The 72,089-nt window shown below is 35.6% G+C and overlaps 5 protein-coding genes and 1 non-coding gene across 6 annotated transcripts; 2 read left to right on the forward strand and 4 right to left on the reverse strand.

Moving 5' to 3' along the window:
* Positions 1-9,687: 9,687 nt before the first annotated feature.
* Positions 9,688-11,462, forward strand: LOC107832515 (putative F-box/kelch-repeat protein At4g22430). The gene has a single exon (XM_016660379.2). It carries the CDS (start codon positions 9,959-9,961, stop codon positions 11,345-11,347), a length of 1,389 nt encoding a protein of 462 aa, XP_016515865.1. The 5' UTR covers positions 9,688-9,958; the 3' UTR covers positions 11,348-11,462.
* Positions 11,463-18,301: 6,839 nt separating this feature from the next.
* Positions 18,302-18,715, reverse strand: LOC142167381 (uncharacterized). The gene has a single exon (XM_075227545.1). It carries the CDS (start codon positions 18,713-18,715, stop codon positions 18,302-18,304), a length of 414 nt encoding a protein of 137 aa, XP_075083646.1.
* Positions 18,716-19,955: 1,240 nt separating this feature from the next.
* Positions 19,956-20,062, forward strand: LOC142167699 (small nucleolar RNA R71). Its single transcript, XR_012697786.1, has one exon. It is a non-coding gene; the product is annotated as a small nucleolar RNA R71 (small nucleolar RNA).
* Positions 20,063-29,026: 8,964 nt separating this feature from the next.
* On the reverse strand, positions 29,027-32,813 carry LOC107832513 (E3 ubiquitin-protein ligase RMA3). Its single transcript, XM_016660377.2, has 2 exons — positions 32,673-32,813; positions 29,027-30,058 (listed from the first exon to the last, which is right to left on the reverse strand). Exon 2 carries the CDS (start codon positions 30,051-30,053, stop codon positions 29,298-29,300), a length of 756 nt encoding a protein of 251 aa, XP_016515863.1. The 5' UTR covers positions 30,054-30,058; positions 32,673-32,813; the 3' UTR covers positions 29,027-29,297.
* A 1,670-nt stretch (positions 32,814-34,483) lies between these two features.
* LOC107832514 (uncharacterized) lies at positions 34,484-38,186 on the reverse strand. Its single transcript, XM_016660378.2, has 2 exons — positions 37,818-38,186; positions 34,484-35,021 (listed from the first exon to the last, which is right to left on the reverse strand). The coding sequence occupies exons 1-2, from the start codon at positions 38,053-38,055 to the stop codon at positions 34,708-34,710; spliced, it is 552 nt and encodes a 183-aa protein (XP_016515864.1). The 5' UTR covers positions 38,056-38,186; the 3' UTR covers positions 34,484-34,707.
* Positions 38,187-38,964: 778 nt separating this feature from the next.
* Positions 38,965-49,004, reverse strand: LOC107832512 (3-deoxy-manno-octulosonate cytidylyltransferase, mitochondrial-like). The gene is made up of 8 exons (XM_075227068.1): positions 48,649-49,004; positions 47,522-47,567; positions 47,268-47,354; positions 47,049-47,173; positions 40,157-40,296; positions 40,017-40,068; positions 39,812-39,922; positions 38,965-39,525 (listed from the first exon to the last, which is right to left on the reverse strand). The coding sequence occupies exons 1-8, from the start codon at positions 48,874-48,876 to the stop codon at positions 39,433-39,435; spliced, it is 882 nt and encodes a 293-aa protein (XP_075083169.1). The 5' UTR covers positions 48,877-49,004; the 3' UTR covers positions 38,965-39,432.
* Positions 49,005-72,089: the final 23,085 nt, after the last annotated feature.

Here is a 72,089-nt window from a genome sequence, read left to right on the forward strand (position 1 = left end):
AGTGTATTCCAGTCGTATCTTGATTTGTTTACTCATAATATTTATTGATGACACCCTGGTGTACTCACGTAGCCAGGAGGAACATGCAAACCACATTTGAGTATTGTACTACAGAGGCAGAGGAAGGAGAAACTCTTTGCTAAATTCTCTAACTGTGAGTTCTGGCTTAGTACAGTGGCATTATTAGGACACATAGTGTCCAGTGAAGGAATCAAGGTGGATCCGAAGAAGATAGAAGCAGTTCAGAGTTGGCCCAGGCCATCTTCAGCTACGGAGATTCGGAGTTCTCTCTGCTTGGCCGGTTATTATCGTCGCTTTGTGGAGGGTTTCTTGTCTATTGCATTGCCTTTGACTAAATTGAAAAAGAAAGATGCTCCATTCAGGTGGTCGGATGAGTGTGAAGAGAGCTTTCAGAAGCTCAAGACTACCTTGGCCACAACTCCAGTGCTAGTTCTACCTTCAGTTTCTAGTTCTTACATAGTGTATTGTGATGCTTCTCGGATCGGTATTGGATGTGTTTTGATGCAGAAGGGTAGAGTGTTAACTTATGCTTCGCGTCAGTTGAAGCCCCATGAAAAGAACTACCTTGTCCACGATTTGGAGTTAGCTATCAGTGTTCATGCATTGAAGATTTGGAGGCATTATCTCTATGGTTTGTCTTGTGAGGTATTTACAGATCATCGGAGTCTTCAGCAATTATTCAAACAAAAAGATCTAAATTTGAGGCATCCGAGATGGTTGGAGCTGCTAAATGACTATGATATTATTATTCTGTATCATCCCGGGAAGGCCAATATTGTGGCTGATGCCTTGAGTAGAAAGGCAGTGAGTATGGGTAACCTTGTATTCATTCCTATTGGTGAGAGGCCTCTTGCAATTGATGTTCAGTCCTTGGCCAACCAGTTCATGAGATTAGATGTTTCGGAGCCCAGCGGGTTCTAGCTTGTGTGGTTTCTCGGTCTTCCTTATACAACCACATCAGAGAGCGTCAGTATGATGACCCTCATTCGCTTGTCCTTAAAGACACAGTTCAGCACAGTGCTGCCAAGGATGTTACTATTGGAGAGGATAGGGTATTGAGGATGCAGGGTCGGATTTGTGTGCCCAATGTAGATGGGCTGCATGAGTTTATTCTTGACGAGGCCCACAGTTCGTCGCATTCCATTTATCTGGGTGCCGCAAAGATGTATCAGGACTTGAGACAACATTATTGGTTGAGAAGGGTGAAGAAAGATATAGTGGATTTGTAGCTTGGTGTTTAAATTGTCAACAGGTGAAGTACGAGCATCAGAGACCGGGCGGATTGCTCCAAAAACTTGAAATTCCGGAGTGGAAGTGGGAGCGTATTACCATGGACTTCGTAGTTGGACTCCCATGCACTTTGAGGAAGTTTGATGATGTTTGGGTAATTGTGGATCGGTTGACCAAGTTCGCGCATTTTATTCCAGTCGGTACTACTTATTCTTCAAAGCGGTTGGCTGAGATTTATATCCGTGAGATTGTTCGCTTACATGGTGTGCCAGTGTCCATCATTTCAGATCAAGGCACGCAGTTTACATCAAATTTTTGGAGAGCAGTGCAGCGAGAATTAGGTACACATATTCAGTTGAGTACAACATTTCACCCTCAGACGGACGGAGAGTCCGAGCGCACTATTCAGATATTGGAGGATATGCTACGCGCTTGTGTCATTGATTTTGGGGTTTCTTGGGATCAATTTCTGCCACTCGCGGAGTTTGCCTACAACAAAAGTTACCAATCGAGCATTCAGATGTCTCCATATGAGGCTTTGTATGGGAGACAGTGTAGATCTCCGATGGGTTGGTTTGAGCCGGGTGAGGCTAGGCTATTGGGTACTGGCTTGGTTCAGGATGCTTTGGAGAAGGTTAAATTGATTCGGGAGCAGCTTCACACGGTGCAGTCTAGATAGAAGAGTTATGCCAACAGGAAGGTCTGTGATGTTGCTTACATGGTTGGGGAGAAGGTGGTGCTCAAGATTTCACCCATGAAGGGCGTGTTGAGGTTCAGGAAGAAGGGCAAGTTGAGCCCTCGGTATATTGGGTCGTTTGAGGTACTTCAGAGGATTGACGAGGTGGCTTACAAGCAAGCCTTGCCACCTAGTTTGTCGAGTGTGCATCCAGTATTTCATGTTTCTATGCTCCGTAAGTATATCGGCGATCCGTCTCATGTTTTGGATTTCAGCACAGTTCAGTTGGATGGTGATCTGACTTATGATGTGGAGCTGATGGTCATTTTGGACAGGCAGGTTCGAAAGTTGAGATCAAAGAACTCACTTCAATGAAAGTGCAGTAGGGAGGCCAGCCAGTCGGAGAAGCTACCTGGGAGATTGAGCGGGAGATGAGGAGCAAATATCCACACCTATTTGAGACTCCATGTATGATTCTAAACCCGTTCGAGGACGAATGTTTGTTTAAGAGAGGGAGAATGTAACAACCCGGCCGGTTATTTTGAGTATTACAGCCCCGTTCCCCCTATTTACTGCTCACTTTATGCTTTTACAATTGTTATGTGACATGTCAGGATAATTGGTACGGGTCGGGTGAGGTTTTGAAATGAATTGGAACACTTAGTTCCAAGGATTTAAAGCTTAAGTTGAAATAATTTACCGGATGTTAACTTATGTGTAAACAACCCCGGAATAGAGTTTTGATGATTTCAATAGCTTCGTATGGTAATTTTGGACTTAGGATCGTGTCCTGAAAATTATTTGGAAGCTTGTAGCTAAATTAGGCTTGAAATGGCGAAAATAGGAAGTTTAAGTTTGGAAGATTGACCTGGGAGTTGACTTTTTGATATCGGGGTCGGAATCTAGTTCTGAAAATTTTCATAGGTCCGTTATGTTTTTTATGACTTGTGTGCAAAATTTGAAGTCAATCGAACTTGATTTGATCGGCTTCGTCATCGAATATAGAAGTTTGAATTCGATAGTTCATTTAAGCTTCAATTGGGGTGTGATTCATGTTTTTAGTATTGTTTGATGTGATTTAAGGCATCGACTAAGTCTTTATGATGTTTTAGTACTTGTTGGCATATTTGGTTGAGGTCCTGAGGGCCTCGGGTGGATTTCGAATGGTTAACAAAATTTAATTTGGATAGTTCTTGAATGCTTCGATGTCATTTCTTCAAGAATAAGTGGTATCATATTAAGAAAATGAGTTCCAAATTAAGTTTTGATTTAAGCATTACGTCCATATTAAAATTTCGGAGCCATAGCAAAAAGAATCGTCGAATTCAGATATCGTATGAGAGAGTTATGCTCATTTCCGTGTCGGAAAAGATTTTCCGTCGCCGCCAGCGCCCAGGGTAGCGCGGGGCGCTAGACTTGGCGCTGGGAATTTTTGGGATTCTGGAAACTGCACCACAGGCAGCGCCCCACGCTACCTATAGCGCTACAAACAAAAGGGGCTCTATAAATGGGGGAGTTTCGTTTTTTTTACATAAACAAAGTTGGGGAGCTCGGTTTGGGAAATTTTTAGATGCAAACTTCACAAATTGGACTGGGGTAAGTAATCTTAACTTGATTTGGTCCGTTATTCATGAATCTAACACTATTTCCAGCACCTATTTCGTGATTTGGGGGGATTAAAATAGAAATTGTTTCAAAAATGATTTGAGGGTTTGAAGTCCGAATCAGAGTCGGAATTTAGTAATTTTTGTATGGTTGGACTCGTGGTTGAATGGGCGTTCATATTTTGTAACTTTTGTCGGGTTCCGAGACGTGCGTCCCACTACTGATTTTTGAGTTGAATTTCGGATTTTATTGTGAAATTTAGCATTTTCATACGGAATTGATTCATATACCTCGTATTGATTGTATCGAATTATTTTGACTAAGATTCGAGGCATTAGGAGGCTGAATCGCGAGGAAAAGGCTTATTGGAATAAAGAATTGCTCGGATTGAGGTAAGTAACACTTCTAAATTTGGTCCTGAGGATATAAAACCCCGAATTTTGTGATATGTGATTGATTTTGAGGTGACGGGCGTATGGACGTGCACCATAAGAATTGTGACTTGATAAATTTCATGGAACTGTGTAGTTGAATAATCTGTTGTTATCCGTATATTTTTCACGTATTAGAGAAATCGAACTATAAATCATGTTTAAACCATGTGTTGACACTGTAGGGACCCACATAGGTCGCGTACATGTTGAATTATCTGCTAAATTATTATTTTGTACTCAGTCACGGTTTTACTTGCATATTACATCTCAGTCTCTATTGTTCATTATTGATGCATCATATCATTGTTGTTTAGGCTGCTTATCATGAATTCTGAGAGCCCGAGAGACTTGAGACATTTATGACTAAGTGAGGCCGAGGGCCTGATTATGAGATATTGATACTATAGCACGTGAGTTGTCCGTGCAGCACGTGAGTTATCCGTGCAGATCCAGATATTATACTAGCACGTGAGTTGTCTGTGCGGAATATAGTGCTTGGGCTGAAGGAGTCCCTCCGGAGTCTGTACACAGTCCCCCAGTAAGTGCAGGTATCTACTGAGTACGAGTGCCGAGTGCTGAATGCCGAGTGCTGAGTGATTGAGAGGAAAGAGTGATTGTGAGGTTGGAGTAAAAGGGAGGACTAAGTGACTGTTGCTCTGAGAGGATGTATTGATTTCATTGTTGTTGCACTTCAGCTGTCATATATCACTGTTTTGGAAATGTTTGAGAGATATTATCGTCTCTTTCAGTTGAACTTGATATGAAATTACCGTGTGGGTCTTAAATGTTGAATTCGAAAGCACGCCTACCTTCTTATGTTGGAAATTACTGTAATTGGACTTAGCTGTGAAGCTCGTCACTACTTTCAGTTCTTTATTTAGTATTATTACTTATTGAGTTGGTTGTACTCATACTACACCCTTCACTTCGGGTACAGATCCAGATGCTCCCGGACACAGTGGGTATTGATTTCTTCGCGTAGTTGATCTTCCGTAGATTCCAAGGTAGTTGCCGGTATTTCGCAGACCTTGTCTCTCCTTCCCTTTCTTCTTGCTGATTGTATTTAGTCTCAGACTATTATAGACCGTGTTTTCCAGACTTGTAATATATAAATGCTCATGCACTCTGTGACACCCCGATAGTTGGGAATTTCGCGTTGAGTTTTGGGTTTCTATCCCTGTTTATGAGAATTTTAGTTACTTAGACTACTTTAATTCATTTTCTATTAAATGTGTTGGGATTATTCTGTAATGTCGGCTTGCCTAGTACCACGATAGGCGTCATCACGACAGGTTAGGATTTTGGGTCGTGACAGAATTACACGTATCTTTCAAGAGACTTTTGTTGCCCACATATTATGGTAATTGATTTGATTAACTTGTCTCCCAAGTAATTACCTTATCAGATAAGATTTTATTGTTATGCATATCTAGAAGTTTCCTTGATGGAAGGAAACTATTAATTATGAGTTCCTAGGGTAACCGTATTTTATGGAAGAAGTCCTTAGGGCTAAAGTATTTGCCTAAGAATCCATAGCCTACCTATAAATATGCATGTGACTCCATCAGTCTGACATCCAACGATAGGCACAGGTTAGGAGTCTCCTAGGTTTTTTCTGTCAAGTTTTCCAAGACGATTCTACAATACTTGAACGACTATGGATGAAGGTATATTTCTTAATTAATTTCCACTGCGTTGGCTTTGTGTTTGTATACGAATTTCATCATGTGGTATCAGAGTCTGCCTTTTAGCTGTGTTGTTCAGTATCTATTGATGGTAATTAGGAATATAATTTATCATATTTCGATAATAACGAATTCGTAAAGATTTATATATATACGGACACTTAAATATTTTTTAAATTATAAATAATTTTTAATCTGTGATAACAAGTTAATTGCACTATTTTTACTAGGTTATCAATTAATATAGTAATAATCATAAGGATTTACCTATAATTATCTTAGGTTATATATAAAAGAAAAAAATTTCGTAAAGTAACAAAATACAATACATCAGAAGTTGAATAAAAAGGGAAAACAAATTTGACATAGTGATTGAAGGTTCCTTAAAGCATAATTATCAAATCGATATTGATGGTTTAGATTTATTTTCTGAATTGAAAGTTAAGGAAAATAGTACAAGTAGAAGATAACAGTTTAATCAATATACTTAATCAAATAAAAAGACTGAATTATTTTTCAAATACATATATTGCTTATAGAATAATGTTAACAACTCCTGTTACGGTTGCTTTGCCGGAAAAAAGTTTTTTAAAATAAAATTGATAAAATCTTACCTAAGATCAACAACATCTCAAGACTGATTAAATGGATTAGTTTTATTGTCAATTGAGGAAGACTTATTAGAAGAAATTGATTATAAGAAAATTATTAATAACTTTGCATCGAAAAAAGCTAGAAAAATAAACTTCAACTAAAAAAATATTCTTTATAAAAAAAAAGTTAAGGCCTCTCGTCAAAGTTTGGCTTTAAGCCACAAAATTCGTCGGGTTGCCCTTAGTGCATAGATATTCTTAAACTATTAACAATTTATCTTATATTCATTTAAAAAGTAATATCGTTTTGCATTACCAATACAATTTAACATGATCTAATTGTTTTTTCAGGTTACTAAATCCACCAATTAATTGTAGTGACTTTTCATTTTTTATATCTGCTCCTTCGTAGAAGATGCAGCCAAAACCTTTAGAACTTTAACATATAATACTAACAGTTGATGAATGCAATCCGATCAAATGCAGACCTTTTGGAATATTATTTTTTTGGGGAATATTTTTTTTTTTTTTTGGACCTTTTGGAATATTAAGATAACCATTTGACAGTCAATAGTAGTATGCCTGATATTCTAAGTTCAAATTGCGAACCTTTTTGAATCACAGCCATCATGAGAAGATTTCATATTCACATTGTTAAAACTAAAAAAGGAATGTGGTTTTCAAATTTTGGAAATAGTAAAAATATATCAAAAAAATATTTAAGGCAATACCTTGTAAATTTATATCTAAGGCGGGCCAAACGGTGCTGGTCCTAACAGTTCCTACTCAAGAACCGGCTCACGAGATTGGCCCAAGCCCACCTCTAACGGTCCTACCAGTCCCGGCCCATTTAGCCCACAGTCCCGGACCGGTCTCGAGCCCGAACCGGCTCACTTGCCCCCCTTAGATAGGATAAATAAGTAAATAAGGCGGCGCATGTCACACGAATATATATTTTATGTATTGTATAGCTGCTGTTTGCGTATATGTAATTCTTATTACATATTTTTTACAATTATGGTAACGGGACAGCAATTAAGTGTTATTATACGTAAACATAGTCAATATTTAAAATTTATGGATTAATTATTTTAAGTTACTGAAATTTTAAATTAATAATTTTTATATATTCAATAAATCTCTTAAGACAGATACTGACACTCTTGTGCGCACCTCTAAAGATTATTTTATGATTTTATCCGCTCCAATTATAACTGATACTCTTTCAATTTTGGAATGCTCCAAATATATTTAAGATCATTCTATTTTTATATAACTTTAAAAAAAATCAATTTATTAAACTATTTACTATGATTATGATGCGAGGTTTGCTTCTTTTTTTTTTAACCACAACTTTAATCTTTTAGTTCATTTCACTAGCATATTGAATTCATATTCGCCCAAATACCATCAAATAAATTGAAGCGGATAAAATATCTTTTTTAATTGAAGAAAGGCAAGCATAATATTACCTACAGAGTTGATTAACCAGCTGCATTATAATGATTAATGAAGATGAAGAATTAATGTACCTAAAATTAGTTTTTTATAATTAAGTTAGACTACTAATTGAAGACACTAGAATTCAACTTTAAAATGAAAAAGGACGTTATTTCTCAAGACCAACTAATTAACGTTTTAGCTGACAAGGAAAAAAAATCAAGAAGCATGAAAATAAGTCTTTTGGACTTTTTGACCAATTCTAATTCTTATCACTAAAGTAAAATAATATTTGCTCTCTTTTATTTTATATTACGTTTATTCTTGTTTGATTCATTTTAATTTTTTTCTGTTATTGATATGTTCTTAAAGAATGAGATATCATGAATTTCCTCACCCTAAAAAGGAGAAAGAAAAAAATAAAATTACATGTTTCAATTACTGATAATTGCTTGTAACTACCTTCATCCTTTTTCACGATGTATGTATTTTAGATTTTATTGGTTACTATTTCACTAATTGCAAAGAAAATATATGCAGTTTTAATTGAAATACTTAAAATAAAAGAAGTTAGATATACAGAGCCAATTGTTTTATAACAAAAAATACGAATTGCAAAGTATTCATAAATTTATGGATTTTGGATACTTGAGTGGTTATTTTATTTTATTGATATTTATCTCTAAAAGAAAAAGGAAAAAACATAATGTAGAAAAAAACTAATATGTTTCAACCAATAATCACGGCTTATAATCTAGTGATATCAATGTAAGTTTTCTACACACTAAGTGCAGTTAAAAATCTCTTTATGTTTTTTTTCTCATTCCCATTAGCCTTTCCCAATTCATTATTCTAAAATAAATATATGTAACGGATATGAATAGTTTCTTGGTAGGGAACCGAAAAATTGCACGGTATGTTTGGATTGTTTTTGGCGGAACATCCCTATTTTTTACGATCTTAATTGGAACACCATAATTTATATTTAAAGCTTGAAATTCGTATTTGATGGTGGAAAGTAAAAGGTTAATGATTCATTTTTTTGTTAAAATCGCTTGATTGTTGATAATTTTTTCCTAAAATTTTTTTAGTTCAAATGCCGATTTAGTGATGTAGTGTAAATAACTCTAAACTCTTTGTTGGATCTTAGAAAGTGTTGAAAAAGATAAAGTGGGTCTTTTTGATTTAGTGTTATTTGACTAAATTAGTAATTGGGGATTGTTTATATTGATATTTGGAAGCTTTATTTTAAATTTGAGATCATTTGAAGCAGAACACTTTGATCGAAATTGAAATTGTAAATTCGAATAATACTTTGTTAAAACAACACAAAATAATTATGTCAATCGGGTAAATTTCGGTGAGTAACTTAACGAATAGAGTAAAATATAGCATAAATTCTACTAATCCTGTAAAGAAATTCCTAAATATCATGCCAACCTGATAGACTTTGATGAACAACTTAACAAGTATATAGAATAAATATAACATAAACTTTATCAATCCAGTAGAGAAATATCTGAACAGCGAAATCATGCCAACCTGGTAGATTTTGATGAGCATCTTAACAGATATGTAGAGTAAAATATAACATAAACCCTACCAATCCGGTAGAGAAATTCTTGAATAGCGAAATCATGTCAACCAGATAGACTTTAATATGCAACTTAACATATATATAAAGTAAATATAGCATAAATTCTACCATCAGTAGAGAAACCTTGAACAACAATAATTAAATGCGGTTTCAGGGATCATTTTTTAAATAACGCCAATTTTAAAACTTTCGGCTAAGATCAGCCGCTTAGGGGGCGGCCATCCCTGTCAATCCCCAATAAATTTTGGAGACCGGAACCGTTCCATCACCAAATCAAGAAGTGTTTATTTTTCTTTGTAATTGTTTTAATAATCAAGAGTTCATTACCCAAGATACACTCTAATAAATTTCTATAACTACTCTCTATTTATTTATATAGTCTTTTTATTTGGTTGTTATTAAAAAAATGGTATACCAGTATACCGGAAGAGACTAAGAAAATAGAGTCAGTAGCAAATTGCAGGAATGGGCAAATCCACGAGGAGAGAAAATCTGTCTTCTAAATTTTACAAGTCCTTTTTAGTCTGCTTGACTCTAAGCCATATTTACACATATTCTCAAGCTATAAATAGGTAAAATCTTAAGTCCTCTAAATCTAAGCTCATTTCTTCTTTATTTCTTGACCCCCTCAAGATTTGCCCACTCAGTTCTTTATTGTCCAAATCTAAGCTAAAAAAATGGAGTTTTATGTTCATAACATAAAGGAAACAAATTTTGACAACCCCATTAATAGAAAACTTGCAAAACCCAAATCAAAGATTTTTTTCAAGAATGAGTACCTTCCTAATTGGTTCTTGGAAGAAGTTTTCTTAAGATTGCCTGTAAAATGTGTTTTTAGGTACAAATGTGTCTCAAAACAGTGGCTTTCCTTAATTTCTGCACCTTCTTTTGTATCCCTTTATATTTCTAGAGCTTCTGTGTTGCCCCAACAAGCACCTATTTGGACCATTCTTGCTGATACTCTGCGTGTTAATAATGGTGTTAACTATTTTGCTCAGTCATACTTGCCTGATTTGCTCTCTGATAATCGGTTACATCCAAGATTTTGTACAATTCATTCCCCTTGTATTGCTCGTCCTGAAGATGAACGATATACCATTGTAGCAGTGAGTGAGGGGCTAGTTTTGTACAATCGATGTGTAAGTGATTATCACATTTATAATGCTATTACAGGGCAATGCGTTGCGCTTCCTCCACCTTCGATGCGTTTTGGACATGTTAGTAATGGTTTTTTAACGGAATCTGAAGGGGGGTCTCTGAGGAGTTTTAAAGTTGTGAGATTTGGTTGTCAATTTGGCGAGTCGTATATCCTAAAGTTTGAGATATTCTCGTCTGAGACTGGAAGTTGGAGAAGTCTTGTTGTTCATAATGATGTACCAATTGAAGTTGTGTCGCTCAGGAGGCCTGTTGCTCTGAATGGGAACCTACATTGGATTGATCGTCGACTTGGGATTATGGCGTTTAATCCTTCCAATGACTTGAATCAATGTCGGATAATTGGACTTCCTAATGATATTGATAAGCAATGTAATGATGCTAGAAATAACGGAAGTCCTACTTTGTGTGATGTTCATCAGGATCACTTGAGGTATATCGAGGTATCTCTTGTGCCCTCGTATCCCTTCGGATTTTCGGGTTTTTCCGTTTGGATTCTTGACAACTATGACTCTTCAAATTGGACTCTGCAGCACAGGGTAAAGATCCGTGACATCGTGTTTGATGATACTTTAATTAGCAAAGCGTTAACTGGGCTCATTCCTACTCCAATCGCCTTCCATCCGCTTGATTCCAACATCTTATACCTTGGTTTCGGGGATGCTGTTGTTTCATATAACATGAAAACATTGAAGTTGGATGTCCTTGCTGCAAGGGCGGCTCAACAAAATTTGTGGCCTAAAGCCGGTGCTTTACCGGCTTCACCGTTCAGTCGACTCTGCCTTGGTGATCCAGATGATGTTCCAGATATGATTCAAAGATTATTACCTTGTTGGTCATCAGCATTCTTGTTCATGCTTCCTGCGTGGCCAATTTCTCTTCCTATTGATTACACAGGACTGAAGAAGTAATGTTGTGCTTCAATCAGTATTAACAAAAAAGTAGTAAGCAATAAAGCAAATGCTGATGATTCTGTGTATTAGTGAATTAATAAGAACTGCTTGTTCAAGTCATTTACTTTAAAAACATTTTCATGTACTAATCACTTCCTTATTCTTTACTATGCTGCTGGGTAGAGTTGTTTTCTTTGCTCTAGGAGCGTATGCAATGTACCATTACTTTGGGGCGTAAATGGTTCGATTCGGCTGGTTATTTTATAAAATTTGTACTATATCAATTTTTTGATTATTTTATTATGTATAATCAAAATTAGACTTTTCGAAACCTTCCCAATCATGTCAGTTTCTCTTCGATATCAGTACAGTTCGGTTAATTTTCTGTATTTATTTTAAACTTAATATATAAATATATTTTTCACATATAAATTTATTCGGTACGGTTCGATATTTTTGCGGTTTAAGTTCATAAAATAAAAAACCTACCCAAATTATCGGCACGACGATAGATTTATATAAAAATCTACGGTTATATTAAAAGAAACCTAAAAATCGTTCGGTACGGTTCGGTCGGTTTAATCGATTTTTAAATATCTATTGATACCTCTAGTAGTACTGGGTTCGTATGAACTAGGGGTGTCAATTTGAGCTCAAACCCATTTGACCTGCCCAAGGGGCCAGTCATTGACTTGTCCATTTGTTGAACTCTGCCCATCTAAAGTTCGGCTGATTTTTAGCTCAAATTGATCAATGAGTAATTTTGCTAAAATTTCTTTAAAATAATTCTTTTTTGTTCGACATATTACATATGACCATAACAAAAGAAAAAAATGTCTTATTTGATAATTAAACCATTCATAAGAAACAATACACATTAATTAAAGCTTGCTAAGAGTTGAGCGGGTTGGGCTATAACCCAAATTTTAGCACATCTTTATCTAATTCATCCCGGCCCAATAAATAACCCGCCTATTTATTGACTCAATCCATTTTGACCCGCTAAAATCAGCTCAGCCCGCCGTTTGACACCTCTAGTATGAACCTATACTTTCGGCGTGGAAATCCACTAAAATTGTAACAAATAATATATATGAATTTATAACTTTAAAATTAGAACGAATTCAATGCTAAGAATCTTAAAAATAAGTTATAGAACTTAAATTTTGGATCCGCCCCCGATATGCTAGAAATGATAGCTTAGGTAGCGTACATATACATTAAACATTTTAAAGAATTCAAGCATGTCTTTCTTAATATAGTCAGTTACAACTAATAGATAAATATGGCTGATGCATGCCTGTTTGGCGTATACGTAATCTGTGAAAGCAACTTAAGTATTATTAGACATTTAAGTCAAATTAACATTTTAGAATTTATGTCATTCGACGTCACATAAAATAAAACGAGTAAAATGCTTTCTGTTTCCCTAAATCGCATACGCAAGTGTACGCGGTCAATCAAGTAATAAAGACTAAGTAGAATATCGTCCACACGAGGACTTGTGATCAATTATCAACTAAATCAAACAATTTCTAATTTATCGAGTCAAGAACAAGTTCAAGATGATTTTTGTTTAATTGATTCTACTAACTAAAGTTGCGGTTAAAAGAAGAACTAATTAACTAGTACACCTAGCACAAAAGATTTTAATTCAATGAGAATAATATTCTAGGGTCATGGTTAAGTAATAATCCTGTTGAATTCTTCAATCAACTCGACTTATTAATATATCTGGGTTGTTAACCAACAAGGACAATAATACTTGTAGAAATTTGACAACTTCTACTCGCCTATTCAATTTATTCTAAACCCTATATTTCTACGAGATTAGAGGCGGCAAATAGGTATATTTCTATCCGTATTCGCAAATCAATTCCCCAATGACCAGGTTCAAGATCGCGCTCTATTCAATCCTATTGCAATCAAGAATTACCTCTTTCAAGTTCAACTCAAGATTCATATATAGTTCAACTCAAGATTTCAATGTTAGCTAGGCAGTAAAATAATTAAACTCAGGATATGAATAAACAACCCAATATGATAAATTAACTCGTCAAATCAATATCCGAATATCAACATTCATGTAAAACTATAACCCCAGAATAAACGAGTTTAGCCACGCATAGTCATTGTAGCAATCTCAAGAAATTCCCAAGAATACATAGAAATCAATAAAAGGAGAAAAAAAGAACTCAAGACGAATTCCACAATCGCAAAACTCTGTGATGGCTTTTTTCCGCTTCCAAGTGTGTTAGATGACCTAAAAGATGCATTTTTGGCTTATATATTGCGTACAAAAGTCGTGGGCCAGAGTTTTCTTTTTCCTTTTCCGAATCAGCTTCAGGGATTGATGCTGAGTTGGATGCTTCGCATCCGCCTTAGCTTGAACTTCTCATCATCGGATGCTGGGTGGATGCTTCGTGTCCACCCTCTGTTCCCTCAACTTTGTTGCGCCCAGGTGCAGATGCTAAGGTGGATGCCTTCTTCAGACTTCACTGCAAAGGGTGCTCCAAATAGCCTTTTTTCCAAGGTTGGATGTGACGCATCCATCCTCTTCTCGTATTGCTGGAGCATCTTTTCGTCATATTTTTGCACTCCAAACCTCCTAAATCATCATACACAACTTAATTAGTTATAAAACCAATAATTAATACGTGCTGGCCATTTTTAACACCAAATAGCACCAAAATCTAGTTAAAACATATGAAAATATGCCTAACATCACCGCTCACACTTAAACCTTTATTCGTCTTCAACCAAAGTAAAATCAACCTATAGACCGAACAAAATTAAGCTTAGCACTATCACGCCACAATTTTTCAATTAAGCTCAAGCACCAATAACTTTTGTTGATATCAACAATTAGCCCTTTGCATATACATTCTTTACTTACCTTCCCGTGTTCAAAACATGCCAAGCACAATAGTGAACAGTTCCAAATAATCAAATAGCAACTTCGGTACATCTCAACCTCAGAAACTGACTCCTTAGCATAACTACTTTCAAGTCAACTTACTCACTCTGACTAAACAGCTTAATAAAGTCACATATCCATCATGAAACATATGCATGTTGATATCCAATTTTTTCCTCAATTTTATAAGTATTCCATATAGTTTCAGAATGCCATTTTTGCACTACTACCCAACTCATAAGGGTCATATAAGTATTTTCTATAATGTTTAAGACTTTAAAATACATTTTCTTTCATTTAAATTATTCAAATATTCATCAATTATCCCTTCAAATTATTCTGGGGTGATTTAATCATCCAAATTTATTATTTGCACCCACGTGCATATTTTATAATATTTTACTTTATTTTATATAATTACATTTGTATTTTTATGGTGTATACATATTTTTGTAATAATACCCTATATTTTATAATTAATTGCATTTATTATTTTATTTAAGGTCAAAATAACTTTTTATACGTTTACAACCTTCAACCATTATTTTAAAGTATTTATTTTCTTAAATAATATTTTTGTACCTATTGAGCTATTTTATTAATTTATTTTCTCTTAATTTCTTTATTTTTAAAATCTGGCCCAAAATAAGGCCAAAATTCGGACCAAAGCTGGCGCAAACCATGGGCCCAATGCCCCACAACCTAGACCAAGTAACCCTCTCCCCAAACCTGGTCCAGACCCATTAAACGACCTGTCCCACCTATTTCTTTAATCCTGGCTCGTTGATCTCTCAAGATCAACGGCCCACGTCACCTCTCCTTTTTAACTACCCAATCCCAAACCCTAATACCCATTTTCCCCAAGCGGTCCCCTAAGCAATCTCAACTCTCCCTCTCCCTTCTGAAGAACCCTAGTCGCCTCCCCTTTTTAATCCCTCTCCGAATCCCGTTGATAATGGGATTCACCCATTATTTACTTACCATATCTATGTTCCTCTGTTACTGGTCGTCCGTTTATGGTATTACTTAGGTAATTACCTAACTTTGACAAGTACCACTTCCAAGATCGGACTAGGATGACTCGAATCTCTGGGATTTGGACGGTACTCTGTCCATATACACTCGACAAGGAACGATTTGCACCTTTGGTTTGATTTTCAAACAGTTGAATCCAATTAGGGTTTGAGATTTTCCATCTCCTCTACCGATTCTAATTTGCATTAGATATTTTCTTGTCTTATTTATGTTTAATTGATTGTTTCCCATGCTTGTTTGTTCAAATCGATCTCTATACAAACTGTCTTCCCTGTTTCCTCTCTAAGACTTACCTACTGCCACTGCTACTGCTTTCTCACTCTCACGCACTCTAAACTATTCTGAAATTTAAGATCTTGACCGGCTAAAAGCATAGGCCTTCGAAATCTTCTCTAACTACCTCCCTAGTGCGAGCACCGCTCGAGGCTCATCCGAAGCTCATGTGAACTCTAACACACTAGGGTTTGGAATTCTTGCTGTTGTTCTTACTGTGCTACTGAAACTTGGTGATTCTTCTCTATTTATTGTTAAACTGCAAATTGGTAAGTGTTCAAACCCTCGCAATTATGTTTCTTCCCTGTTTGTGATCATGCTTCTGAACATCCTTGTTATGTGGACTTTTCGAAGCCAATATGATAATGTGCCGACCTTTGCTTTGAATTTCTTCTGCAATCCTTCATCTGAACTTGTATAAGTTTTCATATATTCAATCAGTGTAGTCAATTCTGGGCTGTTATGCTTGCTCGAAGATGCTATGTTTATGTATGCTTACATTGACTGTTTACTATTGTACCATTTTCATGTCTCACTTTGAATACTTGCACTGAAAATCCTAGGGAATTATTGCCTGCCCAGAATTTGCTTTAATAATTAGTCCCTTTCTACTCAATCCTTTATGTTTGAGCTACTGTTCCCCTTGATCTACATGAATCTTATGTGTATTAATGTTTAGCAAAATATGTTGCTCTGTTGTTGGAAAACTTTAGTATTATGCTTCGACTTTTTCAAATCCTGCATTCTTTAGTATTGCCTAAGACTTCTAGTTGAATTTCAATATATTTAGTTCCTTCTGTTACACATGGTCAATTGGCATAAGCCCTGAGGTATGCATGTCCTAGTAACCTTAAAATTAGTATGATTTCCTTACCTACTATGAGTTCTTTTGGATTTTGAATCTTTGTGTTCTACTCAGCATGTTAAGTTGTTTGTCGACTGTTGTCGACCATGCTCACTAGTCTGCTTGTGGTACTGTTTAGGCTCTCATGATAGAAACCTGCATGTGAAATTGTTATCCTCCTGACTATAACCCTATCAGACTCCTATGATTAGAGTTCCTAGGTCTAAAGTCCTTTTTGACTAATTCTGGATCATACCTTACTCTAAACTTGATTTCTGGAAACTTGGGATGTGTGTGCTCACTCTGTTAACTCAATAGACATGCCTCTTAAGTCCTCCTTAAGCATGCCACACTCTCTCCTTTGTTGAATAATTGCTCAATCATGAACTTATGTTGCTTTCTACATCAAACTTGCCATGTTGAAACTAAGTCCTGTTGGTTATCTAGTGTCTTGATCCCTTAGCTTCTAAATGCAAGTGTCAATATGCTTCTTTAGTAATCTTGTCCTTGTTAGGTACTATTGTTAATAGAGTTCAGAACTATTAATTGGGTTGCCATGTGTGTTTTGTTAACTTATGTGGTTGAGTGGTTAATCTGCAATTGCTGGGTAAATGAGTCTTCTATCTGGGCCTGGTATGAGTTTATGTGTGGCCTTGGGCTGTGCAATGGATATATCTCCTATTCTGAGGTGTGTTTGGATCTAGGTCTGTTATTCGTGTGAGAAGTGATCTTGTTGAAGGCTCAGGCATTACTGGGTTATTTTTCTTTGGGCTTGTTCTATTTATTAGGAAAAGTTCTAGACACAGTGTACTACATGGAACTACACAAAAATCTCACCACATAATAGTACATGATTCGATTAGGATGACTACATCCAAACTCTCAATCAAAGCAAGTACATAGTGAAACCATAATTTTAATGCACAAGGCAAACAATTAGCATAAAAGTCAAGAAAATGAGCCTAAGCATCACAAATAAGCTATTTTATTTTTCAAGGAACAAATAGTTCTCAAAAACTCATGGGGAAATTTATAAACCACATGTCCAGGTCTAACTCTGTTGATACCAAACAAGTCACTAAATGTGTCAAATTCAGCCTGAGTCTCTATATCCTATACTACTCTAAAAATAAAAGGTACCCGGTTCAAAATATTATCCCTTGGAAAAGAGCCGGTGCCAAAATAAAAATCGAGGGAATGAGTACCTATGCAATCCTAATAAAAGCAAAAGAAAATCTTTTTTAGTATTTTTAATCGGACCTTAATCTCTCAAGAAATCTGTCCAAGAGATCCATCGTCGGAAAAAGTCCGAGCTTTTTCTAATTTGTTTTTTGTATTTTTTTTTTTGAAGAAAATACTTTAAACTAGACTATTTCTAGTTACGGGTTAAAAATAATAATGAGAATTTTTTTTATATAATTACACTCATGAAGTAATTCCCCCACCGTACACTTAAATTATGCATAGTCCTCGATGCATGATCACAGAGAAAAATTTTAAAACAGGGATGAGAAATACTCCCTGAGACCCTCTATAACCTAGCTAGCAACATGATCCTCAATATTATGGGTCAAGATGACCCAACACTTAAGCTCAAACATGCTCCTCAGTTTCAACTTCGGGTACTCAGACTTCCCCTAATCTGCAAAGAAAAACAAAACAAAACAAAACTTGACACTGTAAAAATAAAAAATAAAAAATACATCTTAGGTTGCCTCCCAACAAGTACCTGATTTAACGTCGCGACACGACTTTACTACTCTGCTCGGGCTGGCTGCTTTCGCTTTTTCTTTCTCCCATGAAGTCTAGCCTTTTTGCACGCTCTAAGAAGATCTCCTCTTTCGTCTTTGGATCTTTTCTCAATCATCTTTACACACTCAGCTTGCAACACCACCTCATCTAATTAAATTTTCCCACCTGGATCACTACAATTCACATAAGGACTCTGCTCTATCCCTTTCGATTCCACCACAATAATCATACACAAGTCCTCATAATGCTTAGGGAGCTTAAGTGCTTTATGCACATTAAAAATGATTTCCTCATTATCAACTCTCGTCTTCAACTTCCCTTCCCTCACATCAATAATCGTTCTACCAGTGGCCAAATATGGTCGCCCTAAAATAATGGGCACTTCCTCATCTGCCTCGTAATCAAGAACAATAAAATCAGCATGAAGAATAAACTTTCCCACTAGAACTAACACATCCTCAATAATTCCTTCTGGCATCACTAGTGACCTATCTGCCAACTGTAAAGTGATTGTAGTCGGTCCAAGGACCCCCAATCCTAGTTGCTTGAACAAAGATGATGGCATCAAATTTATACTAGTCCCTAAATCACACAGGACTCTACCAACTTTTTATTTCCCAAGAGACATAGGTGTTGTGAAACTCCCAGGATCCTTTAACTTAAGAGGAGGTTTACTCTGAACTCTAGCACTGGACTCTTCACTAAGTGCAATTATTTCAAACAGTGTATGTCTTCGCTTTTTTGCCACAATATCCTTGATATACTTTACATACTTAGGTACTTCCTGCAAAATTTCCACCAAAGGCAAATTCACATGCACTTGGCTCAGAATATCTAAGAAATTTTTATACTTAGCATCATCATTTTTCTTCTGCAATCTTTGTGGAAACGAAGGTGGTGGCCTTGTCACAATTACTAGCTCTGATCTTTTGCTCTCTTTCTCATTTTCCTCAACTGGCTTGGGAACTAATTTTCCTTCAGGACTAGCCATATACTTCTTTTTCTTTGGAACTTCCTCTAATACTCTTCCATTTCTCAAGGTAACCGCATTGATTTGAGTTTTAGGATTAGACTCAGTATCACTAGGAAGAGCCCCAGCTGGCCGATTATTTTGAGTACTGGCAAGTTGCCCCATTTGTCGCTCCAAATTCCGAATAGCAATAGCCTAATTTTGATTATCAGCCATAATTTTCTTGAGCATCTCCTTAATTTTACCCATCGGATTTACTGATTGAACAACCTGTGGCGGCTGAAAATTCTGGTGTTGGCCTTGTGGTCTTAGCTGATTCTGAACTCCTTGATTTTCACCCCATGAGAAATTTGGGTGGTTCCTCCAATTAGGATTATATGTATTGCCAACTTTATTCTGATTTATTTATCCTCTATTTGTATTCCTCACAAAGTAAATAGATTCTGGATCCACTAGACAGACATCACTAGTATGGCCCTCGCCACAGACTTCGCAGAACACCGCACTTGTTGTACTGATTGAACCTGTTGCATTGGTTGGAACTGCCATTGGTTCTGAACCACATTCATTTTGCTGATTTGATTCGCTAAAGATGCTACTTGTGCAGATAATGCTGATACAACATCCAATTCAAGTACCCCCGCAGCTTTCTGGACGGTGTGTCTACCTGCTTCCCCTTGCCAATTTGGGTTGTTTTTGGAAAAACTTGTTCAGCGGCGCATAAATCTCATCAAAGCTCTTTTCCAATACTTGACCACCACCTGCATCATCTACTATTATTTTTGTTTCATGGTGAAGACCTTCAATAAAAGTGTGAGCTAGTACCTCGTTGGTTTGGTTATTGTGTGGACAGTCTCTTAGTATCCCTTTGAATCGCTCCCAGGCTGCATAAAGTGATACACCTTCTCTCTGTTTGAATGCAACTATCTCACTTCTTATCTTTGCGATTTTACCAGAAGGAAAGAACCTAGCCAAGAATTTGCGAGCCAAATCATTCCACGATGCAATAGAGTTAGCTGGCTCAAACTTCAACCATCTCTTGGCCTCTCCCAACAGTGAAAAAAGGAACAATGTGAGCCCGACATAATCCGATATGACCCTGTTAGTAATATAGGTATCACTAATCTCCAAAAAATTCAGAATATGTTGTTGGGGATCTTCGTGTGGCAGTCACATGAACTTTCCATTTGCATGACATAGCTGGATCATGCTCTGCTTAAGCTCGAAATTTCCAGTGATCCTAGGCTTAACGATAATTGTGGTGACATTAGCAATGCTGGGCATAGCCACCTCTTGCACCGCCAATTGGTGTTCATCCGCCATTTTAGCAGGAAGTTGAATGAGTGCTTGTAGATTATTTACTTTTCGAGCTTCTCTCAACCTTCTACGAAATGTTCTCTCAGGTTTTGGGTCAAAATCCTATAGTCTATCCTAACTTCTACCCCGTTGCATTCAAGCAGAGTACCTGAGATCAAACACCCAGCCAAAAATAAGATTAAAAACTAAACTCGATGAGTAGTAAAAGCTTAATCTAGTAAAATAGTTAATTTCTAAGTGCCAACAACGGCGTCAAAAACTTGTTGCCCTAAATCGCACACACAAGTATACGCGGCCAATCAAGTAATAAATAGTGAGTAGAATATCGTTCCCACGAGGACTTGTGATCAATTATCAACTAAATCAAGCAATTTCTACTTTATCGAGTCAAGAACAAGTTCAAGGTGATTTTTGTTTAATTGATTCTACTAACTAAAGTTGCGATTAAAAGAAGAACTAATTAACTAGTACACCTAGCACGAAAGATTTTAATTTAATGAGAATAATATTCTAGGGTCATGGTTAAGTAACAATCCTGTTGAATTCTTCAATCAACTCGACTTATTAATTTATCTGGGTTATTAACCAACAAGGACAATAATACTTGTAGAAATTTGACAACTTCTACTCACATATTCAATTTATTCTAAACCCTATATTTCTACAAAATTAAAGATAAAAAGAACGCATTAATAATCTCTTGCATAATTGGATAAGCACGGCAAATAGGTATATTTCTATCCGTATTCACAAATCAATTCCCCAATGACCAGGTTCAAGATCGCGCTCTATTTAATCCTATTGCAATCAAAAACTACCTCTTTCAAGTTCAACTCAAGATTCATATATAGTATTTCACTGTTAGCTAGGCAGTAAAATAATTAAACTCATGATATGAATAAACAACCCAATATGAATAAATTAACTCTTCAAATCAATATCCGAATATCAAGATTCATGTAAAACCATAACTACAGAATAAACGAGTTTATCCACGCATAGTCATGGTAGCAATCTCAAATAATTCTCAAGAATACATAAAAATCAATAAAAGAAGGGGAAAAAAGAACTCAAGACGAATTCCACGGTCGCCAAACCCTGTGATGGCTTTTTTTCGCTTCCAAGTGTGTTAGATGACCTAAAAGAGACCTTTTTGGCTTATATATTGCGTACAAAAGTCGTGGGCCAAAGTTTTCCTTTTCCTTTTCCGAATCAGCTTCAGGGATTGATGCTGAGTTGGATGCTTCGCGTCCGCCTAAGCTTGAACTTCTCAGCATCGGATGCTCGGGTGGATGCATCCACCCTTTGTTCCCTCAACTTTGCTACGCCCAGGTGCGGATGCTAAGGTGGGTGCCTTTTTAAGACTTCACTGGTAAGGGTGCACCAAATAGCCTAAGGGTGCACCAAATAGCCTTTTTTCAAAAGTTGGATGCGACACTCCCACCCTCTCCTCCTATAGCTGGAGCATCTTTTCGTCATATTTTTGCACTCCAAAGTCAAAATCTCTTAAATCATCATACACATCTTAATTAGTCATAAAATCAATAATTAACACATATTGAGCATTTTAAACACCAAATAGCACTAAAAAACGGTTAAAACATAGGTAAATTAATATTAAAACATATAAAAATATGCCCAACATCACTTTCTTTAATTAATGAAAGTCGGCATACTAATACCTCCGTAATATTTACTTAGATTGATTAATAATTGAAGACACTAAAATTCAACTTTAAATGAAAATGACATTATTTGTCGAGATCAACTTCACTTTTTAGTTGACAAGGAAAAAGGAATAAAAAAATATATGAAAATAAGTTTTTGACCCCTCAATAGATGAATGCCAATTGTCCAATTCTATTTTCTTATCATCACGAAAAAATAACTTAGAACGCCATCTTTGACCAAAAATAGACACTGTCATATTAAAATACTTAGTAAAGTAATGTTGAAAAGTTAGTTTTATTAATGATACAGAAATAAAATAAGCATTAAAGTAGTGTAGAAAAGTTGGTTTGATTGATAGATTTCACGTAAAGTTCAAACTTTAAGTAGATTAAATGAATTCTTAGAAAAGTAAGTAGTCTTTATATTTATATTTTCAATTTTGTTAGATCAAAAAGAAGTAATGCCAAAAAAAAAAAAAAAAAAAAAAAAAAAAATCTTAAGGGAACAACTTCTACTTCTACAGTGTCTCTTTCTGAAAATATAACGTGCTAAAGAAATATTGTCATATTTTTAGTAATGTGTTGAAATTATTTTAAGAACAACAAATAAATTGCGTGTTGTATGTATTCGCATTCTTTCCTGTAATGTAATTAAATAGTTTTATATTTTTGTTATTGGACAACTAGTCATGTGTCTGTGATTCTGTTTTCAAGGGAAAGATTTTGAAAGTCTTTTCTACTCAAAGACTTTCAAAATCACACAAATAGATAGCAGTTAACAAATGAAAGTCTTTTCTGTTATTTTCATTCATTTGAATTACTCGCTCAGTTACAAATTAGTCATTGCTTCTCTAGTCAGTTGGCTAATCTTCAAAACTAAAGTTCATTATATCCAACTCTATAGCTTACAACAAAAGTTAAGATACATGCAATACTAATTTGTGATTATATTCACTTTTTTGTGTGTATTAACATATACTAATTTTGTAAAATTTCTTTGATGAATTCCGATTAGCTTGAAATTTTGTAGGTCAATAAGAAATAGTCTATTGACTAATATTCATTATTTCACCATGACTTTCTGGTTCATTTTATGGTATTTTTGGGTTATGCAATACGAGCTTGTAGTTATATTCATTTTTTCATGTGTATTAATACATGCCGATTTTGTAGAATTTTTTGGACGAACTCTGATTAGCCTAAAATTTTGTAGGCCCACAGAAAATGGCCTAGTGACCAATACTCATTGTTTTGCCACGACTTTCATATTTATTTTATGATGTTTCAAGGTCATACAATACCAATTTATGATTATATCCATTTTTGTGTATATTAGTACATATTGATTTTGTAGAATTGTTTTGACGAATTCCGATTGACTTGAAATTTTGTAGGTCCTCGAGAAATAGCCTAGGGACCAATACTTATCGCTTCGCCATCACTTTCGTGTTCTTTTTTTTTTTTTTTGGCATTTTGGGGTCATGCAACATGAACTTATGATTATATCTACTTTTCGTGTGTATTAATACATGCATATTTCGCAAAATAAATTGACGGCCTCCGATTAGCCTGAAATTTTATAGGTTCGTAGAAAATGACCTAGTGACCAATACTCATCCCTTCGCTATGACTTTTGGATTTATTTTATGGCGTTGAGTAGTCATGTAACATGAATTTGTGATTTGCTTTTTCGTGTGTGTTAGTACACGCTGATTTTGTAATTTATTTTTACGGACTCTGATTGGCCTGAAATTTTGTATGTCCATCAAAAACATTTGTCACGATCCCAATTAACCCTCCGTAAGGTGTCGTGATGGCACCTAATCTTTACGACTAGGTAAGCCTAATATTACGAAAAATATAAAGAAAACACAATATTTTAAAGATAAACAGCATATTGTGAATAGCCAAGAGTAGTACCACTCGACATATACAAAATAATTTTCCAAGACCTGAAATATCATAAAGTCACAAGCTGCTATAATTTATGTAGCTCTATACAAAAGTCTGAAGATAATAAAGAAAGTCTCTAGGCGAGGGAGTAGAAGGGGACTCCGAAGATCGGCGGACGCAAGCAGTAGTACCTTGAAATCTCCTAAAATCAGCAGCACGTACTAATCCCGAGGTTGATAGCTCGCACCTGGATCTGCACACGAAAACATGTGCAGGGAAGGGTATGAGTACACCACAATGGTACCCAGTAAGTGCCAAGTCTAACCTCGGTCGAGTAGTGACGAGGTCAGGTCAAGGCCCTACAGGAGTAAATATAATAAATTAAACAGTAAAAGATATAAGTAAAGTTTACGGTAACACAGTTAAAGAAATTCTCGAAAATTTATCAATTAAGGGAGCCCTCGGCTCTGAACAAGGTAAATACAGTGGAAAATCTCCCGGGATACCGTCCCATAGTTCCGAATGAATATGCAGTACAGGGGGATCTCCCGAAATACGTCTATAGTCCCAAAGTAAATATGCAGTGCTGGAGGATCTCCCGAAATACGTATGTAGTCCCAAAATAAATATGCAAGACAGGGGGATCTCCCGGAATACGTCTGTAGTCCCAATTTAAATATGCAACTCAAGATGAAATGGCAGGTATGACATCGAGTTATACAGTTTATACTGAACACAGATAAGAAAAGTAGGGACTTAACTAAGCATGACGCACAGAATGTCAAATAGGTAGTTAAAAACACGTAAGCATGCTTCTCTAGTCTAAGTTTAACAATTAAACGTATTAGTGCAATTTAATAAGGAAAAACAGTTTATGATTTAGAAAGGGAAAACGGGATTTTTGCAATAATAGCCAATGTACGTACTCGTCACCTCACGTACACGGTGCCCACACATCAATTAATATCAAACATCCTAAGGGGAAAGTTCCCAACACAAGGTTAGACAAATCACTTACCTCGAACCGCTCAAATCAACTTGATATCACGTTCTTGCCACAAGTATCCGACTCCAAATGGCCCGAATCTATTCAAATTTATTGCATAATGTAAATATAACTACAAGTAACTAATTTAACTAATTAATTCGAAGCTAAAATGTGAAATTAGGAAAAACGCCCAACAAGTCTCCCCGGGCCCATGTCTCGGAATCGAGTAAAAATTATAAATTATGAACACCCATTCACTCAAGAGTTCACTTGAACAAAAATTATCTAAATCCGACGTCAAATTCCCATTAAATCTCAGATTTTCAATTGAGGAATCTTTTCCCACATTTTTAAATTTCTACCCTCAAATTCCTTAATTAGACGAGGAAAACAATAATAAATTTATGTATTATGATCAAAATAGAGTTAGAATTAGTTACCCAAGAGTTCTCCTTCAAAATTCCTCGAGAAATCGTCCCCCATCAAGCTCTAAATCGAATTAGTGAAAAAATGAGGAGTGAACCCTCGAAGCTACCTCTTCAACCCAGCGATTTCTGCACCTGTGCTCATGGGGCCGCATCTGTGGTCACGCACTTGCGGAAAAATCATCGCTGGTGCGGAGGTCACTTATCCGGGCTGGGTTCGCACCTGCGGATACGCTTCTGCGCTCAATCGTCACCTTCTCACCTCCGCATCTGCGACTGCCCTTCTGCAGATGCATCTCCGCTCCTGCTGCTCACTCGTCGCATCTGCGACCACTAACACCCGGCCTAAAAGCGCACCTGCGATACCAGCCTCGCTTCTGCGGGGCCGCACCTGCGGACTCCCCACCGCAGGTGCGAAAACACCAGAACCAGCAACTCAAAAATTCCTCTAAGTCCAAACTTTCACCCGTTAAGCACCCAAAACACACCCGAGGCCCCCGGGACCTCAACCAAACATACCAATCAATCCTAAAACACCATACGAACTGTCATATTAAAATACTTAGTAAAGTAATGTTGAAAAGTTAGTTTTATTAATGATACAGAAATAAAATAAGCATTAAAGTAGTGTAGAAAAGTTGGTTTGATTGATAGATTCACGTAAAGTTCAAACTTTAAGTAGATTAAATGAATTCTTAGAAAAGTAAGTAGTCTTTATATTTATATTTTCAATTTTGTTAGATCAAAAGGAAGTAATGCAAAAAAAAAAAAAAAAAAATCTTAAGGGAACAACTTCTACTTCTACAGTGTCTCTTTCTGAAAATATAACGTGCTAAAGAAATATTGTCATATTTTTAGTAATGTGTTGAAATTATTTTAAGAACAACAAATAAATTGCGTGTTGTATGTATTCGCATTCTTTCCTGTAATGTAATTAAATAGTTTTATATTTTTGTTATTGGACAACTAGTCATGTGTCTGTGATTCTGTTTTCAAGGGAAAGATTTTGAAAGTCTTTTCTACTCAAAGACTTTCAAAATCACACAAATAGATAGCAGTTAACAAATGAAAGTCTTTTCTGTTATTTTCATTCATTTGAATTACTCGCTCAGTTACAAATTAGTCATTGCTTCTCTAGTCAGTTGGCTAATCTTCAAAACTAAAGTTCATTATATCCAACTCTATAGCTTACAACAAAAGTTAAGATACATGCAATACTAATTTGTGATTATATTCACTTTTTTGTGTGTATTAACATATACTAATTTTGTAAAATTTCTTTGATGAATTCCGATTAGCTTGAAATTTTGTAGGTCAATAAGAAATAGTCTATTGACTAATATTCATTATTTCACCATGACTTTCTGGTTCATTTTATGGTATTTTTGGGTTATGCAATACGAGCTTGTAGTTATATTCATTTTTTCATGTGTATTAATACATGCCGATTTTGTAGAATTTTTTGGACGAACTCTGATTAGCCTAAAATTTTGTAGGCCCACAGAAAATGACCTAGTGACCAATACTCATTGTTTTGCCATGACTTTCATATTTATTTTATGATGTTTCAAGGTCATACAATACGAATTTATGATTATATCCATTTTTGTGTATATTAGTACATGTTGATTTTGTAGAATTGTTTTGACGAATTCCGATTGACTTGAAATTTTGTAGGTCCACGAGAAATAGCCTAGGGACCAATACTTATCGCTTCGCCATCACTTTCGTGTTCTTTTTTTTTTTTTTTGGCATTTTGGGGTCATGCAACATGAACTTATGATTATATCTACTTTTCGTGTATATTAATACATGCATATTTCGTAAAACAAATTGACGGCCTCCGATTAGCCTGAAATTTCATAGGTTCGTAGAAAATGACCTAGTGACCAATACTCATCCCTTCGCCATTACTTTTGGATTTATTTTATGGCATTGTGTAGTCATGTAACATGAATTTGTGATTTGCTTTTTCGTGTGTGTTAGTACATGCTGATTTTGTAATTTATTTTTACGGATTCCGATTGGCCTGAAATTTTTGTATGTCCATCGAAAACATGCTAGTGACCAATACTCATAGCCTCGTCATGACTTTTGGGTTTTCTTTTTGGTTTTTTAAGGTCATGCAAGACGAATTTATGATTATATCCATCTTTCCGTGTGTATTAGTATATGCTGATATTGTAAAATTTTTTTGATGAACTACGATTAGCCTGGAATTTCGTAGGCCTATATGAATCAGCCTAATGACCAATGCTTATTGTTTCGCCATGACTTTCAGGTTCATTTATGGCCTTTCGGGATCATGCAATACAAAATTTTGTTATATCCACTTTTTCGTGTGTAGTAGCACATGCTGATTTTGTAGAATTTTTTTGACGGATTCCGATAAAATTAAATTTTTGTAGGTCCATAGATTACGGCCTAGTGACGAATATTCATTATTTCGCCATGACTTTCAGGTTCATTTTATGACTATTCACTTAGTTTAACTTGTCATAAACAAGCTATGCTATTACTATAGCTAAGAGTATCTCATTAAGCATAAAGTGAAAAATATATAGTAAAAGAGTGATTTCAAGCGAAGGTAAAAAATATTAAGTAATTTCTTCTTATCTATCTAAGGTTTGGTGAATAGAATTACTCAATGCATGTGTTGGAAGAAAGTAACAAATAACACGTGGAAGTAGTTGTAGGTGGCTAGACATCAAAATGTATGTATGTATGTATGTATGTATGTATGTATGTATGTATGTATGTATAATAGGTACATGTAAGAAATTGTTTAAATTAGTTCAAAGGAGAAAGTAAGAAAGCACAGTTTCCGAAAATCCGTTGTAGAGCATTTCTCGGTGATTATCCGGTCTGCTATAACTTTTAGTATAATAAATTGAAAATAATAGGGATATTATTACTTTTAGCCTGCGCCAGAAATTATTTATATTTGGTAGCCGAAAAAGTGTATAAAACTTGTAATTTATGTATCTAACATACAGAATGTATGTGTATATATATATATATATACAAATTTTATACATTTTTTCGGCTATTATTTTTACAGCGACTATACAATGTCATTTTTCCAAAATAATATGCAAGTGCTAAAAATTACTTAAAGATAGTAATAAGAAAAACGCTTCCTCCACTCATAAGAGATGGAAGTCATAGTTGTATGACTAGTCACTTTTAGGACTATTATTAAAATGTGATTTGTGACCTATATTAGATGGACTTTATGTCAGCTTGCATTGCATTAAGGGCAGCCCACTACACAAAGCGTCTCGCGTTTATGCAGGGTTCAGGGAAGGGTCGCACCTCTAGACGGTGTAATGTTTTAAAGGCAGTCCAGTACACGAAGCATCTCGCATTTACGCAAGAATTAGGGAAGGGCCGCACCCCTAGAGGGTGTAATGTAAGCAGCCTAGCATGATACAAGCATCAGTGGCTGATTCCAGACTATGTCAGCTGGCATTGTTGGTTCTAAATCCGAATAAACAATGAGATTTTGCGATATCTTGATGAGCAACATAAAACTAGTGTCTAGTCATTTATAATGAATCTTCGTAATAATGAATGCGTTGTTGTATCGGGTATGTATAAGTATCCAACACAATTTTTACTAATTTTCTCATATATTTCAAAGACTTCACACAGATATCTATATTCATATCACACTCTAGTTCGAGCAATAATTAGCATATAAACTGTGTGGATAGGCCATAGAAAGATAAAAGCAACCTTTGCAAATTGCAAGGTATAGAGTCTATTCTGTTTAATCACTATAAGTCTGTTTATATTTTTTACTATCAACTACATTCCCGACTGCTGATAAGCACAGTCACCTTTGTACATTTGTACAGTGATGAAGAACATAATAATAATAATTAGAATAGGAGAAGGCACAAGATGAAGCAACAGAAGAGAAAGATGGATACTCTGTTAAGAGACTTGTCCACCTGCATTTCTTGCCTTCTCATTCTAGAGCTACCATTTCCCGGTATGGGGTAAGAGCCTGGATAAGGATATGAAAACGAACTTGCATCCGAGCCCCCCAACATCCTCGTAAGGAACATTTCTCCAAACATCACAACCATAGGGCTGAATAGCCTAGTCATCGCAGCGCCTCCAACGCTAGATGGAGCTATAGCCGAAAAGCCACCAAAAGCGGGGGGATAATACAAAGAAGTGTGATGAAGTTGTTGATGAACGTGAGAAGTTGGTGATGATGTATTGACTTGTGTGGTTGTCCAAATGGCTGGAGGACGGCGAGGTATGGCCACATCAACTTGAGACTCGTTGGATTCGTATTCTTTTGATGATGTCCCACGGCCATAGAGAGGTACAAGTGAGGAGTTTGAGATATGAGCTTTGCAGACTGGACATTTAGGTGTCTCTTCTGATCCAGCTGTAGAGTTCTCAACTTGAAGCCACTTGTAAATGCACGGCCAGCAGTAGAGGTGACCGCAGAGGGTGACTACAGGATCATGTGCTGAATCGAGACAAATGTTGCAATCAAAACACCCCATTGTACTTCCATTGTTTGTTGTTGGAACAGGAACTGAGTTCCTCGTTTTAAGTGAAACGCCTTCATCAGATCCAAAACTGATTATAGGTTCACCAAAAGATTGCTCTAGATCCATAGAATCTGTTAAAACGACAAAAAATCACAAATATATCAATCACCTGACGATATTCCTTCGAAAATCATCTAAGAAATCACATGAAAATAAAGAGCTGGTTTTCACACATTTGAACTTTGAGAATACATGACGACAGGAGCCACGGCTATGTCTATGTTACATGAAGTTTCTCATTTAATGTCAAATACAGTGGATACTTACACAACTATATCGATACATGCGCCATAATTTAGTCTATGTAATATAGGGCTATACTTCCATAACTGGGAAAGGCACCATATAAAGAAACCATATATCTTTACCAGCATAGCTACATTTCTTTTTGCCTGTCCTCTTCGAACCAGATTAGTACAAAATTAAGTTAGTAAAAAGGGCAGCATGGTGTACTAAGCTCCTGTTATGCGCGGGGTCCGGGGAAGGGCCGGACCACAAGGGTCTATTATACGCAGCCTTACCCTGCATTCCTGCAAGAGGCTGTTTCCACGGCTCGAACCCGTGACCTCTTAGTAGCTACTAGTATTTATAATCACAAAGATGTTGGCATTTGTTCCCAAAAGATTCAAATAGATAATCACTAGATTAGTCATTAGACTACGCTCCACTTGGATTCATCACTTTTTCTTTAAATTCCTCCGGAATGTGTTTGAGCGTACGTGCATTTCTCTCTCCCACTCAATACTTAAATAATAGCTCCTACCTGTACTCCTGAATCTCAATTCTGTTTTCGTTTAACTATTTCCAACAATGCCCAAGGACATAAAATTTATGAGTGGAGACTTATTATTATGCTACAAGAATGAAACTGGCATGTTACATTTTTTGAAGTACCACAATCTGACAGGAAGCTTAAATCATTAATTTCAGTAAGCTGCACAGAGGCAATTCAAATAATCTAAATATGTATGCTCAGTACACCAACCTAGAATAGCAGCAAATCAGAATTTTAAGCAAAATTTTCTGAATGTATGCCAAAACAGAAGCACGAAAAAGTAAGTGCAAATGACAAGGAGCCACGATTAAGATCTTCATGAATGAAAAGGAGCCTATGGCAACAAATATAGAATAATGAGACTTTAATAAAATTAAATGCACCACACATTTTCCCCATTAAAAAAGGGATGTCAAGAACCGAACTTCAAAATTTTCAGAAGTTTGTAAACTACTCCCTCCGTTCCGATTATGTGAACCTATTTCCTTTTTGGTCCGTTCAAAAAAGAATGACCCCTTTTTAAATTTGGAAACAATTTAGCTTAAACTTCCAATTCTACCCTAATGAGAAGTTTTTATAACCACACAAACACTCCGGACCCCTTTTTGACTTGTTTAGAACCATAAATTCCAAAAATCTTCATTTTTTCTTAAACTTCGTGCCCAGTCAAACAGGTTCATATAAATTGGAACGGAGGGAGTATTACGCAGCATTTGATTTGGATTCATGATCATATTTTCATTCTTTTGAGGTTAAATTTTTTTCTTTTAAGGATCAGAAGATGGGGATTTTGAGGTGGTGGAGGTAGTGTAACTGACTGCAAAGGAAGCTCGGGAAAGAAGCAGAAAAGGTGAAGAAAAGCCAAGTTAACTAAAATTTCTACCATCAGAAATGTTAATTTCAACAAAAGATAGCTCAACGAAGATTTATCCCGAAATGGAAGGAAAATTGCAATTCCACATCGTCCATTCCTTGGAGGGGGATAACTTATGTGAGAAACATTGTCTCGCGGCAAATGAAAAGAAAAGCAACCTATTTTATAAAGCAGTAAAATTATTGACAATTGCTCTAGTAAATTAAGCATGCGTTAACCTTGGCCATTGAAAATAAAGCTTAAAAATGATCTCAAGCTTGAAAGTACATTAAGACGAGATTAATCACGACATAAATAACGAAGCAGAAAAAATTCAACTAATCACTTACAGCTCAATCTCAAACTAGTTAGAGTTGACTTAACATTCCTTTATATCCATTTAGCTTTATTCAGATCCATTTCATTTAAATTCTAAATAATTTACATTAATTTCCCTTATAATACTGTAATCAATTGATGACACCATATCCCCTGGCCACTGAAATAAAAACGCCTATAAACGATTTCAAGCATGAAAATACACATCAAACGAGATCAATCACCACGCAAATCACGAAGCCAAGAGTTCAACAATAAATCCTCTATACTCATTTTGCTTTATTTGGATCCGTTTCTTTCCAATAACAAATAATTTATCTCCTAAGCCAAATTAGACATTCTTATACAACGAAAGGAATTTTCTAATTGCCAAATTTATCCTACACATTATATATACAAGTTTCGACTTTATTTGCATTATACTCTATTCTTACATATGAAGCCAGGGGCGGAGCTAGAAGCCTCAATACTGGTTCGACCTAACAAGTTAACTTTTGCTCAAACAGCGACGTTTGTATTAAAAAATTTATTAAATATGAATAATTATTAAATTTAAAACCCAGTTATTAGCACTTAAAGTTTTCGTTCTAATATCTAGAACCCATAACGTTGAAATTCTGACTTCGCCTATGTATGAACCAAAAGATTAACAGAAAATAAAATCAAGGAAACCACGAAACAAACAGAACATTAACAGAATACAATGCGAATAATGTACCGGCGCGTGGGAGAACGGAAGAGTGGACGGCGATTGAATCGCGTGGAGGAGGAGACTAACAACGGCGAGTCTTAAAAAAAGTGTCGTCGGAAGTGATTTTGGAGGAGAAATTAAAGCTATGAAGGAAGAAATTGGAGAGCAATGTAGCAACGAATGGGGTGTGAATTATTTGGGGTTAGTATTTAAAAACAGTAAAATGTTTTTCTCAACCGCAAAAGGGAGAGAAATATGGGTTGACACGTGAAAAGGGAGGCGCGTGTGGGCGGTTTTTTCTCTTGGAGTTACACGTGGCCTTATACTACACGCGCTTAGATCTGATCCTTTTTATGGAGAACACACTTTTATCAACATAATGTTTTAGAGAAGTAACATTTGACGTGTAAATATCATTTGACTATTATATACAAAATTATCCAAAAAATATTTTATCATTATTATAACATATGAAAAAAATTAAATTTAAAATTTCAGAAGGTATAGTTTACTAATTAAAAATTAAAGAAAGCTGATTTTTTTCATCTAAATAGATTTTCAATTGTTTTCGAACAATGGAGAATGAAAAACTTACACTTTAATACGTCTTCTTCAAATTAAACCTTATACAAGATGAAGAACTTTTGTCCAAAGGAATAAAAACATATTTAAAGATCTTTCAAAGAAATAAAATATTTAATTATATATTCACGTAATTTGTCCTAAGTGGTGTATTAAAATTTTTAAATATTTGATCAAAATCTATAATTGGAATTAATTATCCATCTGTTTTACTCACTTTACATGACATTATTACAATTAGGTGAATGAACATCTTTTTCTTTGACCACAACTTTTCCATTTTCTAACAATACTTTTATTGTAAGAAGTTGTATGTAATTTTTAGTACTACTTTTTTATCTAGTTCCTAGTTATGTAAAAACAATTAGAAAAAAGATTGATAAATCACCTATCAGAAATAAGACCAAAAATAAGTCTTTATTATAGGGGTTTTTTTTCACTTTTAACCCACGCCAGAAACTACTTACGTTTGATAGTCGAAAAAGTTTATAAAATTTATATAATTTTTGTATATAACATGCAACATGTATATATACAAAAAATATTATTTATTTTAACTATTATTTTGAAAGCGTCTGTGCATTATCATTTTTCCTCTATTTTATTTTTTATACTCTGGCATCACCGTAGGTCGCTTTTTGATCTCGCGGCCTAACAGGAGATCGCTTTTCGAAAAGCATAGGTTTGAAAATTAGATGTAATGTTAATTAAGATGGTGAAAATAGCATAAGTGGAATTTGGTGCTCTAGTCTGTTGTTTCTATTTATGCACTATGCATAAAACCAATATACTTGCGACAAAAATTTAAATATATTTGATGATTACTAAAAATAAACAAATATTAAATTTAAATTCATAATTTCAAAAGTAAAATAAGTTCAGCTAGAAATCTTCAAGGTTAAACCCATCAAATTTAAATCCTAATCATCCCTTTGCATATAACTCAGCAATGATTAGATAAAACAACAATAATAACAAACCCAGTGAAATCCGACAAATGGAGTATGGGGAGAGTAGTATGTACGCGACCTTACCCCTACCCTGGGAAGGTAGAGAAGTTGTTTCGGATAGACCTCGGCTCAAAAAAGATGAAAAGAAACAATAGAAATATCAACAACCACGGCCACTGATAGATACAACAGACCCCAAAAATTACATGTAGAAGTTTTTAGTTAGAAGCATACCTGATGCCATGTTCTGCAATAACAAACACAAGGATCCTTCTAAAGGAATATGTAGCACAGAATACAAGTGAATTTCAGACGTGAAAGAAATTCAATTACTAACATTTTCTTTTTGACGAGTAACATTCGGTTACTAATGTAATGCAAAAGTGAGAGGAGAGGAATGTATATCCGCAATCTATACAGAAGCATTTCAGGTTTATTCAGAATATTCTACCTGTGTTGAAGGCAAAGAGAGAATATATAAAGAAGAGAAACAGCTAAATTCCCATAATCTATATTTGCATTGCACCATTTTACAAGAACTTCTTTATGCTGGTGGTCAATGTCGTTTTGGGAACTGCGCCAATGACTGCATCTTTCTTCTCTCCGTCCTTGAAAATCATGACAGTCGGAATACTTCGGATTCCATATTCGCTTGCTGTTGAGGGGCTTTCATCTGTATTCAGCTGGAAGAACTTAAACTTGCCAGCGTATTCCTGTGATAGTTCACCAATGACGGGGTGAATCATTCGGCATGGACCACACCAGGGAGCCCAAAATTCGACCAAGACAGGTAAATCGGACTCAATTACAAGTGATTTCCATGTTTTGTCGGTAACAGCAGGCACTGCATTTTCCATGAACCATGTTAGACAAAAAAACAAAAACTGATAAACGATGGGAGTGCGACAGAAGCAATGCTTTTAGGAAGAAATCATGTTATGAATCATGCTAATATTAGAGCAACCTAAAACTGAGAAATAATATGAAATTTAACTGGAGATAGCTGATGCATTGAATATGTCAATATCTTATTAAGTTAGGCCTAAGAGAAAATTTACAACATCCAATCTCATTTTTTTCAACTACGGATTATTCTAGATACTAGTGCAATGGCGCGTATTATTTGCACAAAAGCATAAGCAATGCTTCCCACTTCACCGAAAAACAAAGCCCCCCCACAAAGTCAACAGCACACATTTCCGACGTCTGAACACAAGGCCAAAGAAAAGGCACACATAACATATTGCATGAATGCTTTTACTCAATAGGCGTTTGAAAGTTGACACATAAGCTTGAGACAATACAAGCTTCTATGTTGTTCCAAACATACCTCATCATGAGTCCTCAGAAGCTAATGAGTATAAATGAATGAAGGTTAGCAAATTTCCAGGCAAAATATCATAGAGCCCCCCTTAGATGTCTTTGACATACAACTTAGGCTTGACTGGGTACTTCTATTTTTGCTGCTGCTATGAAATTGTTGGCGTCCAAACGTACCATTCCTATTTCCCCTTGGGAAAGAAAGACAACAAAAAGAAATGTAAATAAGACAGAGTTAAGAAAGCTGCAGCTGCAAGGACGGTTCTCGAAGCCGGGGGTGGGGTGAAGGGCTCAATGACCAAAGGTTTGGGAAGGAGCTGGATGTTGGAAAGAATACACTTGGCAGCCAGATAAGTAGGGTGAAGTTGTGAAAGAAAGATACATCCAATCTTTCTTCTTCTAAGTTTTCCCTCTTTTATCCTTTTTCAAAGATTATTACTTTACTTAGTTAATGGGCTTTTGAATTCAGATTTGACTGTTTGAAACAGCTATCTGCCCAATCTTCAAATCAGAGATTACAAGACAATGACGAGCTCAATATCCAAAAAAGAAATAGCTCACGCTCATTTATTGTATGAAGCTAGTCATGACTCAACTAAATAGCAAAAACAAGTAACCAACTCCCAGAAAGCGCACAAGTAAACCAGAAGAAAAGCCAAATTAATTCAGATACACATTACCAAATAAATTTATCTCGAGAAAATAAATGTAAAGAATTCCAACGATATCTGATTAGTAATACAGCGGAAGCTCTCAGTTTAGTTAGAACGAGATGCTTAAGTCACTTAAATATTGAACAAATGTTTTGGAAACAAAAATATTTCTAGTTTGCCTCAACTTCTGTTCCTAAACAGACAGATTTACCCTTCAATAATGCAGTTTTGAATGGTCTGGAACTGGTTTATACAGATATTTAAATGTAGATTGTGTTTTGTATAGCTTCCTACAAACCGTTTTCTTTGATAGAATCATTCTTTAGTCTGTGGTTGTCTTATAAAAGAAATTTTTCCTCCAAAAGGGAAAAATGGCGTCTAAGTTGTGTCATTTTCCTTTCCACATAATATCATTTACTTCAACAGAACTTCTAATACTTTATTATTTGTATTTGCATAATACTGGCATAAGATGAGTTTTAATGGAGTCACGTGGTCAGTGAGGATGCCGACCTCAACTTGTTTGGGACTAAGGCCTAGTTGTTATTGTTGTATATTATTATAACTTTATTATCACTTCAACTGTCAACATTCAATACTCAAAAAATATCATCAAATCACTATCGTCATGCGTTATCTTCCACCTCAAAGTATAGCTTCTCATAAAGTGTTTTTTCTTGATAAAATCATTTTTCCCGTCTTTGGTTATCTTATTTTTAAAAATAATTCTCAACATTGTCCACCAAAAGGTAAAAATTGCTTTCTAAGTTGAGTCATTTTCCATTACATATGTTCCAACTCTTGCTCCATATCATTTACTTCAATTGTCAACATCGAATATGCAAAAAATATCACCAAATCACTATCATCATACCTCTATCTTCTACATCGTAATTATCATAGCTCATCCAGTTCTATACCCAATCAAAAACTGAAATATCACGGAGAAAATGATTTCTCAAAGTACAACATATTTTTACATGAAAAAATACTCATTTGTCCTAATTTATGTGGCACGCCCTCATCTTTTGTCCCAGACAAAATGACATTTTTTATCTTTGAAAATAATTTAACTTTAAAATTTTCATTTTACCATTAATGAAATGATTTATAGTCATTCAAATGTCTACAAATCGTTTTAGACCACAACTTTCAAAAGTCTTTTTTTTTTCATATTAAACTTAGTGCCTAGTCTAAAACCACCACATAAAGAAGGAGAGAGTATAACCCGTGCTGGCTATAGGGTAAGGCGACTAAAGCAATTTGCTTTGGGCATCAATATTTGAAGACCCCAAAATATGTTATACATAATTTATAAAATTATTACTTAGAAAAAGATCTAAAATTTCATTCCAGGTAGCATTATTTTTAACTTTGAATATTTCTTAAAACAATACTCAAGCCTCGGTATGTATAGTTACTTGAACAGCAGGTGAATGGTCGAGATGTGTGCAAAATGACCCGAATAAAACTTCCACTAAAAGTTCAAACAATAGCAATATGTACAAATTTTATTGAACATATTTAATGCATCTTATTAAGGTTGGGCTTTAGGGCACCAATTTTATTGAGCTGCCAAAAAAGTTGTTCTAGGCCTGGAGAATCACAATTAGAAACAATTATCCGTCATTAATTAGTGAAATTGACGAGAAGAAAGAGAGAAACACCTTGAACAGCAGTTTCCTGAGCTTCACAGACGATTCGTCCACCACGGCGAACAGAATTTGAAGTTGAGCTGAGTGAAACTGGAGACCGACTCTGTTGGACCTTAAGACCTCTGAATTGAGAAAAATTAACGGAGGAACGACGACCGGAGAATGAATTGGAATCTGCAATAGGAGCCAAACGCGCCGAAGACAAAGCGGAGGCGCGTGGAACTGCGATGGTTTCCAACACACCAGCCATTGAAATAGTAGAGAGAGAAAGAGTGAATAACGGCGATGTGTAAGAGAGAAAGAGTGAATGAGAGTGAGGTCTGTGGTTCAGTGGAGTTTGTTTTGTTTTTCGTGAGATTTCACATGATACGAATATGCGTTCGTTAGATAAATGGGATGAGGATCAGAACTCCACGTGATTCGCACGTGATTTTTTATATATACTTCCAAAAATTATATTTTCGGGGGGTAGAATATTTTTCGAGAAAATATCTTCAATGAAATTATCTTTCTGTTCTTGCTTGCCATATTACCAAAATTATTATAGGCATAAATCTTTAACAGGCATGTGATCTTATTCGGTTATTACTTATTCACACTTGTCTTAACTCTCAATTGATGTCAAATAATGCATACTTGAAAATGCATTTCACTCTCACACGAATTATTCTTTGTCATAAGTTTTTCATGTCTTTTGAATATTTTAAATTATTAAATATTATGACTTATAATACTTTTTTATATAGTTTTCAAATATAAAAAATTTATTTGAAAAAGTTTTAAAATATTCAAATATATAGTCAAAATTAAGAAGTTTGAATCTCGAAAAATAAAAAAATATTACATAAATTGAGATAGAGGGAGTAACATATTTTCTCAAAATATATAATCTCTTGGCTACATTTGCGTTTGGAATATACTGCTGCCAGCTAAATGGTTTTCAGTTCGTTCAAAGGCAGGGACAAGCCATTACAAACGGTCTTATTTTGGAGATTTATTTTAGAGTCAACAGAAAAACTAGTATACCAAAAAGTTGCCTGCCTTATATCACTTTTATTTGCATAATATTACAGCACACAACGCAAAAATAAGCTCAAATGCATTCAAATATTTCCAATGACTAAACAAAGCAGAAAATATTGTTCAAACTCATGGAAGATACAACAATAAACAATCCCGACAAGTTTTATCTCTAAATAGCATTCAGGAACAGCCCTCGACCTCAACTATGGTCATAGACAGAGAGGGCTTGTCGACAAAATCTAGACTTCAACCAATTAAAGAATAAGAATACACAACCTTACCACAGCAATGAATACCTAAGTGAAACATACACATCATAGAAAACTAAATATGAACTATTTGCAGGATTGATACATACAGCCTCTCTACCTTCACAAGGTAAGGCTGCATACCCTCTACCCTCTACCCTCCCTAGATTGCACTTGTGGGATTACATTGGGTATGTTGTTGTTGTTGATACAGTAAGTTCCTATTTCTTTTTCTTCACAAAAATAACTCTGAAAGACAAATGACGTGTTAATTCAAAGTGCAAATGGAAACCAAAGAACTCCACCTTTATAGCTCTAGGAGTCGCATAAGTTATCAAAAAATAACTCTCTTTGCTCTAAGCCAAGTTTCTCTCACGCATGAACCGCTCTATCTTCTCTACATCTTCCGGGGTGTCAACGCCATGAGTCTCATGGTCAACTTTTATGACCTGCAGAAAGAAGAAAAAAAGATCCATGCAGTATTGCAGTTACATAACAACTTTCTGACAAAGAAGAATCACAAGAGGAAAAGCAAACCGACAGAATGTACAGAATAAATTAGTAGACAAAAGGCTGCAACATTTGCCGCATATTTGAAATTCTTATTAACCTTTCTAACAATCTTTCTTCCTTTGTTTTGTTTGGTTAACTATAGATTCATCTAGAAATATATTTCCCCAGTCATTTAAACAGATACTCAACATAGGGATGTGCAAACTGAGGAGAGAATGTTACCTTCATTTTGTATCCATTCTCAAGGACCTTCAGCTGTTCAAGATCTTCTTCTAGTTGCAATGGTGTTGGTGTCAGTTCTGGATATATCTTCAGGAACTTTGTATCATAGCTCTAGAATGAAATAAGAGACACTGTATCATTCGATCAAATAAAGTTACGTGGAAAAGCTAGCTGATAGGTGAACTAAAATTGTACTACTAGATACCTGGATCCCGAGGTGCAGCAAGTAAGGAAACTGAGGATTAACCTTGCCTGACCTGAATGTATGGAAAAGCTGATTAGGTTCTATAACGGAAGATATAACCAGCCATTGCAACAGGCTTTTTAAGAGAAAAAGGGACTAACTTGTTATAAGGGATAAGCCCTCGCGAAAAATATATTGCATAACCAAGATTGTCAACCACACATTTTACACGATTTGGATCATATGCATCCTCAGGCTTCAAGGACGTCACAGCAGTGCTAAAGACTGCATCTGGTGCAGCCTGCACGAATCATAGAGTAATGCTATTAGTCATTTTAAGGCAAAAAATACAAAGTTGTGGAGGGAGGAGATTCAGTTAGAGAATTCTGGTAGGACAGGATCAATGTCAAAAGCATATCTTTGGCAGTGGCGAAGCCAGGAAATTCAACAAGGGTGTTCAAACCTTTGCCAGTGGGCTATGTAAGGGTGTTCAAAGTCTATTTTTAATCAATAACAAGTAATATTTTAACTTATACGGAGTATAATTTTCCGGCGAAGGGTGGTCAGTTGACCACCCTTGGAGGAACGTAGCTTCGCCCCTGGATATGATATCCAATTTCATGGCCAATTAGCTCCCTAATATTCATAGCTAACTGTAAAAGATGATACCCTATAATACCTAGATTGTTGGGAATAAACTCCCTACAAAAATAATATTCACAATAATAAAAGCGGAATAATAACGTAGCACCAAGATACGGTAATTAACAAGAATAAAAGAGTGACAACGACACCAAAATTTTTACGTGGAAAATCCTTTTGAATAAGGGAAAAACCACGGCCCTGAGAGGAGCAACTGATATCAATATAGCAAGGAATTTTACACTTTGTAGGTCCGAGTAAAATACTCCAAAGACCACTACAATACTCAAAAGAAATAACCCTCTTTTGATATTCTCACCTTACTACAATATCGCTCATTCTCTATTTTTCTCACAGACTATTTTTTTATACCTTGTCTGTGAAACCTCACTCTTTCTTTCTCTCTTTGTTGGTGTGTATTACAATGAGAGCAAGACACCTATTTATAGTGTTTAGGATTGCTTCATTAATGTCATCAATGATATCATGAGTTTGGCAAGAGTCAAATATTCAATGTGAAACCAAAGAAATATTTGCCATAAAATCTTCCTTACTATTCCTTTAGCTGGCTTGACAATTCAAAGCTAAAAGGAAGATGTCTTCCTTACACATGGGATGAACCCATCAAATCTCCCCTCCAGTCCCATGCACCTGAAGGAGGTAACTCAAGTTTTTCATATAGAGTTCATGCCGACAAGTTCTTTGCACAATTCGAACTTGTCTCTTGGTACCACCTTGGTCAGCATATCTGCGGGATTCTCACTTGTAGAAATCTTCAAGACTTTTAGAGATTCATTCTCTACCATTTCTCGAATCCAGTGATATCTCAAGTCGATGTGTTTGGTCCTTGCATGGTACATGGAGTTCTTGCTAAGGTCTATTGCACTTTGACTGTCACAATAGACGACATACTTCTTCTGATGCAAGCCAAGCTCTTGAAGGAACCGTTTCAACCATATCATCTCCTTGCCAGCTTCAGTAGCGGCAATATACTCCGCTTCAGTTGTAGAGAGTGCGACACACTTCTGCAACCTTGACTGCCATGATATAGCTCCCCCTGAAAATGTAAACAAATATCCAGTAGTGGATTTTCTATTATCAATGTCACCTGCCATATCAGCATCTGTATAGCCCTTCAAGATTGGATCAGATCCTCCAAAGCACAAACAATCTCCTGTGGTACCTCTCAGGTACCTGAGTATCCACTTGACTGCTTCCCAATGTTTCTTTCCAGGATTTTCAAGGAATCTGCTAACAACACCAACTGCATGAGCAATATCAGGTCTGGTGCATACCATTGCATACATCAAGCTTCCGACTGCTGAAGAATAAGGAACTTTAGCCATGTTCCCTTTCTCCTCCACACTTGTAGGACACATCTTCTTGCTCAACTTTAGATGACTAGCAAGAGGTGTGCTTACTGGCTTAGTATTCTTCATATTGAAGCGTTCCATTACACGTTCAATGTACTTTTCCAGAGACAGACACAACTTTCTGCTTGTTCGCTCTCGAACTATCTCCATACCCAAAATTTGTTGTGCTGGGCCCAAGTCCTTCGTATCAAATGACTTGGACAAATCTCCCTTCAACTTTGCGATGAGCCCCTTGTCTTTTCCTACAATTAACATGTCATCCACATACAACAACAATATAATAAAGTTATTTTCAGAAAATCTTTTGAAGTATACGCATGGATCAGAATATGTCTTTGTGTAAGTTTGACTTTTCATGAATGAGTCAAACTTCTTGTACCACTGCCTTGGTGCCTGCTTCAACCCATAAAGACTCTTATTCAGTTTGCACACCATGTATTTCCTTTCAGCTACTTCAAATCCTTCTGGCTGCTCCATATAGATCTCCTCTTCCAAATCTCCGTGAAGAAATGCATTTCTTCACGTCCAACTGCTCCACTTCAAAATCTAGGCTAGCTGCTAAGCTCAAGATTGTTCGAATAGAAGTCATTTTGACAACAGGTGAGAAAATTTCGTCAAAATCAACACCTTTGTTCTGCTCGAAGCCTTTTATCACCAATCGAGCTTTGTATCTGACCAGCTTGCCATTTCCATCTTTCTTGAGTTTAAAGACCCACTTACATTTGAGTGGTCTTTTACCCTTTGGAAGTTCAACCAGCTTGAACGTGCCATTTTTCTGCAAAGATTCCATGTCCTCTTGCATGGCTTTCATCCACTGGTTCTTTTCTGGATGGGACATCACCTTTTTAAGACTTTTTGGCTCCCCCTCATCACTGATGAGGACATACTCCGTGGAAGGGTACCTGCATGACTCTACCCTTGGCCTTTCTGATCTCTTCAGAGGTTGAGGTTGTTCTTCTCCCAGAGTGGGGTGATTCACTTGATCGACATCATCATCAAGTTGTTCCCCCTGCTCAATAACCTCACCAGGTTGCTCCCCCTGTTAGAAGTAAAGGAATAGTAACAAGGTTAGGAATAATACCATTCTTGGCCTTCTCTGACATATCATCAGCAGTTCCAACTTCATTTTCTCGGAAGACTACATCTCTGCTTCTGATGACCTTCTTCTTTACGGGATCCCACAATCTGTATCCGAATTTTATTCATCTCCATATCCAATGAATATGCAAGGAACAAATTTATCATCCAGTTTTGTTCTCTACTCCTTTGGTACATGTGCAAAAGCTTTGCAACTGAACACCTTCACATGCGAGTAGGACACCTCCTTGTTGGTCCAAACTCTCTCTGGGATGTCAAACGCCAACGGAACTGATGGACTCATATTGATCAGGTAACATGCTGTTTGAACTGCTTCACCCCAGAATAACTTAGGCAGTTTAGCCATTCTGAGCATGCTTCTCACCTTCTCCACAATGGTGCGGTTCATCTTTTCGGCTACGCCATTGTGTTGTGGGGTTCCAGGATCTGTCTTTTCATGTCTGATCCCATGGTTCGAACAGTACTCTTCAAATTCCCTTGAAGTGTACTCACCTCCATTGTCACTTTGGAGACGCTTTAGCTTTTGGCTTGTCTCCCTTTCCACCATAGCATGAAACTTCTGGAAAACTTGAAACACCTGATCTTTGGTTTTCAAAATATAAACCTATAATTTTCGTGAAGCATCATCAATAAAAGTAACAAAATATTTGTTACCGCCCATCGATTCAATTTCCATTGGACTACAAACATCAGAATATACCAAATCAAGTATATTCAATTTTCTTTCAGACGATGTCTGAAATGAGACTCTATGCTGCTTACCAAATAAACAGTAGTTACAGGGTTTTACCGTTGTACCTTTGGCATAAGAAATGAGTGATTTCTTGGCAAGAATCTGCAATCCCTTCTCGCTCATATGACCCATCCTTTTGTGCCACAAATATGCAGAACGCGTTCAATTCACCTTGGCATATTTCTGCATTTGTCCTGTACAATGTGCCACGAGCAACTCCCTTTACAATCACCAATGATCCCTTGGTGAGTCTCCATTTTTTATTTGCAAAATAGTTCTCGTATCCATCTCGGTCTAAAGCAATTCCAGAGATCAAGTTCATCCGCAAATCAGGTACATGTCGCACGTCCTTCAGAACCAATATGCATCCGACATTTGTCTTGATACAAATGTCACCAATCCCCGCAATCTTTGGGTAACTTGTGTTACCCATTCTCACAAGGCCGAAATCACCTGCTACATATCTGCAAAAAAGATCTCTTACCGGTGTGGCATGGTAAGATGTTGTATCAATCACCCATTCCGACTCTGGACCTGATAAGTGCATGCATTCCTCTTCCTCATTTATACAAAAGACAACATTATTATTGTTTTGCACCATGGCGGCTGTGTTGTCGTCATTCTTCTGGCCACTAGTTTCACCTTTGCCCTTTCTTGGATTTGGGCAATCTCTTTTGAAGTGACCTGGTTGATCACAATTGTAGCAATTTCTAGCTCTTGATTTGGATCAGTTCTTAGATTTCCCACGAGCTCCGGATCTACCATAGTTGCTCGAACTCCTTTGATAATTCCTGCCTCTATCTTCTGTGATGAGAGCATGTCCTTGATTTTCAGGCTTCTTTCTCATCTTCTCATTGAGTAAAAGAGCCGATGTGACATCTTTCAACTCAATGGTAGTCTTATCGTGCAGGGTGATTGTTGTCAGATTATCGTACGAAGATGGCAACGAGTTCAACAACAAGATGGCTTTATCTTTTTCCTCGATTTTCACTCCGAGATTGGCGAGCTGTGTGATTAGTCCGTTAAACACATTTAAATGTGACAAAAAATTCGTACCTTCACCCATGTGTAGGGCGTATAGTTGCTTCTTCAGGTACAATTTATTTGTTAGCATTTTGGATATGTATAGGCTTTCCAACCTTGCCCAAATGCCATGTGCAGTGTATTCATCAATGATGTTATTTACCACATCATCTGATAAATGCAACTTGATTGCACTAGCAGCCCTTTCATCCAAATCAGCCCAATCCTCACCTTTCATGGTATCAGGCATTTTAGCATCAACATCTAGTACCTTGTGTAATCTATGTTGGATGAGCAGATCTCTCATCCTTCTTTGCCATGTTGAGAAACTGCTATCTCCGTTAAATTTTGCTATCTCGTACTTTACTCCGGACATTTTTGTTTTTCACCGAGTATAGTACTACCGACAGTGAATAGTATTCTTGTGAACGAGCAGAACTTATGCTCTGATACCAGTTGTTGGGAATAAACCCCCTACAGAAATATTATTCACAGTAATAAAAGCGGAATAATAACGTAACACCGAGATACGGTAATTAACAAGAATAAAAGAGTGACAACGACACCAAAATTTTTACGTGAAAAATCCTTTTGAATAAGGGAAAAACCACGGCCCTAAGAGAAGCAACTGATATCACTATAGCAAGGAATTTTACACTTTGTAGGTTCGAGTAAAATACTCCAAAGACCACTACAACACTCAAAATAAATAACTCTCTTTTGATATTCTCACCTTACTACAATATCGCTCACTCTCTATTTTTCTCACAGACTATTTTCTTATACCTTGTCTGTGAAACCTCACTCTTTCTTTCTCTCTTTGTTGGTGTGTATTACAATGAGAGCAAGACACCTATTTATAGTGTTTAGGATTGCTTCATTGACGTCATCAATGATATCATGAGTTTGGCAAGAGTCAAATATTCAATGTGAAACCAAAGAAATATTTGCCATAAAATCTTCCTTACTATTCCTTTAGTTGGCTTGACAATTCAAAGCCAAAAGGAAAATGTCTTCCTTACACATGGGATGGACCCATCATAGATAATATGCTAATTAAAAATATATCTATGGGAAACAGCCACAAACCGGCAAAGAGGCAACTTTTTGGTGACTAAGAGTTTATGCTCGTTATTGTCTAAGTTCTTTAGCCAATTCGGATTTACATCTCGGGGTTAAACGTCCATGCTGCTCCCTACTTCCCAGTTCCTTTTACAGATCTACATCCTAATTGAACAGTCCCTAGAGAATTGTCATTTCTACATAAATGGTAAAGAATGCCAACCCAAAGAAATTATACTAACTAGAAAATATCTTTACTTTGGACTATATTGTCCTAAATTTGATGTCGTACTCAGAAATTACAATTTTCCTCAGTCAATCTCAAAAACTCCACACATACCTCATTAAAACTTGGACTTAGTGGCCCGTTTAACACATCCCTTCCTAAATCTCCATACTCATACTAACTCACATAATACATGATGGACAGAATAGCTGATAAGAGCCCAAAAATATGTAGCTTCACGTTCAACTAATACAAACCCTGCTATATATTTTGGTGTTCCAAGTCAACATAATAGTATATTCACCTAAGAACTACTTGGGTGTGCCAGAATGGTATATCTATTTTGGTTGAACATGGAGATTGAGGAAATAAAATATGAATGAGCTCTTTTTCCTTCATAAAGAGGAATGGCTATTTTACGTAGTTAGATATCTTTCAAATAATAGCTAGTATATGAGAAAGCGAATAAGGATCTTCCCTGCCCCAAAAATTAAGTGAAATTTTACTGGAGTAAATACAAAGACCGAACAAGATGTAGCACTAAAATTTGTAGTAAGAAACAATCAGAGAAGAAAATGAATACTGACTCATGTTTCCAGTTATTAGCAAGGAGACAGAAAAAGCGGACCTTTTAACAGCCCAAGGAGTGTTGTACTCCGAAAGAAAGGTGATCTCAAGTTCGGTGCATCAAAATATGGAGCAATAGGTTAAATGTATTGAACGCTTGACTGACACTGAATATAAATTAAACAATCAGTGAGAGGGGAGAGCTGGCTAGTGTATTTACATTTTACAGGGGAAAAACAAGCGACTATCTGTAGTCTCCAAGAAACTAATTCCAGAGTATAACAACAATTCTTATCATCACTAAGGAAAAAACAAGAAAGGAAAATTACCTGCAGGGCTTTGACAATACCATCTATTATTTCAGGTTCAATAAGAGGTTCATCTCCTTGTATATTAACAGCAATGTCATACTTCTTACCAAGCTTTTCAAGAGCTTCGGTACAACGCTCAGTTCCTACAAATTAACAACCAAGCATCAGCTATTCAAAAACAGAAATTTCCAGAAGTTGCAAAATAAGTATGTAGAAAATAAATGGTATTTTGTTTACCATTTCTACATGATTCAGCAGTCATTATCACTTCAGCACCGAAACTCCGACAGCACTCAGCTATCTTTTCATCATCTGTTGCCACAACTGTCAAACAACAAACCAAATAAGCACATGCAATAACCCTCTTCCAAAACTGCACCCACCGCAATCTTTTTTTTTCCTTTTTAGGGGAGCAGGGGCCGTGGTGGATGTGGGAGGGAAAAGTAGGCTTGGTTATAAAGGCAGTCAAGCCAGGTCAAATGGATACATACCAACTTGATCCAATGTCTCAGCAAGCTTTGCCCTTTCCCATGTTCTCTGCGAATAAGATTTTGCATATGGTGGAAGGTGTCAGTTTCTTTTAGAAAAAAATGGTGATAATTACACTGCTGAATCAAAGCTTCACCCAAGGGTACATGGAAAAAAGAGAGAAATCGCTTGCATATGGCATATAAGTTCCCAAAATTTGCAACTTCCTGAAAAGTTTGAAGCAGATATTTGGGATCTTAATATTGCCATAAGGAAAGCACCTTGCAAGAGCAATAAATGGATCTAGAAACTTCATACCTGACAATATCAGATCCCTTAGTTTTAATTATTCAAAGCAAACTTATAATTACTCAGTACCGACATCACTTCAGGTATTCAGGTGAAAACTGATGTTTCGATTGTAACATTTATTCGTATTCTATGTTTCCTTTGGCATTAGTAGTTTGCACAGTATTCTTTTCTCAATTTGACAAATCACTGCTTCAGTTTTATCTTTGATACATTGATAGTGGATAAGTGGCAATTAATGGTACCCTATTGCTATGCCACTGTAGAATCAGAAAGTACTAAAATTCTCGAATTGCAACCAGGACGGGCACAAGAACTAAAAATATTATGAGAAGCTCTTATCAAAAGGATTTGACCTCTCCTGGACCTAGAGCCTTAAAATCAGAACAAGGTAAAGGTCGGGCACTACTTCCTTGTTGAAGTATCTCATTCTACGTAATTGGAACAAATCTCTCATTTTGCATATGTGCCTCATTTTACTCTCCATTTCACCACTCCAATCAAAGGTGGAACTAAGTAGAGTAAACAGGGTTCAACTGAATCCCCTTTGTCGGAAAACTACACCGTACAAATAGGGTAAAAATGAATTTTTATTATTATTACATGTAAGTTGTTGAATCCCGTTGACATGAAGAAAAATTTGAGTGCACCGGTAAAGGGGGTGGTTCAAAAGTTTCTTTAGATCATAGTTTATGCATTCGGACTTAGTATAAATATGAAAATATTTTTTTTTTTAAATAAATAACTCGAGCTGAAGTTAATTATGAATATGATCACACGATTTACATTCTAGTTGAGCTCCCAAGTAAGGAAACAAAAGCATGGGGAGCAATAGGAGTACCTGGATCATGGGCTTGCCGAGAATTTGAACGAGGGGTTTTCCTTGAAATCGAGTAGAAGCAAAACGGGCGGGTATAATTCCTATGACCCGGCTTCGAAACTTGCTGGATCGGGCGAGGTAAGCGCGAGCGCCGAGAGCTACGGCTACTGCAGCTCCCACAGCTAAACTGTGAAGGATCCATGATTTTGTGGAGCTAGAGGATGACGATGATGAGCTGCAGATCGACATCGGCAATGTGCTTTTCCGGTTTTCAGTTTTCCCAGCGCGAAAGTTGAGAGTAGTTAGATAAATTGGGAATTTGTCGGTGTTTATTTGAGCGAGGAAAGTTGAAGACTGACTCTGTTACTTGTTGGAGTGAGCTAACTTGCAAAGTGCACTATTGCAATATAGAAGTTTAGAGAAAAGAACCAAAATAGTCCACTATCTTTGGACTTTAACTCGTACTAGTCCTAATTCTTTCACACGGAGCACTAATAGTCCACATTCTTTAATAAAGTGGTACACTATTAGTCTTCATGTCCTAGAAAATAAGTGGTTATCATTTATTTTTCCTTGTTTGGTTTGTGAGCGACAAACTTTTTTCGAAATTTTTTTTCTAGTGTTTGTTTAAAGAGTAAAAAATAGTTTTTTGAAAATTTTTAATGCTACTTTTCTTACCCTCCCTCCCCCTTATCCCAAATCCCCATGTTTCTCGTGCTCCCCTTCCCTCTCCCCTCCTCTCCCCCCAACCCCAATTACCCAACATTTTTAAAACTCTATTTTCTTCAAGAATTTAATTAATCTTTTAAAAATTTACACAAAATCAAAAGGACTAATGTGTTGCTTTACCTTTTCTCGCAAAAACAATTTTGAAATTTATGTTACACAACTAAAAAGAAAATACTTTTTTTTTGGTTGAAAAAGAAAGTATTCTTTCTACAACATGAAAAAAAGTATTCATTTTGTTAAAATGAAAGAAAATACTTTTTCTATATCATGAAAAGAAAATACTTTTTGCTACATTATTTTGTTGAAATGAAATAAACTACTTTTTCTACATCATAAAAAGAAGAAGAATTAACTCAAATAGCCGCCTGCCTAACTGCTTAAACTAAAAATAGCCTGTGGAGGTATAATATATGTATATTTTATGTATTATATGTGTATAATTATGTATAATCTATGTATATGCCTAGAAAATGTAAACAGTAAAGAAAAGTTTGAAGAAAAGGGTGTGAAAGGTTGAAGAAAAGTTTTGGAAAATATTTTTCCTTCTCTCGACAGGGAAAATATTTTCCTCCAATTTGAGAAAAATGAGTTCATGAGGAAAATATTTTCCAAAACATGTAAGCCAACCAAAATGAGAAAAGTGAAATATATTTTTCAGAAAATATTTTTTTTTCATATCAAACATGGAGACTAAAAGTGTACCACTTTATTAAAGAATGTGGACTATTAATACTCCATGTGAAAGAAATATGATTAGTTTGAGTTAAAGTCCAAAGATACTGATACTGGACTATTTTGGGCCTTTTCTCTAGAATTTTACAACTCAATGGATGAAAAAGAAAATAATAATTTTATTATATTATTATATAATAATATACTAATATTATATTAGTATAATTGTATAGGGTAAAATTAGTTTATATTAAATGCTCGAATGATGGCGTGACATGTGAAATCGGAGGCAGACAGAAGATAAATCGAGTGGAAAGCAAGACCGAGGACAACAATTTCGGTTGGTATCGGGTACATCTTGATGGGAACACGGCCAACGGGAGCAAATGGATGCTGGTGTCACCAGATAACATTTAATGAAGAATATTACTCAGTATTAAATATACGGCCGTTGCAGAGAATTCTGGCATTCATGGCATGTCGTTACATATTCATCAATGGCCCCATTTATTATCATTTAAGAGGGGCTTGATCCTAAGATCTTATTCCCTAGGTATAGTTATAAATAGTGGCTTCAACAACCATTGTAAGGGAGGAAATCTCTGACAAAACTTATGTTACATTTTATTTCCGGTTTTCAGTTTTCCCAGCGCGAAAGGTGAGAGTAGTTAGATAAATTGGGAATTTGTCGGTGTTTATTTCAGCGAGGAAAGTTGAAGACTGACTCTGTTACTTGTTGGAGTGAGCTAACTTGCAAAGTGCACTATTGCAATATAGAAGTTTAGAGAAAAGAACCAAAATAGTCCACTATCTTTGGACTTTAACTCGAACTAGTCCTAATTCTTTCACACGAAGCACTAATAGTCCACATTCTTTAATAAAGTGGTACACTATTAGTCTTCATGTCCTAGAAAATGAGTGGTTATCATTTATTTTTCCTTGTTTGGTTTGTGAGCGACAAACTTTTTTCGAAATTTTTTTTCTAGTGTTTGTTTAAAGAGTAAAAAATAGTTTTTTGAAAATTTTTAATGCTGCTTTTCTTACCCTCCCTCCCCCTTATCCCAAATCCCCATGTTTCTCGTGCTCCCCTTCCCTCTCCCCTCCTCTCTCCCCAACCCCAATTACCCAACATTTTTAAAACTCTATTTTCTTCAAGAATTTAATTATTCTTTTAAAAATTTACACAAAACCAAAAGGACTAATGTGTTGCTTTACCTTTTCTCGCAAAAACAACTTTGAAATTTGTGTTACACAACTAAAAAGAAAATACTTTTTTTTTGGTTGAAAAAGAAAGTATTCTTTCTACAACATGAAAAAAAGTATTCATTTTGTTAAAATGAAAGAAAATACTTTTTCTATATCATGAAAAGAAAATACTTTTTGCTACATCATTTTGTTGAAATGAAAGAAACTACTTTTTCTACATCATAAAAAGAAGAAGAATTAACTCAAATAGCCGCCTGCCTAACTGCTTAAACTAAAAATAGCCTGTGGAGGTATAATATATGTATATTTTATGTATTATATGTGTATAATTATGTATAATCTATGTATATGCCTAGAAAATGTAAACAGTAAAGAAAAGTTTGAAGAAAAGGGTGTGAAAGGTTGAAGAAAAGTTTTGGAAAATATTTTTCCTTCTCTCGACAGGGAAAATATTTCCCTCCAATTTGAGAAAAATGAGTTCATGAGGAAAATTTTTTCCAAAACATGTAAACTAACCAAAATGAGAAAAGTGAAATATATTTTTCAGAAAATATTTTTTTTTCATATCAAACATGGAGACTAAAAGTGTACCACTTTATTAAAGAATGTGGACTATTAATACTCCATGTGAAAGAAATATGACTAATTTGAGTTAAAGTCCAAAGATACTGATACTGGACTATTTTGGGCCTTTTCTCTAGAATTTTACAACTCAATGGATGAAAAAGAAAATAATAATTTTATTATATTATTATATAATAATATACTAATATTATATTAGTATAATTGTATAGGGTAAAATTAGTTTATATTAAATGCTCGAATGATGGCGTGACATGTGAAATCGGAGGCAGACAGAAGATAAATCGAGTGGAAAGCAAGACCGAGGACAACAATTTCGGTTGGTACCGGGTACATCTTGATGGGAACACGGCCAACGGGAGAAAATGGATGCTGGTCACCAGATAACATTTAATGAAGAATATTACTCAGTATTAAATATACGGCCGTTGTAGAAAATTCTGGCATTCATGGCATGTCGTTACATATTCATCAATGGCCCCATTTATTGTCATTTAAGAGGGGCTTGATCCTAAGATCTTGTTCCCTAGGTATAGTTATAAATAGTGGCTTCAACAACCATTGTAAGGGAGGAAATCTCTGACAAAACTTATATTACATTTTATTCTCAAGCTAAATAATATAATTTTATTTTTTATCTAATATTGTTCTTATAGCTGTCCTCGGAAGCTTTGATCCCGGAACCAGGCTTGCTATTTCTTTCGATTTCAATGCTAAGTCTTATTTTTCATTTCATTTATTTATCATTTTGGTATCAAGTTAGTTCGCTTGTCTATAAACCACGCAACAAATTTAACTGTATCATTTTATGGGTAAACAGATTGGCGCCAACCGTGGGACTTTGACAACTGCGTAATTGAGTTGATCATTACGTCTATTACTACTTATTTGATTCTTTATTTCATAGCAAAAATTGAAAAAAAAAACAAGTGGGAAGCTAATGATGTCAACATCACACACAACGTTGAGGTACAAGAAAATGTGCCTCAACCTGAGGATTCAATCAATGACACCCGCAACGAGTGAGACGTAGCAACTCCGGTCCATGGCGGGCAATATCCCCGATTTGTGCGAGAGACAACTCCTAATGACCCAAGGCAAGACGAGGTCATGACAGAACTAAAGCAGGCATTGTCAGGAACTTCCAACAACGCGAATGGAAGAGTCCATATTCCTCCTGACGCTCCCGCAAATCAAACAACTCAAGGGGTTAATAACAACACTCCGAGGGGTGAGGTCAGCTTCGACGGAGTCAAAGAGGATCGACAACGGAAATAATCCATTCAAAATCAAACTCATGAGATTTATGAGGAAAATAAACGAGCAAATGGATTAGAACGCGAAAGAGTTCCACGCTCGAATGGACCAAATTCCGGGCACACCACCAGTGTTGAAGGGCCCGGACTCGAAAAAGTACACCCAATTGCCGTTCAAACCGAGCGCACCACCAGAATTGATTCCGAAACGGTTCAAAATCCGGACATACCAAAGTATGATGGGACTTCAGACCCTCATGAGCATATCACAGTGTATACAACGTTAGTGAAAGGAAACAACTTGGCCCAACATGAGATTGAGTCGGTCCTACTGAAAAAATTCGGAGAAACCCTCACAAAGGGGGCCTTTGACATAGTATTAACTCCTACCCGAACACTCAATAAATTCCTTTGAGATGCTCGCAGATTCTTTCATCAAGGCCCATGTCGGGGCCAGGAAGGTCCAGGCCCGGAAGGCGGACATATTTAGAATTTCGCAAGGAGGGTTCTAGAAAGAAAGAATGTTGTTACCGGTCGTACTAGATGAATGGGCAGCTGAGGCATTTACTAAGGGGTTGAACCCGAGGAGCTCTGATGCCTTCCGAAAGCTTAAAGAAAGCCTGCTCGAGTTTCAAGAAACTACATGGGCGATGTCTATAACCGATATGAATCAAAAATAAGGATAGAAGATGATCGACTCGGGTTCCCGGCATCAACCAAAGGTCGGGATCGAGAAAAGAACATGGATAAATCAAAAGATAATTTTGATGCAGATCGGTGATCTTCTAAGGGCTTCTAAGGTTTTTGGTCATCGGATAGGTTTGCCCCCGATAAAAGAACTGACCGCGGCCGAAACAACAGGTAATTGCAGGACAAAGAGGTATCGGGTTCCCGGGATTCCACTTACCCCAGGATGTCAGAGTATAATTTCAATATTAGCGTAGTGGAGCTAGAATCAACAATCATAAACATCAAGGAAGCACGGTTCCCGGGGCTGATGAGATCCGATCCCAGCCAAAGGGATCCTAATTTATGGTGTGAATATTATGGGACTCATGGCTACCGAACTGGGGACTGCCAACATCTGCGCGAGGAGGTGGCAACGCTGTTGAAGAATGGCCATCTCAGGGAATTCTTAAGTGATCGGGCCAAGAACAATTATGATCGCAGCCGAGATAATGCAGAATCCACAAAAATAGGGGAAGACTGTTACACCCTGTAGTATTACGTCAATGTTATACCCTGTAGTATTACGTCGATGTTACACTCAGCAGTATTACGTCGATGCTACACCCCTTAGTATTGTACGTTGGATTTGTCGTAAGATAATTGACATAAGTTCAAGGACAAGATTATTTTTGAGGTTATAAGTATTTTGATATTTCAAACCAGTTATAAGTAAAGTCGTAAAGGTAAGGGGGTAAACGAATCAAAGAAAATGAGTTTCGTCGAAATTTGACATTTTAAAAAAAAAAAAATCCGAGCTATAATACCCCGTATTTATGGACTAGTGATATATCACATGACCATGATAGTAAGGTATATGAAGTATATTAGTATTTAAGTGAAATAAGATCTAGAAATTAATTGTTTGGAATTAGTATAAGTGGATTAGTATAAAAATGGGGTGTTGTCCACATGGGACCATGGCAACTAAAGAAAGAGGTGACTAATTTGTATTAAAGGGTGACATTTATCGAACAATCATGATTTTCAAAGTGGTGACAAATGGGGATGGACCCCATATATATATATATATATATATATATATATATATATATATATATATATATATATATATATATATATATATATATATATATATATATATATGTATATTTTTGGATAGTTCTATTTTCGGATATGCTTTAAATTATATACTTGATATGAGAAAGTTTATAAATGAGATTTTTTGTGTTATAAAGATAGAAATTATTTTCTCATAATAATATTTATCTTTACCCATTTGGAGAATTTACAGTACAAAAATTTGGACTTTTGAGGTTAGATGGGAAATATTAGAATTGGATAAAAAAAATTTTACCAATGTCATAATCTTCACGTCCCTATGAAATATTAGTGTATGTTTTAACTTTATAAAATGCCATGATTTATTAGTAATTGAATATTTCTAAAGTTCTATATTAGGATGAAGACAAAATGATTAGTATATTTTTTAACCTTTCCAGGTGGGTTCACGTGGACTTTCTCCCATAATAGATATATATGTCATAGTATATTATTAAATTATTAGATAAGAAGATTAAGTTTCTTTCTTTATTTAATCACACACCGCCTATTTCAATGTGCTATATTTATATATGTATTATATACTTAAAGGGGAAGTGGCCACAAAAGAGTTTTTACACATGTTATATATTTTTGGATGAAGTTACTTCATGATAAAGATAGCTTCAAGTTTGTATATATATGCTAAGCAACTTTATGTCTTTCTCGATATTTTCTTTGTACCAAAGAAATATAGCAACACTTTTAGCTAGGAGTTCATTCTTTTATCTGAAAAAATTCATACTTTGATATTGAGAATAAGTTACTTTGGTATAAGGAAGCGTTGGCAGCAATGTTCTCACTTTGAGGATAATTCTTTATCTAAGTTTGATTCTTCATCTACGACATTCTACGAGCTCGTATGAGAAATTAAGGTATGTTAAGGCTATCCAAGAGTGGTATCAGAGCAGTTCTATCCTAGGGAGTCTACAAGTCGTGTCTAGTAGAGTCTTGTTTATGGGTGTGTTGTGCACCACACTTATAAGCAGGAGGCTACAGGGCATTTAGGATTGTTACTCTTTCTTCTTACTCTAGATCGTGTGGTAGAGATCAGTTGTAAGAATTCAAACTCCTAAATTCTATTTTATTCGTAATACAACGATATCTACGTCCAGAAAGATAGTTGGTAAGAGATTGAATATGGTTGTGGAACAGTTGAGTAAGAAGTACTTTATTTTGCATCATGCTTATGATGAGTAAATGTAAAGCCTTCAGCAGATCATGTGTGTACTAAGACGTGTAAACTTCTTGATAAGGAGTCCTAAGGCATGAATATCTATCAACCTATATGGTAAAAGGAAATAAGCGAATCAAAAGGTAGATACAAGTTTCAACAAGTAAAAGTGTCACGACCCCAAATTTCCTCCGTAGGAGGTCGTGATAGCACCTAGTCTCTAGGACTAGGTAAGCCTATCAATGCGGAATAATAATAGATATCTGAAATAAATAAACTATAATTCAAACAATTTCAACTCTCAAAATCCGGTAGAAATAAGTCACAAGCTTATAAGAATTTATTCTCTATGTCTCTATATATCAGAATCTAAAGCAAATAAGGAAGACAACATAGTAAGATAGAAGGGGACTCCGGAGTCTGCGGACGCTGGCAGATATACCTCGAAGTCTCCTCGTGCAGCTAGTTACTGATGCCTGGTCTGATAAGGTATACCTAGATCTGCACAAAATGATGTGCAGAAGTGTAGTATGAGTACACCACAACAGTACCCAGTAAGTGCCAAGCCTAACCTCGGTAGAGTAGTGACGAGGTCAAGTCAGGCCCTACTGGAAAATAAATAATAACATGATAAAATATTTAACAATATAATAAGATAAAATGACAATGAAAATGAATCAAGTAGTATGTCACCATTTAATTACATCAAATAATGGCAATTAATACCTCGTGGAAGCAAAATAAAATTCTTTTCAACTTTAAGAAAATCACAACAATAATCAAAGGCAACTGCGGCCATAAATCAATATCCACAAGGGCACTCCCGAGGTACCGCCTCGTAGTCCCAAATCATAAATAAATTCACAATATCTCATTTTCTTATATCATCGCGGGAGCCTTCATAATTTATTTTAAAGAAGATATTTTTCCCGAAATAGCATCCCGCGTTTTAGCCATCCTTATCACACCGCATGACTTCCAGTAGTTTCCCCCTACTAGCCACACGTATCAAGCCACCCTTACCTCACCGCATGCATTTCAATACCCAGACTTTATACCACTGCATGTGTATCAATATCATAATATATCACAATTTGTACCTCAAGTGCCCAAATATTTCAATTTGCCAAAATAAATCAACAACAATATTTTTCCATAATAAAGAGCTCACGGCTCCATCACAATGAGAACGAAAATCTCACAAAATATTCGGGAATAAATAACTCAACAAAATAATATTTTAAAATTTTAATACATTACTTCAATACCAATTTAAAATATCAAATAATTCATATTAATAATATTTAATTTAAAAAAATTACCCCTCAAATAATGCACAGAATAAAAGAAACCAAGTTTCAACTAAACAGGTAAAACAATTAGTAGGAAAAGGTCAAGCAAATTTAAAGTATAAACATTTAAATCAATGATGAAGAATATAACAAGGTAAAATTATTTAATTAATATGCAACAACGATCTACACAATTTAAAGACATTATCTTTCACATTTAGCCCGTGTACACACTCGTCACCTCGTGTACCCGACTTTCAAAACATTTCAATTTATCACTTCAATACCAATCCTAGGGAAAATTTCTCCCATACAAGGTTAGACAAGTCACATACCTCGACTTGCTCCAATTTAACCCAGTAATATGTCTTTTCCTCAATTTTCTATCTCCGATCGACTCATATCTAGTCATAATTAATTCGATACAGTCAACAAAAATTGTAGAATCAATTCCATAAGAAAATACTACATTTTTAAATAAAATTCGAAATTAACTCAAAAATTGCCCGTGGGGCCCATATCTCGGAATCCGACGAAAGTTATGAAATATGAACGCTCGTTCAACCATGAGTCTAACCATACCAAAATGACTAAATTCCAATAACAATTCGACCCTCAAATCCTCAAATCTATCCAAGAGGGTTTTCAAATTTTTCCAACTTAAATCACCAATTAATTATTAAAAACAGTGATGGATTCGGGTAATCTAACCAAGATTGAGTTAAGAACACTTACCCCGATGTTTTCTATGAAAATCTCCCAAAACTCGCCTCAATCCGAGCTCCAAATCGTTAAAAATAGAAAATGGGACGTCCCATTTTCAGAATTTAAACATTCTGCCCAGGCTTTTTCTTCTATGTGATCGCGGCCAAAGGCACGCAATCGCGAAGAACAAATGAAGGTTGCACAAAATTAACTCTACGCGATCGCGGATATCCCCACACGATCGTAAAGCACAGAATTTGTAGCTCTACGCGATAGCCCTCTTCACGCGATCGCATAGAGCAAACGCGTGACCTCCACTTCTGCTCTGTTACTCTACGCGAACGCGACCTTCTTCACGCGTTCGCGAGTCACAAAATATCAAAGCTACGCGATCGCATCCCTCAATTAAACCCATGCGATCGCATGACTTCTCACGCGATCGCGTAGAAGGAAACCAGAACCTGCAGAAAGCCAGAACTTCAGTTATCAAGCCAAGTCCAAAAATGATCCGTTAAGCATCCGAAACTCACCCAAGCCTTTCGGGACCTCAACCAAATATACCAACAAGTCCTAATATATTATACGAACTTAGTCGAGTCTTTAAATCACATCCAACAATACTAAAAACACGAATCACACATAGATTTAAGCCTAATGAACTTTGAAACTTTCAATTTCTACAAACGACACCGGAACCTATCAAATCAAGTTCGATTGACCTCAAATTTTGCATGTAAGTCATAAATGACATAATAGAGCTATGAAAATTTTTGGAACTGGATTCCGACTCCGGTATAAACAGTCAACTCCCCGGTCAAACTTCCAAACTTAAATTCCTTTTTAGCCATTTCAAGCCTAATTTAACTACAGACTTCCAAATAAAATTTCGAACACTCTCCTAAGTCCAAAATCACCATATGGAACTGTTGGAATCATCAAAATTCTATTCCGGGGTCGTTTTCTCAAAATGTTGGCCGAAGTCAAACTTAGCATTTTAAGGCCAACTTAAGGAACCAAGTGTTCCGATTTCAACTCGAACACTTTCAAATCCCGAACCAACCATCCCCGCAAGTCATAAATTTATAAAATCACATACGGAGAGTTTAATTTAGGGAAACGGGGTTCTAAAAGTAAAAATGACCGGTTGGATCATTACATTCTCCACCTCTTAAACAAACGCTCATCCTCGAACGGGTTTAGCATTATACCTGGACTAGTGAAAAGATGAGGATAACAGCTGCGCATATCATGCTCGGTCTCCCAAGTCGCCTCCTGGACCGGATGACCCCTCTATTGAACCTTCATGGAAGCAATGTTCTTTAACCTCAGCTTTCGAACCTACATGTCCAAAATAGCCACTGGTTCCTCAACATAAGATAGATCCTTGTCCAACCGAACTGAACTGAAGTCTAACACATGAGACGGATCGCCGTGATACTTCCGGAGCATAGAAACATGGAATACCGGATGAACTGCAGAGAGACTAGGTGGTAGTATAAGTTTGTAAGCCACCTCTCCAACTCTTTCAAGAATCTCAAAAGGCCCAATATACCTAAGGCTTAACTTGCCCTTCTTCCCGAACCTCATAACACCCTTCATAGGCGAAACCCGGAGCAGAACCCGCTCACCAACCATGAATGCAACATCACAATCCTTCTGATCCATATAACATTTTTGTCTAGATTGGGTTGTACGAAGTCAATTGTGCAAGATAAACATAGTGAAACCCAACATAGGGAATTCAGTCTCGCAAATATGATAACATCGTAATCCTTGAGAAACATTCAGATAGGGATTGGGGTAGTTAAAGGTACCGTATAAGCGTTACGAAAATAAAAGACGGCACCACTGAGAAGACAGTCAAAAATTTTAATTCAGAAGCAACCCTACAAGCACAAGGGCGCAGAGGTAAGTAACTAAGGATAATTATAGGTGAGTAAGAAAATCAAAATTCTTTCGGGTATACGATGTAATAAGCTCGCAACTTTACAGGAGTCAAAGGGTCTCCCTTAAGTACTACAAACAAAGACTAGCTGAGGAAATAAGGAAGAAGGCTTCAGCTTAAGCATAGTGACATAAAGAGGAAATGGTCATGTAAAAACAGTCCCACTACAACATTCTATGTACTCCATAAGAAAGTGGCACCTATCGTGGCTAATCAAAAGGTGATATTTGAGATCATATGAGTTACAGGAATTTTCAGTATTCGTGGGCAATGAGATAAGCTATGTATTCATGCAACAAGTGGCAGAACGACCAGGAAAAGTAATTGCTTATGTTTAAAGGCAACTGAGAAGGCACGAAAGGAAATCTATGGTGCTAGCAAGTTAAAGGAAGGTTGCGAGTAGTATGAATAGATATGTGTAGGTCGCAAGCTAAAGTATCGTAGAGCGACAAGGGTTTAGGTATAGGAGTAAGGATAAGTAAATATGAGTGAGAATGTGACAAGAATAGGTAAGGCCTCGGGATTAAACCTATCAAAACAAGAGAGCTGATGGTTTCCGTAAGTTATGAAAAGCTCAGTATAGCTTGAATTGACTCGGAGGAGTCTAATACTATGAGCAATTAGAAGAGATGAAATATTTCCCTAGTACTAGAATAAGAGTATAATTGTAATAGATAAGAGGATGATGTTTAGGCCTTTGATTGAGTAATGATTTTGAGAAAGAAGGATTTCATGAATTGCACTGGATTAGAACCCATATGATGAATCACGTTGGGATGCTATGAAATACGGTTATTGAAGAATAGTATTGTCCCTAGGTGGATCAGGCAAATCCCTTCAAATGTTCCCCGATGAGACGTGAGCCCTAGTGAAAAGGTATTACGTAAGGGGTTTCAAGTTATCAGTGGTGGATTAGAGATCAATGTTAAGGTGAATCGATAATAGAGGGGTAGAGGTTCCAAAGTATGATATAGGATTAGGCCGTCATTATTAAGATGAACGGTAATTAGGAAGCATTAAAGGACATAGATTTATACATATACGATAAGCAGCGAGAGAGTAACCTTGAGTTGGATAGCAGACCTTAGTAACAATAAACCGAAGTAAGAGTTATGATATAGTATGGAGGAAAAATGTGATGACCCAAAATGTCATCTTTAAATTTAATAATTAATTTTTTGTTCTAAAACCTCAAAAAGCACTATTTATCATTCCTCGACAGGCATGTGCAGTCCGTAAATTTTCCAAAAAGTTTTTAGGTGAAAAATAGATTAAAATATGAATTAGAGCTTTAAAACTCAACTGAGTTGACTTTGGTCAATATTTTGAGCAAACGGATTCGGATCAGTATTTTGACAGTTTCAGTAGGTCCGTATCGTGATTTGGGACTTAGGCGTATGCCCAAAATCAAATTCCGAGATCCCTAGCCCGAGATATGGAATTTTAATAAAAAAATTAAAAACTTAAGTTCAAATAGTGACCAGATGTCAAATTATGTGCAAACGACCACGGAATAGAATTTTGATGATTCCAACAGCTCCGTATGGTAATTTTTGACTTAGGAGCATGATCGGAATTTTATTTGGAAGTCCGTAGTGGAATTATGCTTGAAATGCCAAAAGTTAAATTTTTGGGAAGTTTGACCGAGGGGTTCTCTTTTTGATATCGAGGTCGAAATCCGATTCTGGAAATTGGAATAGGTCTGTTATGTCATTTATGACTTGTGTGCAAAATTTGAAATCATTCTGAATTGATTTGATATGTTTCGGCACAAGTTATAGAATTTAAAAATTCAAAGTTCATAGATTTTAATTTGAGGTACGATTCATCGTTTTGATGTTGTTTGAAGCCTCGACTAAGTTCGTATTGTATTTTGGGACATGTTGAAATAATTGGTTAAGGTCCCGGGGGCCTCGGGTGTGTTTCAGATGCTTAACGGGAAGCAATTTGGACTTAGGAAAATCTGGTGCCTTTGCTGGTTCTGGTATTTCGCACCTGCGGAAAATAGACCGCAGGTGCGCGAGCCGAACATGCGGAGATGGAAGTGCAGATGCGAGAAGTCGAGAGTTGGCCTGGGGTCGCAGGTGCGAGGAAGTTTCTGTGATGACCCAAAATGTCATCTTTAAATTTAATAAGTAATTCTGTGTTCTAAGACCTCGAAAAGTACCATTTATCATTCCTCGACTTGCATGCGTAGTCCGTAAAATTTTCTGAAAAGTTTTCATATGAAAAATGAATTAAAATGTAAAATATAACATTAAAATTCAAGTGAGTTGACTTTGGTCAATATTTTTAGCAAACGGACCTGGATCAGTGTTTTGACAGTTTCAATAGCTCCGTATCGTGATTTGGGACTTGGGCGTATGCCCGAAATTTAATTTGGAGGTCCCTAGATCAAGTTATAACCATTTAACGGAACTAGAAATTTAAAGGCTAAATAGTCCAAGTTTGACCGCGGGGTTGACTTTTTGATATCGGAGACAGAATCTGATTCTGGAAATTTGAACAGCTCTGTTATGTCATTTATGACTTGTGTGCCAAATTTGAAGTCATTCCGGATTTATTTAATATGTTTTGGCACGAGATTTGCAAATTTAAAGGTTTAAAACTCAAAGTTTGAATCGGGGTGTGAATTGTAATTTTAGAATTGTTTGACGTGATACGATACCCGAATAAGTCCGTATTATGTTATTGGACTTGTTGGTATATTTGTACGGGGTCTCGAGTACCCCGAGAGTGAAACGGATTGAAATCGGATCAAGAATTGGACTTAAGCAAAATCTGTATTTCTGCCTTCTGTTATAATCGCACCTGTGGATTTTCGACCGCAGGTGCGAGCTCGCAGAAGCGAGACTTCCATCGCAGATGCGAGATTTTTCTCGCAGATGCAAGCTCGCATGTGCGAGCCTAGGTACCGCAGGTGCGGAAATGCCTGGACAGTGTATATATCGAAGAGTCCGATATTTTTACTCATTTTTGGTCATTTTGAGCTCAGTTAAGGCGAACTTTCGAGCGATTTTCACGGAAAACATTGGGGTAAGTGTTCTTTATCCTATATTGATTATATTTCATGATTCCATACTTGTTTATATCATGAACCCGTGAATTTATGGAAGAAAAATCAGATTTTTCTAAAATATTCCAAAAATGAGAAATTTAGATTTGAAGGTCCATTTGATATCGGAATTGGACAAATTTGATATGGTTGAACTCGTATCGGAACGGGTGTTCGGATTTCGTGAATATTTTTGGATTTGAGATGTGGGTCCCACTCCCGAATATTTTAATAAATTTTAGATTTTTATCCGAAAAATTTGTAAATTCATATGAAATTAATTCCTATGATTAGTATTGAATATATTGAATTGTTTGTGAATAGATTTGAAGCTTTCGGAGGCAAATTTAAAAGGAAAAGCTGTGGTTGAATAATTGATTGAAATTTGCAAAGCGAGGTAAGTTCCGGGATTAACCTTGACTTGAGGGAATAGAACCCTTAAATTGTTTGTTATGTGAATTGTATGTAAACTACGTATAGGCGAGGTGACGAGTGTCTATACGTCGTCAAATTAATTGTTTGTCTGCTTACTTGAAAAATTATAAATTATTTTTTAATCATAAATTAATTACTATAATAATTGTTTCTCTCTTATTCCTTGTCAAAATATTAATTCTTGAATTCCTGCATTAATTGTTACATGATATTTGAATTATGTGTTTTAATTGTTATTTGACATTTAGTATATCAAATATTAAACTGCCTATTTTCTCCCTGATTTCTATAATAAATTGTTAATTGTCATTGTTTGTTTCATAATTAAATTATAATTGTTGTATGCTTGTTGTCTTATGATTTTATATTAATTGTTGCGTTTATTGGGGAATTTCTTCTATAAGAATTGATAGAAATGAAAATATTGGAGGATCGGGTTGCACGCCGCAACAGACTTGTTAAAAAGTTAATATTGGAGGATCGGGTTGCACGCCGCAACAGACTTATTAAAAGTTAATATTGGAGGATCGGGTTACATGCCGCAACAGACTTGTTAAAAAGTTAATATTGGAGGATCGGGTTGCACGCCGCAGCAGACTTATTAAAAGTCAATATTGGAGGATCGGATTGCACGCCGCAATAGACATAATGAAAAGTCAATATTGGGGGATCGGATTGCACGCCGCATTAGACTTATTTAAAAGTCTATATATATACTTGATTGAAATAAATATATGACAGACTTGATTAAAAATGGACATATTGTGAGAGCAGGTTGCACGCTACAACAGAATTGAATGTGAATATATTGTGAGAGCGGGTTGCACGCTGTAACAGAATTGGTTAAAATAATAATGGATTATGATTGCTGGGTTGGTTTCAATTATTATAAATGAGTTACCTGATTTATTTATATTATTTGTTGTTATTATCAATATTGCGTACAGGTTAATGTAAGTGAACCGCCTTAGCCTCGTCACTACTTCGTCGAGGTTAGGCTCAGCACTTACCAGTACATGGGGTCGGTTGTACTGATACTATACTCTGCACTTCTTGTGCAGATTTTGGAGTTGGTCCCAGCGGCGTACCATAGACTTGCTCGGATTTCAGCTACCAGAGGAGACTTGAGGTATAACTGCATGGCGTCCGCAGTTCTGAAGTCCCCGTCTATTGTACTTTAGCTGTGTGTTTATTTTCAGATAGCTTTATTTTATTCAGACATTTATTTGTATTTATTCTAGAAGCTCGTGCACTTGTGACACCAATTCTAGGATAGTATTTAGACACCGTTATTATTATGAATTATTTCAAAATTGCTTCCGCATTTGCTTCCGCATTTGCTTCCTTGTTATTAATAAATTTAAATTTATTTTAAAAATGGATAATGTTATTCTAACGTTGGCTTGCCTAGCAAGTGAAATATTAGGCGCCATTACGGTCCGAAGGTGGGAATTTCGGGTCGTGACAGTTCCGCATCTACGATGCTCGCAAATGCACAAGGTTGTTCGCAAATGCGCAAGATGCGCAGAAGCGGAAGGGATGTCCGCAGGTGCGAGCGCGCAGGTGCGGCCCTTTCATCGCAGGTGCGAAGGCAGAGGGGGCAAGTGAGTTGCGCAGATGCACACGTTTTCCACACAAGCGCACCCGCAGGTGCGAGCCCAGGTTTCGCAGGTGTGGAAATACCTGGCAGTGATTAAAACCGAAGGGGCTTCGCGATTTTTATCATTTTTGGCTTTGCAAACTCGGGTTAGGGCGAGTTTTGAGAGCATTTTTGAGGTATTTCTTGAGGTAAGTTCCTTGTGCTTATTTTTGGTCAATAATCTTGCCTTGCCATGTATTTTCCCACCTAGTTAATATGTATTTAAGGTGGAAATTGGAAGTTGGAGGCTAGGGATTGGGAAGTTTGAATTATGGATTGGAGGACCATTTGGTGTCGGATTTAAGTAAATTTGATATGGTTAGACTCGTGAGTGAATGATCTTTCTAGTTTAGTAAATTTTGTCGGGTTTCGAGACGTGGGCCCGGTGTATCCCTAGAATCAAATTCTGAGATCCCTAGCCCGAGATATAGAATTTTGATGAAAAATTAAAAGGTTAAGTTCAAATAGTGACCGTATGTCAAATTATGTGCAAACGACCCCGGAATAGAATTTTAATAATTTCAACAGCTCCGTATGGTAATTTTGGACTTATGATCATGATCAGAATTTTATTTGGAAGTCCGTAGTGGAATTAGGCTTGAAATGCCAAAAGTTGATTTTTTGGGAAGTTTGACCGGGGGGTTGACTTTTTGATATCGAGGTCGGAATCTGGTTCTGGAAATTGAAATAGGTCTGTTATGTCATTTATGAGTTGTGTGCAAAATTTGAAGTCATTCCGAATTGATTTGATATATTTTGGCACAAGTTATAGAATTTGAAAGTTCAAAGTTCATAGATTTTGATTTGAGGTGCGATTCATCGTTTTGATGTTGTTTGATGTAGTTTGAAGCCTCGACTAAATTTGTATTGTATTTTGGGATATCTTAAAATAATTGGTTGAGGTCCCGGGGGCCTCGGGTGTGTTTCGAATGCTTAACGGGAAGAAATCTGGACTTAGAAAAATCTGGCGCCTTTGCTGGTTTTGGTGTTTCGCACCTGCGGAAAATAGACCGCAGGTGCGCGAGCCGCACATCCGGAGATGGAAGCGCATATGCGAGAAGTCGAGAGTTGGCCTGGGGTCGCAGGTGCGAGGAAGTTCCGCATCTGCGATGCCCGCAAATGCGCAAGGTTGTTCGCAAATGCGCATAAGCGGAAGGGATGTCCGCAGGCCCGAGCGCGCAGGTGCGGCCCTTTCGTCGTAGGTGCGAAGGCAGATGGGGCAAGTGAGTTGCGCAGATGCGCACGTCTTCCGCACAAGCGCACCCGCATGTGCGAGCCCAGGTTCCGCAGGTGCGAAAATACCTGGGCAGTAATTAAAACCGAAGGGGCTTCGCGATTTTTATCATTTTTGGCTTTGCAAACTCGGGTTAGGGCAATTTTTGAGAGCATTTTCGAGGTATTTCTTGAGGTAAGTTCCTTATGCTTATTTATGGTCAATAATCTTGCCTTGCCATGTGTTTTTCCACCTAGTTAATGTGTATTTAAGGTGAAAATTGGAAGTTGGAGGCTAGGGATTTGAAAGTTTGAGTTGTGGATTGGAGGACCATTTGTGTCGGATTTTAGTAAATTTGATATGGTTAGACTCGTGAGTGAATGAGATTTCTAGTTTCGTGAATTTTGTCGTTTTTCGAGACGTGGGCCCGGGGGCCGGGTTTGAGCTAATTTCGGATTTTGGCCTAATTTTGTAATTTTTCTTATGGGATTCATTCCATTAGCGCGTAGTGATGGTATTGTACTGTTTTGAATAGATTCGGGCCATTTGGAGTCGGATACTCGTGGCAAGAACGTGATATCGAGTTGATTTGACATTTTTAAAAAAAAATTATTCGAGCTATAATACCCCGTATTTATGGACTAGTGATATACCACATGACCATGATAGTAAGGTATATGAAGTATATTAGTATTTAAGTAAAATAAGATCTAGAAATTAATTGTTTGGAATTAATATAAGTGGATTAGTGTAAAAATAGTGTTGTTCACGTGGGACCATGGCAACTAAAGAAAGAGGTGACTAATTTGTACTAAAGGGTGATATTTATCGGACAATCATGATTTTCAAAGTGACATTTATCGAACAATCATGATTTTCAAAGTGGTGACAAATGGGGATGGACCCCACATATATATATCAAGTATAATCTTGGATAGTTCTATTTTCGGATATACTTTAAATTATACACTTGATATGAGAAAGTTTATAAATGAGATTTTTTTTTGTTATAAAGATAGAAATTATTTTCTCATAATAATAGTTATCTTTACCTATTTTGAGAATTTACAGTACAAAAATTTGGACTTTTGAGGTTAGATGGGAAATATTAGAATTGGATATAATTTTTTTTACCAATGTCATAATCTTCACGTCTCTATGAAATATTAGTGTATGTTTTAACTTTATAAAATGTCAAGATTTATTAGTAATTGAATATTTCCAAAGTTCTATGTTAGGATGAAGACGAAATGGTTAGTATATTTTTTAACCTTTCCAGGTGGGCTCACGTGGACTTACTCCCATAATAGATATATATGCCATAGTACATTATTAAATTATAGATAAGAAGGTTAAGTTTCTTTCTTTATTTAATCACACACCGCCTATTTCAATGTGCTATCTTTGTATATGTATTATATACTTAAAGGGGGAGTGGCCACAAAAGAGTTTTTACACCTGTTATATATTTTTGGATGAAGTTACTTCATGATACAGATAGCTTCATGTTTTTATATATACTAGTCTCAAGGTACGCGCGATGTGCGTGTATCGTATCTCGATGAATATAATTTATTTAATAATTTTTTTTTAATTATAAAATAAAATTTTAAGTTACTAAAGATTATAAATGTTGATCGTGTATAACTAACTCAAGAAAGAAAGAATCTACTTCATAAAAGTTCTAAATTATCAATCAACACACTTTAACTAAAAAAAATAGCTTTATAATTTTATTACTTCAAATTCACAAGTTCTATAGCTTCCGTTTGAAGTTCAGCTGGAACATATAACAACTTGAAAATCTAAATATTGTTGAAGGATATAACTTAAAATATATAACCACGCTACTATTAATTAATGAATTTCAAATCATCATAAAAAACAAAATGCAATAAAAACCCAAAAATACATTCAAAAGTGACATTAAAGCAAGTTAGTGAGAGAATTTACAATTGAAAGATGGGCCATCCATGAGATATTTACTTCAAAGAATGACTTAGAATTATAATTAAAAGTATATATTTGGTTTTGAAGCGTTATTATTCAAGTGAAATTAATATTTAGATTATTCTAATACTGGCTAACTCTATAATACTAAATATTTAAAAAATAATTAATTTTATTTAATGAAAAATCTAAAAAATCGATCAACATTTCTTGTTCGAACACATGTATTTCCTCTTAAATTTAAAGGGCGCATCCTTTGGAATATCACATGAAAATTATAATCATTTATGTATCATAATATCATCTAAAATGACTGGATATTTGTTGTATGCTTTTTCATGATTCTTTAGAGAGTTTTCAAATTAACACAACTCTTTTGAAAAAAAATTGAATCTTTCTTTTAGAGATTTGAAATAAAGAGGTTGGTCATATAGTTCCTAAAAAAAATGTATGATTAAGTGGCAATGTAAAATCTGAAAATGACTAATACCGAAAGAATATTTTATAATAAATAACTTAATATAAAAAATTATAGAGAGCCAGTGGTAGGAATTGATGAAAAATGAAAAAGAAATGAATCAGCTTAGTTTGAATACATTTTGTCTTCTATTGAATCGTGTTTGTATTTTCAAGTTTGGAATTTAAATAATTTAACTCTTAACACTTTAGTGTAAGATTGTGTCAATTGAAACATTTCACTTGATTTTTGGATTTCTTTCATCACCAATAGTCTTTATGAAAAAAAATTATGTCTTAAGAATTGTGTCAACTGGAAATGATTTCACTTATATGATAAATTTGAAAAAAATATTATTTTTGGTTTATTCAAATTCTTAATGTTACCTTATACTAAATTTTAAATATTTAATTCTAATTACATTTTTAAAGAATTCTCTTTTTCAAATAGTTAAAAAATCGAATGGGTGGAAAACATCCATGCAAGACATGTTCCAAACAATATAAAAAAAAGGAAAACTTTTGTAAATCTCAAAGAATTAACAATCATTATATACCAAAAAATCTAGAATTCGAATAATTTCTTAGGAACCGCAATTATTGTTTTAATCAATAAACCCACTTATATTTAGCTTAATTTATCATTATTTAAAAAGGTTAATATATTTTCATAAATTATCTTATTTGAATCACTGTTATTATTTGAGTTATAATTGATTTCTTCTCAACAGTAGAATAAATATAATAAATAATTTAAAATTTTGAAAGCTAAAGATATAACATAGAATAATATTATTAATGGAATATTCTTGTCTATTTTAAATATAGTAACATAAAATAAGCAATTTCATATACGATAACGTAAAACATTATTAAAAGTGGATCACCTCGGTTATTATCCAAAAACTCCATACTTTCTCTTTCTATGATATTTTTAATTTTTTCCTTTATTAATTTCGTTTATTATTTTTATATAATTTATGCGTAAGATTTATATAAGGTAAATGTTCAATGTTATAACCTATTTGATAATATCGTTTGAGTTTAATTATTTCAAAACTTTTGCACACATGTAAGAGGACTTTGCCGTTTGGAATCCAGACCTAAAAAAGCATGTTACCAAAAATTTCACACGTTACATCTTATGTTTTCCTTATAGTTCTATAGATTAAAATACTAATTGATTTCAAAATTCTAAATATTAGGATTTCCTACGTTAGCTCAAATAAGGAAATAATTTAATATGCAATATTTTAGTTGACTTTAAAGTTCTAAATATTAGGAAAATAACCAAATGACTAATTTGTCCAGTATAAACTATATTTTAAAAGGGTAAAAGAGCCGAACGACATTTCGCTAAGGGTGTTCATGCTTTTAATATATTTTTAGTTTTTATTGTACGTGCATTACAAGTGTCTGTCGTGTTAATCAATAAAAATATATACAAAAAGAACAAATTTATTCTGCATGTATCCCAAACACTCTTATAATCTAGGTAAACCGATTATATTTCAGTAATTTTCGTAGGCCATCAGCCAGACACTCCCAATTTAATTCCTTTTTTGAGTCTTATGTTTCTTCTCATCTCAAAGATTTTCATTTAACTCTAACTTATGCACCACATAAGAAAGTAAAAACACTCTAAAAGAACTCATTCCACCTAATCCCTTCCTAAATAATTGTAATTATGGATTACATAATTATATATATAGATCAAAGTAAAAATATAACATTTCAAAATTTAACATGAAAATAGAAAAGTTAAAAAAAAAAGAAGGAAAAAATGGATTCCACGTTTTTGTTTGACAAAGTTGCCGAAAAATTTCCTATAACAAAACTAGTTAAGAGTTTCCGTTTAATGTATTGTCATTTTCTATTTATGTATAGGAAATATTAGAATTTAAAATAATTTGATTCTTTCTTGAAATATATATTTTCTTTTAATTAACTTAAGATTTTAGGAATTGAAGACTTCTTAGTTCCTTCTCTAAAAGGTACTTTTCTCATTTATTTATGGTAGGTATTTTAGGAATGTGTTTTTCACTTTTCTAAATCAAGGTCCTCAATAGGAAAGTAATTAAATGAGTATTTCTAAATATTATGAAAATAAATTGAATGATTAATACTATATATAGGAAGATAATTAAATGACTATTTTGTCTAGTGTGAACTCTATTTTAAAGAGGTAAAAAAGATGAACGACATTTTGCTAAACTTTTAATATAATATAGATAGATAGATATAATAATATTCTTTTATTAATTAAAACGGTTATATTTAGGAGTTCTTACTTAGTCCAAATAAGAACTAAAAGAAACCCGTAGGAAGGATGTGGGAGGGCTGCCTTGGATGCTGTAGGAGTGCCATTGCCTGATGAAACTCTCAATTCTACAATGAAATCTGATGTTATTCTTCTTGGAGCAACTGGAGGGTAACTACTCGATAGAGTCTTTTTCTGAATATTTTGTTATATTTCATAGGTTCTTTTTTCTTCTGAAATCTCATATTTCTATAATTAAAAGGAATAGAAAAGTCAAAGTTTTAAATATTAGAAGAATTATTAAATAATTATATCTAAATAGTAGGAAATTAATTACATGATTTTTCTTAAATAGAAGGGATATAATTAAATGACTATTCTTAAGGAAATAATCAAATGTCTATTTTGTCAAATGTGAACTATATTTTAGAAGGGTAAAAAAGGCGAATGACATTTCGCTAAGGGCCTTCGTGCTGTTAATATAGTATAGATGCTAAGCAACTTTATGTCTTTCTCGATATTTTCTTTGTACCAAAGAAATATAGCAACACTTTTAGCTAGAAGTTTATTCTTTTATCTGGGAAAATTCATACTTTGATATTGAGAATAAGTTACTTTGGTATAAGGAAGCGTTAGCAGCAACATTCTCACTTTGAGGATAATTCTTTTTCTAAGTTTGGTTCTTCATCTACGACATTCTACAAGCTCGTATGAGAAATTAAGGTATGTTAAGGCTATCCAAAAGTGGTATCAGAGCAGTTCTGTCCTAGGGAGTCTACAAGTCGTGTCTAGTAGAGTCTTGTTTATGGGTGCGTTGTGCACCACACTTATAAGCAGGAGGCTACAGGGCATTTAGGATTGTCACTCTTTCTTCTTACTCTAGAACGTGTGGTAGAGCTCAGTTATAAGAATTCAAACTCCTAAATTCTATTTTATTCGTAATACAATGATATCTACATCCAGAAAGACAGTTGGTAAGAGATTGAATATGGTTGTGGAAGAGTTGAGTAAGAAGAACTCTATTTTGCATCATGCTTATGATGAGTAAATGTAAGGTCTTCAGCAGATCATGTGTGTACAAAGACGTGTAAACTTCTTGATAAGG

This window comes from Nicotiana tabacum, chromosome 12 (genome assembly GCF_000715075.1).
Source record: "Nicotiana tabacum cultivar K326 chromosome 12, ASM71507v2, whole genome shotgun sequence".
In the NCBI taxonomy this organism is placed as follows: Eukaryota; Viridiplantae; Streptophyta; class Magnoliopsida; order Solanales; family Solanaceae; genus Nicotiana; species Nicotiana tabacum.

Excerpts from the sequence above, each read along its gene's own strand:
- LOC107832512 (XM_075227068.1), bottom strand. The coding sequence starts at position 48,876 with ATGTCGATCTGCAGCTCATCATCGTCATCCTCTAGCTCCACAAAATCA. Across the intron at positions 47,568-48,648 it reads TCGGCAAGCCCATGATCCAG|AGAACATGGGAAAGGGCAAA; the intron begins GTACTCCTATTG and ends TCTTATTCGCAG. Across the intron at positions 40,069-40,156 it reads GGGCTTATCCCTTATAACAA|GTCAGGCAAGGTTAATCCTC; the intron begins GTTAGTCCCTTT and ends CCATACATTCAG.
- LOC107832515 (XM_016660379.2), top strand. The coding sequence starts at position 9,959 with ATGGAGTTTTATGTTCATAACATAAAGGAAACAAATTTTGACAACCCC.
- LOC107832514 (XM_016660378.2), bottom strand. The coding sequence starts at position 38,055 with ATGGCTGGTGTGTTGGAAACCATCGCAGTTCCACGCGCCTCCGCTTTG. Across the intron at positions 35,022-37,817 it reads TCAGGAAACTGCTGTTCAAG|TGCCTGCTGTTACCGACAAA; the intron begins GTGTTTCTCTCT and ends TGGAAAATGCAG.
- LOC107832513 (XM_016660377.2), bottom strand. The coding sequence starts at position 30,053 with ATGGATCTAGAGCAATCTTTTGGTGAACCTATAATCAGTTTTGGATCT.
- LOC142167381 (XM_075227545.1), bottom strand. The coding sequence starts at position 18,715 with ATGCCATCATCTTTGTTCAAGCAACTAGGATTGGGGGTCCTTGGACCG.